This window comes from Gymnoscopelus microlampas (assembly GCF_963454915.1).
Source record: "Gymnoscopelus microlampas genome assembly, chromosome: 16".
Taxonomy (NCBI): Eukaryota; Metazoa; Chordata; class Actinopteri; order Myctophiformes; family Myctophidae; genus Gymnoscopelus; species Gymnoscopelus microlampas.
The window spans coordinates 24,807,371-24,878,468 of NC_139953.1; the positions used below are offsets into that span (position 1 = coordinate 24,807,371).

The 71,098-nt window shown below is 40.6% G+C and overlaps 5 protein-coding genes across 7 annotated transcripts; 3 read left to right on the forward strand and 2 right to left on the reverse strand.

Annotated features, from left to right (window-relative positions):
• Window positions 1-1,201: 1,201 nt before the first annotated feature.
• ttbk2b (tau tubulin kinase 2b) lies at window positions 1,202-11,265 on the forward strand. Its single transcript, XM_084082893.1, has 15 exons — window positions 1,202-1,410; window positions 2,194-2,325; window positions 2,935-3,082; window positions 3,475-3,548; window positions 3,645-3,785; window positions 4,289-4,393; window positions 4,957-5,022; window positions 5,144-5,236; window positions 5,331-5,456; window positions 5,548-5,702; window positions 7,116-7,299; window positions 8,116-8,330; window positions 8,420-8,897; window positions 9,964-10,661; window positions 10,757-11,265. The coding sequence occupies exons 2-15, from the start codon at window positions 2,257-2,259 to the stop codon at window positions 11,109-11,111; spliced, it is 2,907 nt and encodes a 968-aa protein (XP_083939019.1). The 5' UTR covers window positions 1,202-1,410; window positions 2,194-2,256; the 3' UTR covers window positions 11,112-11,265.
• A 1,403-nt stretch (window positions 11,266-12,668) lies between these two features.
• Window positions 12,669-16,539, reverse strand: churc1 (churchill domain containing 1). Of its 2 annotated transcripts, XR_014602542.1 has the most exons (5): window positions 16,324-16,539; window positions 15,549-15,684; window positions 15,329-15,399; window positions 14,646-15,137; window positions 12,669-14,607 (listed from the first exon to the last, which is right to left on the reverse strand). XR_014602542.1 is itself a non-coding variant. In XM_084082314.1 (4 exons), the coding sequence occupies exons 1-4, from the start codon at window positions 16,360-16,362 to the stop codon at window positions 15,045-15,047; spliced, it is 339 nt and encodes a 112-aa protein (XP_083938440.1). In that variant the 5' UTR covers window positions 16,363-16,539; the 3' UTR covers window positions 12,669-15,044. The 2 variants fall into 2 exon arrangements, 1 of the variants encoding a protein (XP_083938440.1); XM_084082314.1 differs by having other exon boundaries at window positions 12,669-15,137.
• A 443-nt stretch (window positions 16,540-16,982) lies between these two features.
• LOC311062619 (zinc finger protein 106-like) lies at window positions 16,983-32,540 on the forward strand. The gene is made up of 21 exons (XM_084081793.1): window positions 16,983-17,107; window positions 17,781-17,887; window positions 18,461-18,522; window positions 18,918-19,142; window positions 20,875-22,152; window positions 22,629-22,995; window positions 23,423-23,492; window positions 23,644-23,798; window positions 23,915-23,975; window positions 24,483-25,050; window positions 25,537-25,571; window positions 26,002-26,144; window positions 26,405-26,539; window positions 27,191-27,307; window positions 27,785-27,976; window positions 28,236-28,298; window positions 28,772-28,891; window positions 29,019-29,090; window positions 29,333-29,404; window positions 30,520-30,666; window positions 31,605-32,540. Exons 2-21 carry the CDS (start codon window positions 17,783-17,785, stop codon window positions 31,659-31,661), a joined length of 4,044 nt encoding a protein of 1,347 aa, XP_083937919.1. The 5' UTR covers window positions 16,983-17,107; window positions 17,781-17,782; the 3' UTR covers window positions 31,662-32,540.
• Window positions 32,541-32,652: 112 nt separating this feature from the next.
• Window positions 32,653-45,846, reverse strand: LOC311062620 (calpain-3-like). The gene is made up of 22 exons (XM_084081794.1): window positions 45,219-45,846; window positions 42,825-42,894; window positions 41,730-41,848; window positions 41,051-41,184; window positions 40,764-40,932; window positions 40,385-40,468; window positions 40,183-40,274; window positions 39,689-39,766; window positions 39,424-39,584; window positions 39,109-39,278; window positions 38,997-39,008; window positions 38,415-38,626; window positions 38,223-38,259; window positions 37,455-37,535; window positions 35,672-35,749; window positions 35,487-35,544; window positions 35,322-35,386; window positions 34,892-34,960; window positions 34,686-34,764; window positions 34,066-34,182; window positions 33,395-33,453; window positions 32,653-33,299 (listed from the first exon to the last, which is right to left on the reverse strand). Exons 1-22 carry the CDS (start codon window positions 45,588-45,590, stop codon window positions 33,273-33,275), a joined length of 2,343 nt encoding a protein of 780 aa, XP_083937920.1. The 5' UTR covers window positions 45,591-45,846; the 3' UTR covers window positions 32,653-33,272.
• A 2,137-nt stretch (window positions 45,847-47,983) lies between these two features.
• nrbp1 (nuclear receptor binding protein 1) lies at window positions 47,984-61,847 on the forward strand. Of its 2 annotated transcripts, none has more exons than XM_084083362.1 (19): window positions 47,984-48,123; window positions 48,528-48,657; window positions 48,774-49,023; window positions 49,114-49,236; window positions 51,056-51,157; window positions 51,347-51,436; window positions 51,697-51,737; window positions 51,867-51,964; window positions 52,594-52,677; window positions 52,779-52,837; window positions 53,593-53,691; window positions 53,789-53,921; window positions 54,246-54,336; window positions 54,607-54,657; window positions 56,305-56,440; window positions 56,993-57,046; window positions 58,116-58,179; window positions 59,341-59,396; window positions 59,986-61,847. In XM_084083362.1, exons 3-19 carry the CDS (start codon window positions 48,808-48,810, stop codon window positions 60,079-60,081), a joined length of 1,593 nt encoding a protein of 530 aa, XP_083939488.1. In that variant the 5' UTR covers window positions 47,984-48,123; window positions 48,528-48,657; window positions 48,774-48,807; the 3' UTR covers window positions 60,082-61,847. The 2 variants fall into 2 exon arrangements, with proteins under 2 accessions (XP_083939488.1, XP_083939487.1); XM_084083361.1 differs by having other exon boundaries at window positions 48,528-48,653; window positions 48,771-49,023.
• Window positions 61,848-71,098: the final 9,251 nt, after the last annotated feature.

A 71,098-nucleotide genomic window follows, 5' to 3' on the forward strand; every position in this document is an offset into this window, starting at 1 on the left:
GAGGGGCAGGGGGCTTGTTTGTGAGCGACACTGTCATGCCATGGGGAAACAGCTGTTAAAGTGGTGTGAGTGGTTGTGAAGATGATGTTTTTTGGAAAAGGTGTTTTTTGGAAAAGGTGGTGTCTGGATGGGGTTGTCATGTAGCGGTAGTACAGGTAGGCTACTGGAGACAGCAGATTGCAACCAACTTTTCAGCTGACCTGCCGTCTGCCTTTGCCCTTGATAGCAGAGGCAATGAACCAGATGGTGATGGATGTGGTGAGGATGGAAATGATAGTCTTGTGGAAGTAGGCTACTGACATCATTTTTCTACAGCTGGTTGAATTTCTTGAGCTGTTGCAGGAAGAACATTCTACTGGGCCCTTTTGGTGATGGAGGTGTGATGTTCTCCTCCCATTTGAGTTCCTGTGATGTTATTGTCCAAACTAAATTCAAGTCCTTTCATGGGGACCACATCAACTCAAGTCTTGAATCACTCCCTGGTGTTAAATGGGAGCCCCAAAGGGGCCAGACACAACCACCATTCTTGACAGTCTATGCATTGGCTACAGGTGGTCAACCTCACATCTGTAGGCAGACTGGATTTGACAGATAAGTGGATGCTTTTCAATTGTAGGTCATTTTATTCAAGTTTTTATTTTATTTCGGCTATGAGCAATACCAGAGCAGACCAGGATGATGTGCACAGCGTTGTAGCCTATACCTCACGACTCTCACCTGCTCTCTGCCGCATGGATGCTCATAGCGCAATGGATTTACATTTGACTTTGCTAAATTGCCACATTTTATTTGATTAGACCTTGCACGATGACATTTTTTTTCGTTTAAAAAAAACAGTTCTGGCATTGCACTGAGAGTCTTGTTCACAGAAAATTGCGATGTATGATTATTAGCAACACTTTATGAAGTGTCAGCTCAAATAGCCTTGGAGCAGTTGGTGGACGGATCGAACACAAGAGCTGAACTGTTAGGTCCTAATAGGCTAATTTCTTCATGCAGTACGACTGACAAATGCAAGTGCAAGCTTTTTATTCTAACCAATGCATGCATTTGCAGTGGTTCTGCGGATTTTTTTTTGCCAAGGCTGTTCAACTCAATAATACCGAAATTGAGCAAGAATGCAGAGGTATGCAGAAGAATGATCCACCAGGAGACGCATGCCCTGCACGCAAGTGACGTCATCAATGCTGTTGTGAGGAGCAGGGCATCACATTCAGCACCACTGGTAACCAGCTAGCTTAGCGCTAGCGAAGCTATGTATGCGTCCTCCACAGACATTTTCATCTGGGTGATACTAATGGACAATCGTAGCGAATGATACAACAGACAGTGGAAATGGACACTCTCGCACCAGCTGTGTGTTTTGGATTTGATACAGCCCACGTGATTGCAATGGCGCAACCAAGTAAGGTAAGTTGGGTCGGAGGTTAGCCTAGCATGCTAACAGCAGCAGCAGCAGCCGCATTGAGCATCATCACCAACCATCATCTCATGATCTAAGTTCTCCTACAAACGACTTGTCCATCACACAGTCTGCTACGGTCCACTTATGACACGTTTATTGACCTGCCAACCAATAGACTGGATATTTGAATGCTGGCATGGACTCTGGGAAAAAACACAATATACCCTTGATGATCATGTGCTAATGTTTGATCAAGCATCCCTGCTGCAGGACTGCTTGATTAACGTTAGCACACAGTGATCATTAACATACAATGCATTGTTCAATAGCACTCCAAGTGATATGCTTCACGTGAATTCATATTTGGTTTAAATGTCATCCTGATGGCTTCTTTGTACGTCTTTAAATGTCTTGATGAATTGAATACACAGGACCACAATGGAAAGTTTTCCACATTGTATAAGATTTCTTAATCAAATACATGTTGGTGCAATAATGCAAAGTAATACAGAGCCATATATTCTTTATCTGGAGACTGTAAAATATTAGGAATAAAATAATTGTGTCAATAGTTGTCCATATTATCATAATATATATGATATGATATATAAAAAACAATTACATGACCTATTCACATACATGTTCACGTATGTTAAGGGTTTTCTGTGCTTTGTGTTACATAATTAAGCCTAATCATGTAATAACCAGATTTCATATGACAAATATCAAATCAAATAAGTTTGGTACTTTATGCAGGGTTCTTAACCTATACTTTTGTCTTGTTGTAGTGAGAGGCCTGCATCACTGATGCCAGGTGCAGGCTCTTGTTGGGAGCACTTAAAGCACTCAGGATGAGTGGGGCTGCCGAGCAGACAGACATCCTGTCAGTGGCAGATGTGGTCAGGGAGAGATGGAAAGTGGTAAGTAAAGCTAGGATCAAAGAAACGCATACATTCACGTGAACTTTAAACATTGATTTGACATAGCCCATAGCTTCATTTATACTTAGCCACATGACTGTGTTGCTAAACAATAATGGCATTTATCCACTCGCTTTAACACTTTTTTCAGTCATTCTGTGTCTGTGGAGTAACTCGGTGGTGCAAGAAGATATTAATTAACCGCAAGAAAATAATAGAGAGGGCAACGGAAATCCCGCCCATCCACTTGTATTGAGTTGCTCACCCAGCGCATACTCCTAAATCACCCCTTTTTCCGGGTTGGGTAATGTGACGGGCGGGGCCTATTTGGGGCTTCTGTGACACGTTTTGCGTCACGGAGGTGACGCGTTTTGCGGCACCTCCATGCGCAACCCCGTGCGCAAGCTTGTGAGTCGAGCCCATTGGTCGAAACCGTTTTTCGCTCGTTCTTAATCTTGACAGTGGCCCAGGCCGTTTTAAGCTGCAGTACTTATGAATGGCCAGCATGGGAGGAGCGCCCCCCAAAAACACACTCGCCAAGGTTTTGCTTCTACATCAGGTGACCCCTTCCCATTTATTCCTCCTGCTCCTCCTCTTGTGTTTCTGCAGGTGAAGAAGATTGGCGGGGGTGGGTTTGGTGAGATCTACGAGGTTTTAGACCAGCTAAGCCAAGCCAATGTGGCCTTAAAGGTAGAGTCTGCCCAGCAACCCAAACAGGTCCTGAAGATGGAGGTAGCTGTAATAAAGAAACTCCAGGGTGAGTATAGTGTCTGTACTCTGTGAAGGGGGGCGGGGGGGCTTTTAAATGTACAGAGCACTGCAGATAAAACGTCATCTCCTTTTGGGATATCTTCATTTTGCCATTCTTGGAAGAATCTAAACTTGCCTAGTACAAATACAATAATATGGTTTAAAAACATACAGCCATAAGCATACGTGTTAACATGATTTACTTTACTGACTTATTTTATTCAGGTTTTGTGTAATCTGGATGTATAGATAGATAGATATGGTTGATTGCAAACAGGATATGAATTGTACATATATGAATATTGCACATGTTCACCTCTCCCACACTTTGGGAAGTACTGATTCAGAGTATTCAAGAAGCAGTCACCACAGCTTGTCTTACATCTCATCTCATCTTAGGTAAAGACCACGTGTGCCGTTTTGTGGGCTGTGGCCGAAATGATCGCTTCAATTATGTAGTCATGGAACTCCAGGTAGGCTCTCTGTCAAGGTATTCAGCTCATTTTATGACCACATACCGTTTTATGTTAATGATTGTAATATGTTAAAACTGTTTTCCACATGTGTAGGGGAGGAATCTGGCAGATTTACGCAGAACCATGACCCGTGGCACATTTTCTACCTCCACCACACTGAGGCTTGGTAGACAGATTCTAGAGGCCATTGAAAGTATCCATTCTGTTGGCTTTCTGCATCGTGACATCAAACCCGTAAGTTGGCCTGCTGTTTAGAATCAGAATAATAGATGGAAATGGGCACAGACAGAGAATGACTTTGCTGAATTGGTATTCCGTTATTATTTGTCATTGTCCCAAAGTGAATGTCTGTTTTTATATATATATGTATGTATATATATATATATATATATATATATATATATATATATATATATATATATATATATATATATATATATATATATATATGTATATATATATATATATATATATATATATATATATATATATATATATATTATATATATATAAAATATATATGTATATACACACACACACACACACACACACACACACACACACACACACACACACACACATTTATAGCGAAGACCGTCGAAATTATTTTCTATTTGATGAAAGTAAAAAAAAAGGCCTATTGTTGCCTAATTTTTACTTACTGTAGTTGGACGACGTGCCACTCATCGAAAAGAACACTTTCAATCTGTGTACATCTGTGTCTTTAAATCTTCCAGTCTAACTTTGCCATGGGCCGACTAGCCAGCACATGCAGATGCTGCTATATGCTTGATTTTGGCCTGGCCCGTCAGTTCACCAACTCCTGCCAGGAAGTCCGTCCAGTAAGTATTTGGGATTGTCCCTACTTAAAGGGTAGTTTTGATATTTTTCTAGGTTTCGTCTTGTTACGAACCAACACTGAGGGCCCGCGATATTTCGAGTGGCCGAATAGCATTGGCCACGCCTCCAGGTCTTAAGTTAAGATCTTGTAATTAAGACGTGCAAAATAGGACCCTGGGGCTTTGTCAAATGTAGTAATGCAAATTGAAACCCATTAATAAAAATCAAAGTGATGGGGGAGAAACCTTTACATCAAAATCGTATTTTTATATTAATTATATTTGGTTTTATGTCAAAATCCTTGATAGTGACTTAACAATGTCATGTGTAGAGGTTGGATGGTTGAATTGCACCTATGTTGTTGCTATGTTCACCCATGTTCTTCTGATCATCTGAATATCACAGAGTCACGATGCCATGGTGTAGGTCCTGGCATTTATTGTTTTGGGTACAGCTTAGTCCTGTGACACAAACCGTTCCTTTCTTATCTTTGTAAATAGATTATTTTTTGTTAAAGCAGCATGATTCTTTTTCTTCGTCTCAAAATATCCCTCTTCCCTCTTAGCCTCGTCCTGTGGCAGGATTCAGAGGCACTGTGAGATATGCTTCTGTCAATGCACATAAGAATAAGGTGAGATTCATTTGGACCCAATCAATATGCTGCTTTGCGGTCATTATAATTGTGCTATCTCATCCCTGTTCTCAATTGTAGCACTTTCGCGCTACTCATCCTGGTGTGTCTGAATCCGCAGGAAATGGGTCGACATGATGACCTCTGGTCTCTCTTTTACATGCTGGTTGAGTTCATGGTTGGACAGCTGCCCTGGAGGAAGGTTAAAGACAAAGTATGTAGTTCTATGTATGACTTCATCATCTTAAAATGTAGAGAGCCACAGTATGTGTCTGATAAAATTCTCTGTTTTTCCCTTCTCTTCTTAGGAGCAGGTAGGAAATCTCAAAGAGACATATGACCATCGACTTATGCTTAAACACCTTCCCTCTGAGTTCAGTCACTTCTTGGATCACATCTTGACTTTGGACTACTTCACTAAACCGGACTATCAGGTAGACCATCAATTTGATCCCACACTGCATGTACCTTCTTTGTGTTTTTTCCCCCCCACATTAATGCAGATGTGTTTTGGCTTCTCGGCAGCTCCTGATGACTGTGTTTGAAAATGCTATGAAGAGCCACAACGTGTTAGAGAACGACCCATATGACTGGGAGAAATGCGGCACAGAAGATATGCTGACCATCAGTGGCTCAGCAACCACTCAGCAGCTGACCCGCCTAACGCCAGCCTACATGGGGTAACTGTAGTTAGCTATAAGCAGCTCTGTGATGTTAGCTACATGTATGATGTTTTCCCTATTAAGTCTATTGTCTCTGATGTCAAAACAACCATAATTAGTTCTAGCAAGGAAGGAACTATTGCTCTTTTTTTTAAAGGATCGTTCCAGTGGTCTGCCATGTTTAGCTTATTGATTACAACTCACCATACAATATACACAGGGGTGCACATAACTTTTTAGGTCTGGTACGCAGAAGAGCACCTGGACATGTGACTTGGTGCGCATGGCGCCCGTCCCGTTTTGTCAACGGGGGGGGGGGGGGGGGGGGGGAGAAAAAAAGGACGCTCTGCTTCTAAATTCCGCCGATTTTCGCCGTTTTTTTTTCTCACGCTGTTAGATAAAGCCCCCAAGGTTTGTGCCCTGTGCTGCTGCGCTGATTTTATCCGCCAGATTGGGACGTTCACGGCATATTTTGCACCATTACGGTGCGTTCATCATCGGTGACGAGTGCCTCTAACAGCCGCTGCTGGCTGCCTGCACGGAGCGAGGCAATGCGAGGCGATGCGAGGCGACGCGAGTCATATCTCTACCCCTGTGCCTAATGGCTGTACATGGGGCCGACGGGTGCTTTAGAGTGATTGTGTGAGTGTGGCTTCAGGAAGTAAATTCCTAGCCTCGATCTCCAGGCTTTTATTTTTTAGTTTTGCTAAAAAATAAAAGCTTGGAAATTCCTGTCCCAGCTGTTGGTGCGCAAAAGCGCCTCGCGTCGCCTGATGTGGTGCGCATTTTTTATTTTGGGTGCGCATGCGCACCTGCGCACCAGTTATGTGCACCCCTGAATATACATGACTAAACATTACTTCATTACTCCATCTTCCAAAACATCCTGTGGTTCGTTTGGTCTTCAAGGAAGACAATGTTTTTATATTGTATTGCGCCTTTATTTTTTGACAGATTTAAGTTATTTTGTAATGCAATGGGTTGATTTCACAAGTCTAGATCAAAATATTCCCGGAAGAAAGTCTATGTGCTTATTAACCACACAGTTTTGCTAAGCTAACATTTACTTGTAATTATTCTGGTACAAGTTCGGTTGAATGTTAATGACTTGGTACAAAATGTAACTAAACCGACAACATCCATGACCTAAAAAAATGTAGCAGTTAAAGACAAGTGTCTGTTTATGTACAACCTATTGCCATTTGTTTTTGCCAAAGGTCACCTCAAAGGTCAAAATTCTGCTTTGGTCTTCCGGTCTGCTTTGCTAGATCCAAGTGTCAGTAGTATAGTACATGGCTTTTATTTTTAAATAATTGCACTGGCAGAGACCCTTGAGAAATGGGTGCTCTACTTTGCATTGGGAGAGTAGCAGACAAAGTGACCTTCCCAACTCCCCTTCTCCTGTTTCTCTTCCTCCTCCTCTTCCTCCAGCATGGCCAACGCCTCGGTGCTGCCTGGTGAGGGGCAGCGCGAGAACACAGAGGACGTCCTGCAAGGAGAGCGCCTTAGCGACGCCGACAACTGTCCCCCCATCCCCACACCCACAACGCCAGGGGCCGATGTGTGGGAGGAGATGGACCGCAACCGTAACCAGAAGCAGCCGGTCGTCAGGAAGGTTGGTAGGGGGGGATCTGTAGGCGTTTGAAAACATTCTTTCTTATTTATCACACTTTCTGTGCAAGAGGTCTTAATGGCCCCCTCCAGCCAATTTTACCTTTTTCCCTCATTCTCTTTCACCAAACAATCTTTCTCTGGCTTGAACTTATGTTGTGCCTTACTGTAGCAACACTGGCGGACTAGCGAAGTCAATCCACAAAGGTGTTGTAAAGTGTACTTGCAAATGTTTCCACAAACACAATGGCATTCATCCTTTCTTTTGTTTGTTAACATGTAGGAAGATATTATGCTGACCTGGCTTCTATGTAGAATTTACTTATTCTTTGTGCAAAATCAACTACAGTAGTGCCAAAGCTCAAGTTGACAACAAAATGTTTGTTGATAATCAGGCTTCTGATTAACCATATAAAGTATTTTTGTTGTCAGTTTTAACAGCATTACTCATTTCTTGCCATGCTTTTTAAAAAATCTGTTCCCGTCTCTCCATTATTTACACTTCTCTTCTGAAACTGTTTTTTTTCAGCCGCTCAACAATAAAACTTGAAAAGCAGTGAGAAGCTTATTTGCATGCTTTTTATGGTGGTTAATTGGTTGTCTACTTATGCAAATCATCATGAACATGCTCTAATCTCGAGAACGAAGTAAGACAATTGTTTTGTGAATGAAGCCCAATGTATAGCACTACAGGTTGGCATAGAAAAACATGAAATAGCTGAATGTCGCAAAAAATACTGGAGGGGGGGGGCTTTAATGGACGTTATCCTGTTCTGTGGTGCAGAGATGGTGTAGTGGTTAATCCATCCATTCTACTCAGGTGGTGAGTGAGGACGAGCACAGTCAGAATCAGGGAAACCAGAGTCCCAACACCGGCTCTGTGCAGAGTTCCCCCAGACGGGTACGTTCCGAGACAATGTTCTTGGACAGGGCTGCTCCGTTGCTGCGCAGGATGAGACACAGTCAGAGCTTGGCGTTTGAGAAGAAGATGGCACCGGAACCCAAGCCCACCATCGAGCGCTTCTTGGAGGCCTAGTGAGTTCTTCTGTTTAGCATTTGTAGGCATGTGTAAATAAACGATAAATGTGGGAGTAAAACTCACCCCAAACGCTCTCTCTTCTCAGCCTTAAGCAGCACCCAGTCCTCTCCCAGGTGGGGGAGAAATCCCTTCCTGAGAGGCGACCCGGCGAGCAGACGCCCATCCGCGATGAAGAGCACACAGCCGCAGCAACCCCTGACCAGGAGGAGGGCGCGGCAAGTAGCGGCTTTGTGGCCGTGAACCTCAGTCCGGTGCCACGGGAGGGAGACTCCCAAGAATGGGTGATGCTGGAGTTGGAGCCAGGCAGCAGCTCTGGAGCCACCAAGCCTCCAGCAGGAACCCATTGTCAGGACAAGGCAGACGCTGGGGTCCAGTCCTCTGGACCCCAGCGTCCTCTGACACTCCAGTCCTCTGAACCCGAGAACGTACAACCCACATCAGTTCCCAGCAGCCCTGTTCTGTCACACATGGCCATGCCCGGCACATGGCTACTGGGACACAGGAGGCTACCAGGGATACTGGGACAGATGCCCTCAGTCCTTCAAATGAGCAGAATGGAACAGGTAAGGAGGGCAGGCATGTTGTTGAATGTGAAACTGAAACGCACACATAAAGTAAAAGAGTTTTTTTCCAAAATGAGTTAACCACTTGAGCCCTGGCATCCCAATTTTGAGCATGTCATTATAGGCGAGAAAAAAAAACTAAAAACACTTGAACAATTCAATTGAAAGTTTCGAAAACTGTAAATCTTCAAGGTCACAACGTGTTGCAGTGCCACGTGATTGTTTTTTGGGAGTGGTTAACAAACTTTGGAAAATAATAACGTATCCGTGATAGCACAACAGATGTACATAAGATTTCTGTTGTTGACAAAATAACAGTTTTACATACTGCGTCTACAGTAGATTTTAGAGTTACTGTATTCTAAAATGTACTGTATTTTAAAATACACTTCTAATTGAAGTGCTGTAATGCTGTCAATTACTGATGATGAATATATCTAATGTAATACATCATACTGTATACATACAGATTATCACCTGGGCATTTTCATCGCCTACGTCTCGGCCTTGCTTGACGTTGGAGGGCAATAGCGAATGTCAGGCAATTAGACAATAAGAAAATAGCATTTGATCATCATTAAGTAAATTGGTAGTATAACATTACTGTCAACAATAAACACAATGATAGTCCTGCTAGGATGTCCAGACAGTGTGGGGAGAGAATTGGTTAAAAACATGGGTGGCCTCACCATTCTGTGAACCGTTGTAGGTCTGTTTTTTGCTCTGTGTTGCGTTTCCTTTGCGCCAGAATAAACTTGAGTGTCTCCTCAGCCGATAATTTTACCAAACAATCTGCAGTCTTGAATCTTACTGCAGATGTGTTTGGTGGTCAAGTTTCAACAGCAATGTCGCTCACAGTGCCAGTTCAGCGTGCATTGGCACAGCCTATGCTGATTAATCAGCTGCACCTACCTAGGGAAGATATTGCAGCTGACCTTCAGTACATGGTTATCGCCCAATCTTATCATTTTATCACCTGCTCATCCAAGGCAAATAAAGACTGGGTACTGTATGTGATAAGAATATAAAATATTATAGTTAGAATAACGCTGTCCTCTCTCCACAGTCCTCCAGCTGTGCACCACAGTCCCCGGTGAAAGAAAGGAGTGAGGCGATACCATTAGAGCCCCCAGCCACCAAAGCAGATGGATCTCCCAAAGAAATCTTGAAGGAAGCAGAGAAGCTGGGGTTAGCTCCCAGTCCAGTGCCAAGCCTGCTCAAAGGCCATTTAGCTCATCTGATCAACGACCCAGAGAGTGATTCTGGATTGCCTGACCGTTCCTCTGAGCCCAACCAGCAGCCTCAGGCAGACTCGGCCGGAGGTGCAGTGGAGAGCATCGCTACGGTTTCCTCCTCCCCACCTCCACCTCTGCTTAGACAGAGGGACTGTCCCTCCTCCCCAAGGATTAGCCGGATCCCTGTGCGTGACTCCGCCTCTCAATTGGACTCTCCCACCAGGGACATCATCATGGAAAGACGTCACCGCTGGAGCAGTCCTGTCGCTGGCTCCCCCACCCACTCACCCTGTCCATCTCTCTCCTGTGACAATCTGCCCAATGCTTTGCCCAAGGACAGGCTCTTGTCAGAACGAGGCTCTAGGTCTGAGTGGCTCGGAGAAGACCCTCTCTCTCTGTCCTGCTCATCTGGTAGTAAAAGTAAGATCCCACGTCCCGTGAGCAGCCCTTTCGCACCCGAACTAACGAGCAGATTTCTGCCTCGACCACCCCCTGGGAAGCCACCGACACGGGCGGTTGTCGACAATAGGTATGAGTTGTGTGCATTTGTAGCGTTGCAAAGTGAATATCAAGAGTTTAGAGATGAATGTTTTAATTACAGCATCACATGTTTGTTTTCTCCAGACGCCGAAGGTTTAGAGTGCGTGCTAGTAGCACCAGTGACGCGGACTTCCTGGCCAGCCTGACCCAGCTGATGCAGGACCGTGGCGGTATGCTCTTCAGCCCCCCTCCTCGCCCCCGCAGCACTTCCTCCTCCCTGCAGCGCTCACAGAGCTCCTCCCCCTCTCGGCAGGAGCACCGCGAGGAGCGAGGAGCTTTCCTGGTACGTAGCCGCTCTCCGTCCAGCTTATCTGGGTCCCCCCCTCCTCGGCATGCCCACTCACAAGACAGGCCTCAGTGGGTGTCAGGATCAGGACATGGCACCGGCGGAAGGGGAGCCGGGGCTGAGGGGAAAGGATCCGGTAAAGTGAGTCGATGACTGTAATGATTCAAGCCTGTAGTGGTTTTAACTGTGTGTACAGAGGCCGTATCATCATGTCCAATCTTAAGCTGAAAGCATGTGTAAATATGGTATTTACTCAAGGGAATGTATTGTATGTAATGTAAAATGTATGATAAAATTTATTTATTTATTTATTTATTCATTTGTTGGATGTGTCTCTCAAAGTACTTGACGATGGGGCTTGATACCTGCAGTCAAAACAGGGAGGTTTTGAAGCCTTGAGATTGCCAACTCTTACCGTATCTTCCCTTTCCCTCTTCTCTTAAGACTCCATATAGGCCTATAATGAGACCAAAAACATGATGTACTATATAATACTTGAGGGATCGGATGTAAAGAAAGTGAATAAATGTAGATATGTACTATTAGGGGGAAAACATAGTATAAATAGTATGAACTATTAAATCACACTACAATTTAGTCTTAGTGTACCAACATCACTGTTAATATACAGGACCAGGGCATGCAGTCCCTCATTGACCTCATAACTATACATCAGAAAACTACTAGAAACTATGTTAAGATGAATCACTTGTTTTAGCATATCCACAATGTATTAGTCTGCTTTTTCTTTGCTAGAATAGATTCTGTCATGCAAAGTGTTGGAATGTAAATGCACAAACACGTAAGTATTGTAAAAGTGCACGAATATCATTGGTTATCATTGCAAATTACTTTTGTTGTAACCGTTTTGTTTTTTTTATTCATTTGTACAGTCTGCTAAAACAAATCTGTATTTTTATTGAACTGGTTCTGATAAAATACACTATCATGTAGACAAGCAAAATTGTGGTCCATTCTTGTTTTATGTATTGAATATTCTCAATGGACAATGTAAATGCACCACTTACATTGTTTGTAAATGGTGTATTTATATAAATCGTTAATTGTGCATTTATATAGCGGCTTTCTCCAAAGCCCTTCAGAATATGCATTACATACACCCATTCACACACCGAGGAAACCATGCAAGGCGCCAAGTTGTTCATCGGGAGCTGTTAGGGGGTTGAGTGTCGTGCTCAAGGACACTTGCAGCCAGGAGGAGCTGGGGATAGAACTGGGGCTTTATTTTGGATCCCACCGCTGTTCTAGGCCAAAACCCGCAGTGATTGGCCAGTAGTTACTGTGATCGACAGTTCTCGTTTTTTCCAACTATGCCTAAACCTAACCTTAGTAAGACTATGCCTAAACCTAACCTTAACCCCAGTAAAACTATGCCTGCCGGGGACCCAATCAGACACAGTTAGGGGGGGTCTATCCTATAACGTTGGTGGGATTCAAAATCACCCCGAACGCAGAACCTTCCAATTCTAAGAAGCCCACTTTTCTTCGTTTAAGTTAAGCCCTGATCCAACCGACTTCCCACTTGGGGGGAGGGGGGGCAGACGCGCACACACACAGATTTTGTGCATTTATAGATAAAGATATATTACATTGACTAAGTAAACAAGGTATGAAAAAGGTACCTCATTCATATTCCATTTTTGTTAAAAACTAAAAACTATTTCCTTTAATAAACAAAAATACAGGGTGTAACTTGTTTCATTCAGTTTTACTGTGAAAGTCAAACACAAATGTAACTCCATAATTATACAGGCTTATGTAGTTCCATAAGTATTGATCAGAATGATGTCTTTATTTCCTGAACCCCCACAAGCTTTAGAACAGTCACAATGCAAGACGTCAAGACGCATCAATTTCCCATGTTGTCTTGTGGGTTGTGAGCAGTGCCAGCATTAGTGCCGGTTTTCTGGTGTTGTAGTTGGTTTGACGTGATTGGCTCACTGAAATAAAACTGCAAGCTAAATGGTGACGGTCAATGTTCACCAGTGTTGGATGTCCAAGCTTCAGACATGCCTATGGACTACATGCATCAACGTCAACTGGCAGCTCCATCCCTTTGCTCCCATAGAACAGAAGTGAACAGGAACTCTGATGCATATGAAGTGCATGTGTGACTGCCCTTAATCAAGTCAAATGACATCCATTAGTGAACCACCACTGCTAGGTTTACTGTGCACAATACAATCCCACTTGGTTAATGGAAGATACTCAACATCATTCCCTAAAAACCTATTTGAGCATTATTTTGACTAAGTTCCTCAGATTTCTTTAAACATCAAAAAGAAAAAAGAGGGTGAGGGTTTACAGTTTACACAAAATTGCAAGCTGTTAAAGCTTACAGTACACGTAAATAAATATCTGGGATTTCCTACTACTACTGCACAGATCCATGTTTTTGACACACCATGTGCAACAAATCAGTGGGAAGTAATGCTGTCGGGCATAAACCAGCTATGCCGAAAATATTAACTTGTTCTAAAAATATGTTTTTAGAACGAATATCAAAGTTGGTATAGTGACTTTATACATTGCCTGATACTTGAATGTGTTCTTATAGTATAACTTTTTGACCATTAATGTGGAGATTCTTTCATCATTCTAATCAATGATGGAAAGACAAGTATCTACAAAGTTGGAGTTAGGTGGTTTGACTGACAGTTTGAGGGTCCAATGGAGTTAGGAGGTTTAGTCAGAAGTGCTTTTTAATACTTGTCATTTGTTAAATATTTGTAAAACCCACACAAGATGTAAAGGGTGTTCAATAGCACTTGATTTATTAAAAGTAAAAAACTTGAAAGATGCTGATAGTTGGTTTCTGCCCGACAGCAACGATATCCATAAACCACTCAAAGAGCATTTATTTAACCAGAAAATACTGTCATAATCTTAAAAACAAATATAAAGTGTAACAATATTATATGGTAGCAACATAGTTCTCTACCTTCACGGTAGCATTATTACCTAACTGTTTAACTGTCTCTACATGCCTACAGATCTAGTCAATCTGTGTTAGGTTTGTGTCTGCTATAATGTCTTATTTTTCATTTCAGTTTGTTATGATTGCATATAACAACCATTGGCATAGGGGTGATTATGCTTGGTCTGATCACCTTGCCAGCTCTGTGAAGAACGGTAATGTGTAATGTATTAGCTATGGGATTCTGACACAGGTCTGGAAACTCTGAAAAACGTGTTGAAATGATATTCTCCATGTTTGCACAAAAACATTGAGGATAGAAAAATATGTATTTTGTTTGTCAAAATATTAGATGAATCAATTATCCACTGAATCTGTGATTAATGTAGATAAAATGATGGTAAAATAAGGAAATATACAAAATGAACTTGAGGTTGCTTAATGTTTACCCAAATGTAACCAATTATTTTATTACTATGGCTGAATTTGATTTGACTTTTTGGTTGACCGATTCATTATTTCATTAATCGTTACACTCCTCCAAAATATTCACATGATGCATTTGATGTATTTTTTCCCTGATGTAATTAATGTCACATATTGTGATATTTGTTGTTGAGAATATTTTTTACCTGTAGGGTAATGTGTCCTATTTGACTGGCACACTTCAGAGTAGTGTCGTGCAGGCACATGAACGGATATCTCTGCCTACTGGTGCGTCTGGGTAAATCTAAATTCAATGTATGGACTTGAACAGCAGCAAGAATGGCCACTAACAAATCCACGTCCACTACTTTGAAAACCAATTCTGATACCATCCCATATGAAGGGCCTAAAATCTTTGCATTGGTCCTGCCATGCTATTATCATTATTATCATTTTTAATTTCACTGTTTCCATCTAGTTTTATTCCATTCATTGAATTTAGATGTATCAGTAGACGAAGATCTCTGATCATCTGGCTACGCAAGAGTAACTGCTCAGAAATGCATGTACTGTATACATCATGCTGAACATAATTTTGTCCAAATCCAAGCATGGAATGGGATTTTTGAATGGAAATGTGTTGAAACTATTACGAGCAGTAAGCAGCACTGCCATGCTGTCTGTTTCAATTATCAGTGGCTTGATGCATTTTGAGTTAAGTTCTAAAAGAGAGGGGCGGACTGCCTGGGGTCATCTGGCAACACACTGATGGAGTCCTCTGCCTTTCCACACAGCATGCACAGCATTGTGTACTCCTGGACAATGTAAACATTGGCTAATTAATATAAATACATATATGAGATAGTGAAACATATGTGCATTGATATAATACATCAAATGAGACCAACATTATCATAATATGAGTAGTTCTAGGTATCCATTAGCTATATTCCATTAAATTATGACACATCAAAAGAAGCATCCGCTGCCCTAGATCATTCCTCACCTGGTATTCATCGACAACAGAAAATGTGTACTCGTGCCTGGCTACGACATGGTCACAGTTTTTACACACATCTGCAAGGTAAAAAAGACAGAATTAGCTTGATATGTGTAATGTGAAGAATTTTAGGACCATTTTACCATTTTGGTCCTATATGGCAGTGGCTCTCAAACTTTAATATGTTTAACAAATTGAAAGTAAAGACAAAATAATTCAGATTTACGGTCATATGTCACAATCTCCTCTCCATCCTCATCCTCTGTAGACTTGTTACTGATCAACATGAAGTCCCTCTGATGACAGTTGGCACAGCCCAGGTAATTCATCAGGTAGGATCCATTTTCCAAACAGATGTTCCCCTAAAGGAGTCAATCATTTGAGAAGGACATTTAAAAGTCGCGATGTTTGTTTGACTGATTGATTTCTTTATTAACATTTTTGCAAAAAAGCACAGAAGTACAGTTCCATTCAAAAGGATCCATTTCCATTGGGGTCCTGCGTATTCAATTAATCAATTCATCATTCATGTGGCACTTAGGGTCCTCCTCCATTGTCAGACCTTTGTTAACGACTTGATTGATTGATTGATTGAATACTTTATTAGAAGTTTGCAGAAAAAGCACATTAAAGTACAGTTCAATACAAAGTCTAATAGGATTTAAAACCCAAGAAAGCCATATGGCTTGTTTCCATTGGAGTTCTTTGTACTAAATTCATAGAGTACATTTACATTGTTGTCATATGTTAATTTGATAGTCCCTTTACTAGCTTGGATCAAGACAGACTATCGTGCATTTAATCGATAGTGACATTTCACATTTGCATATCTACTACATAATGAAAGTAAGAGTCAGACTCGATAAAATACGTCTATGAAAGTCTTGATCCAAGGCTACTTTGTTACGATAATGACATTATTTGTGGCTAGTAGGACGACTTTTGGGTAAAGTTGTTGAATACATGTTACTAATGCTTAGTAGCTATGGTTATAAACTTACCCTGTTGGGATATTCCTTTTGAACACAGCCGTTGCACATGTTGCTTCCGTTCAGCAGCTCAACCCCGGACTGTCTGCTGGACAACAATAATAATAATAGAGAGATTAGATCACTTGAACCTCTTTAAACAAATGGTACGTTAGCTGTGTTCTATTCTAGTTCCACTTCCGCATCAGACCGTGGTGCACGTTGTAGAGCTCTACAACACGTTATTGGCGGATATCGGGCAAAAGCCACAGATCTGTGAAAACTGCACCTACCAGCTTCCGGTTGTTTGTCGAACCGACGTTGCCATGTCTGCTATTTATAAGCTACGTTGGGTTTATTTTTCCTGTACATTTGCTTGGCTTGTTTTTAAAGTGTAGTTATTATATGTATATATATATATATATATATATATATATATATATATATATATATATATATATATATATATATATATATATATATATATAGAGAGAGAGAGAGAGAGAGAGAGAGAGAGAGAGAGAGAGAGAGAGAGAGAGAGAGAGAGAGATTATTTTTTAACTTTGAACAGTCCTCAAACCTTTGCATGTCAAGGGGGCCTCAAATGAATGTATTTCTCCGTAGACCCCCATCTGAATTCGTTTTTTGGGCTTGTTTTCATAGACCTGGCGGCTTATTTCTCGCACAAAATCTGGCAATGGTGTCGCGAACCAACGAACGATTGGCTGCTACGGAGAGAAGGCGGGGCCAAACCGCAGCGAAAACAAATATGGCGACGTCCTGGTAGTTTTTCCTGGTGCCATGTGAAAATCGCAAGGTAACTTTTACAGTTATATACATACACCCCATACAATTCCACTGTATTTCTGTACATATTTAGCCAATAGCATCTGTGTTGCCAATTGATTCTAGTCGATCTAACATTTAAAGACTGTTGCACATTCAATGTTATTTTGCAAGTAACTCTCAGATTAACTCGTGTCCCATATGTCAATACATGGCATCTGCCGAGCCTAGTTAACTTTGTGTAAAAACGTTACGTAGCATATTTGGAGCAGTGTTGTAAAGTAGCTAAGTAAGTACATTTACTCACGTTTGAGGTATTTTTTACTTTACTGGAGTATTTCCAATTTTCAGTACTTTTACTTCTACTCCACTACATCAGAAGCAAATATTGTACTTTTACTCCACTACAATTATTAGAACACTTTAGTTACTATTTCGGCCATTTGAAAATAGCCGATTTGCAATCCCACAATGTGACGCATTGTGAGCTTGTAGATCTGCTATTTTCTAAAGCCATCATTTGCAATTGAACCTTTTTTACATCCGGACTTTAACTTGTAACAGAGTATTTCTACATTGCAGTATTGATACTTTTACTTAAGTAAAGAATGTGAGTACTTTTTCCACCACTGATTTGGTGTGAAAAAAATGAGGGGTCATTTAAGTTAGTTAATAATTGTTGCTGTATATTGCTCTTGTTTCAGAAATGGCTGCAACTAAAGTGAAAGTGGTGGATACCACCACCAACGCTGGAAAAGCAAAAATAACAAAGACATACTGTATTGTATGCCGAAGGACTTACTCAAAACATGTAAGTGATTATCAAGCTACGACTTATTTTAAAGGATGTATGGGTTGATCTAGCTCCAATCAGAACCTCTCCTTCCCCTGTATAGCTCCGAGAATATTGGCCAATATTGTTGATTCTTACTTTTGTCCACACATTGTATCCAAAAAGTAAAGGTATTCCCCCCCGGCTCTCAGATGTTTGACATTTTAGCGGTCAAGAAAATTTAACAGATGGGTTGAAACAAGTGTTTAAATAGCCTTTTTTTGTCAGCCAGTGGCCAGTCAACCTCCGTACTGCTCCCGTTAAGTTGCGTTGGGAAAACATACCACAGGCTGACTAAATAAGACGCTGTGGGACCTCATCTCGGAGCTATACAGCAGAGGGAGAGGTTCCAAATGGGGCTAGGGTTGATCTAGCTCTGGTCCATAGCGTTAGAAGAAGGAGAACTCCTTCTACCGCTCTGGACCAGAGCTAGGGTTGATTCAAATCCATCCATACATGAGAAAGTATATGTGAGTAAATAAATCTGTACTAAACATGCAGTTACTGAATGATTGATTGGTTGGTAACCTCGACAAAACATGTTTTCTGCAGGATACATATAGGCATATGCACGACATTCATCATCACAAACAACTGGAGATTGTGATGCCCAGGTGAGCTACAATGTTGTGATAAGCCTTGTGCCCACAATTTCGTCAGCTACCATAACCAGTTGAAGCACATCATCCCTATTCTTTCTGTGTCGAAAATAGCATATCTACAATCTCAAGATGCATTGTAGTCCAGACGAGACCTATTATTGCATTATGTACATATATTTCTCCCCAAATAAGTTCAATATTATAAGGTTGATTTTTATTTTATATCGTGCAAAGTTTCTGAGCTTAAGTTCCACAAATGTCTTATAAAGTTTCAACTCTGCAACCCTGAGAAACCTAAGAGGTTTCTACAAGTGATTTAGTGATGTCTACGCTATGAGAGCATAAGATGTCGACAGGTTGTCCACTCACCACTAACAAACGTGCTTATTTTTATTGTTTATATCCAGGGAACCATGCCATCATTGCCAGGCATGTAAAACACCCTTCATGCATCTTCAAACGTACGCTAAGCACATCTCCACCGCTCAACACAGGAAGAACATGACACTGCTGATAAAGAAACCACAACTAAAGACTCTAGACTCTACTCTAACTGAGACTCTGGGTGATGCAGTTGTTTGCAGAATCATGGCTAGAAACAAGGAATTAAAGAAGGAATCACAGAAGGAACAGTAAGATTTTCACATACACTACATTTTGTTTTATTCAAGCATAAATGTGCATTCACACTGGCTGTGTGAAGAAAAATGCGTCACAGTACAGCTCTATTAACACATTGATTGCCTAGATCGAGTTAATTCGTTTTTCAAATCCATCGCTTGCGTGCCGCAATTCTGAAGAACGAGTTAACTCGTTCTCTGGAATTTTCATTGTTTAATCTGTGATAGCGCTATTCTGTTTGTTTTTCATCATAGGTTTCGTTTTCCACTTACTTCACACACACCGGGATCCGGTTTCATGATGCAGATTCCGTTTCCGGTTCTCATCTTTTTTCCCCAGTCATTTTCGTCCAGAATAGGGAAAAACACGTTTTTTTCACACGGTGTAAAAAACGAACGGAGGGCTCCACTTCTATTTTCTTTAGTCCGGGTGACTAACAGTCATCGTCGTCGTGTATCACATCGTTTTAAGGCCGATCAGGGATTGTCGAAAACGTCACATCCGGTTATGACGTATTGACTGTTTGAGCCTGTTTGGGAGGGGGCGAGCGAGTCAGCGAGGTGATCAGTGTGTCTATTTGCTGCTCTCTGCTGGTGGATCTGTCGCATGTGTTTAAAACCGCAGTCAGACAATTTATTTGAATGAAAAATTACAAAATTAAAAAACACGCAAATCGCTGGCACAGGGGTGAGTACATTATGAATATACTCTGGCAGTGCTAGAATTTGTGAATTTGGTCACAGCAGCATCAGCGACATGTATGTCACCAGTGTGTCTGTTAGACATGGCAAAACAAGTCTAGCACAATGTGTGCTTAACAGAGACAGACAATACTCTTGTCCATTCACAATTGTATTACTCTATGTACAACAGCTCAGGAAATCCACACAGGTCAACAAACTACTTCTCCACCTGGCTCCTGCATTTGATGTCGCTCTGTTCTCTTGGGACAGAATTTTTAATATTTGCATTTCTTCGGGCATAGACTGGATATATCACATGATGTTGCGTCTTTAATTGACTTAATATTGAATTATGTTGCTCAAACAAATTGCATCACGCCCAGTATGAATGCACCATAAGAATGATGGCTAGTAACTTGACTATATACCCCCCCCCCCCCCCACACACACACACACACACACACACACACACACACACACACAGGCATGTGTGTGCAATGTACACATAACATTGCAGGATGCAATGTATTTGAGGCAAAGGTGGCCAGTTAATCACGTTATACTAATACAAAATTACTTCTTGATAGAGCACGAAGACGAGGAAGGTAAGCATTTTGCATGATTAATCTGGAAGAAAAACAGTGCAGTCCATCTGATGAATAAGATTGTGATTTAATGATTTCTTGGTAACTGGTCTTGCATGCACAATGCACATTCTGCTTTCACAGAGGTGTCATATTGAGCCAACCAGAGTGCTCTGAGGTCGATTGGATTAGGTTGGGGTTTAGGTTAAGATTTAAGTTAAATTTAGAGTTAGGGTTAGAGTTGCAGATTCACTAGGGAATTTCCATATTCACAAACCGGCTGGTTTCCTAAGTGTGTGTGTGTGTGTGTGTGTGTGTGTGTGTGTGTGTGTGTGTGTGTGTGTGTGTGTGTGTGTGTGTGTGTGTGTGTGTGTGTGTGTGTGTGTGTGTGTGTGTGTGTGTGTGTGTGTGTGTGTGTGTGTGTGTGTGTGCAACTATTTCAACTATATTTATGTAATCTTTTCAATTTATCACAGGAAGAAGAAACAGAAAAAGAAAAAGAAGGAAAAGGCAATGGTTAAAGAAGCGAATGCAGGAGTTGCACAAAAATCGAATAAAGGGCAAAAACGAAAAAAGGGGGAATTAAAGATCGAGCATCCACCAGAGCCTACTCAACTGAAAGGAGGCAAAAATGTTCATAACAGACAGTTTGCATCACAGAGGAATCAAAGTAGAGAACCACCAAATAGAGCTCAACATCCTTCTCTTCAGAATCAGTCCAGTCGATCAACACACTACCAGCAACAATCCCACAGCGTTTCAGTCATGTCAGAAATCGACATCATCAACAGAAATTATGACAAAAACAACAGTTGGAGCACTCGAGGAAACAGAATTGATACAAGACCCAAGAACTGTCAAGGATCTAAAATGTATGTCCCAGAACATGAAGATCGTTACTATGATGACTTAAGTACTGAGCTGTCGAATACTGGAGTTAAAATCTTTAGTCAGAAGGTTAAAATCTTTGGGCAGAAGGAAGAGATCAGTAACGGATCTTCTCAACCAGGGCAAGAACAAGCTCAGAATTCATCTGCCTCTGCATCCACATGTCTAGACGGACCAACTGACAGTGGTCAATTACGGGATGTTGATGTCAGTTCAATACTTAGGCAAATCAGAAGGGAACTAGGTGTGAGGGAACCATGCAGGGCAGAGCGTGCAGCCCGTAATCAGAAGCAGAGCCAAGATGTTGGTTTCAAGGAGGAAGTGCAAAGCACTGCACAACAGGCTGGCTTTGAGAAACCTGACACCGAGCAGACCACTCTATCTTCCATCACATTATCCAAAACGGCTCATAACAAATTAACAAAAACCCAATCTCTACAATGCCCTCAGGTTGACACTACTATTGTTCCTGCATCCCGTATTGGAATGCGCAGCTCCAAGGTTAGCACTGCTAAGTTTGAGAAGACACAGCAGTCAGAGATGACCTCAGAAAGTAGGTGTGACTCAGACGAACAGTCAAGCAACTGGGAAAGAGGATCACCTAGGGGGCCTTCGGTGCCCAGACTTGACACCCTGGCAGCTTCTCTCACTCGACAGTCGACATCTGCTGAGCCCAACCTAGATGCCGCTCGCAGAATCCGACATGTCAGCGAATCGCATAAGACAGAGCCTGAGAAAGAGGGGGGACTCAGACCAACTGTTCAGAAGTTGCTCAGCTCATCGGGGTCACAGAGGAAGGTGAACTGGAATGAGATGTACCAGGAGGTCAACAGGAAGAAACAAGAGAAGATCAAAGGCATGCCAAGGTGGGGGAGTCAGCAAGACAAAGTTAGCAATTGTTATCTCCGCTATTAGCGGCACTCCATCATGTCTGTTCGTCCATCTGTCAAACACTTTGGTTACAAACAAAAATATATCTCAAAATATGCTCAGATTACCATGAATCTTGGAGCATCCTTACCTCTAGGGGACACTAGCAGGGCTTTTAGATTCTTAGGGCCCTTTTTTTGTGTGTCTTAAGTACGAGGTCTTATGGCTTAACTTAAGACCTGGAGGTGTGGCCAATGCTGTTTGGCCACTCAAAATAGCTAAACGGCATTGGCCACGCCACCAGGTCTTAAGTTAAATCATACGACCTGGTACTTAAGACATGCAAAATAGGGCCATTAGTCTTGTTTGCAGAAGCCTCCTCTTGTGTTGCTAAATTTACAATTTGTATTTACAGTTTGAAACACCCTTTCTATTAATCAACTGAACATTTTGTTATGCTTTTGTTGTACAGGTTTGGAATCGAGATGGTGAAACCCCACTCTGACCAAGGAGACTTAAGGCAGATGCAGGACCAGGACATTACCCTATCAGAGGGCTTCCACTGGGAGTCTGTTTTGCCTAGCGATTCTCCACCTGCGCCCTGTCCCCTACCCTACTCACCTCAAACTACAGCTGTTAATGACTCCATCATAGAGAGACCGTCAGACCCTTTAATACAAGAGCCTTTGGAGGAGCCGACTGTTGCTCTGGGAGATGGCAGGAGCATCCCAGCCATGATGACAAACAACCGTATAAAAGTGGAGCCAGTTCCACCAGAATGGAACGATGTGCCATCGGGAAGAAACCTCAACGCTGAGAATAAAATGAAACGGAAGACAGTAAGGAGATGTAGATGATGTACAGCAATTGTCCTCAACCTTTTTTACACTGAGTACCACCAATATTTGGCTTCCCAAGTACCACCATGATAACTGATGTTAAAATACAATAGCGTAGACCTACCCCATCCTATTCATCTATGCACAGTTGCACTGTGAGCGATAATGTTAGCTCTAAAATCCAATCGCAGTTTGATGTTTCACTGTGACATTTTAAGTTACTTAAAATGGTACTAAGCCAGAAAATTGATTATTGATTTAGCTAACTGTCTGAAAGCCTTTTCAGTTGCACAGGGACACCAAGAGCCATTAAACTCTGTGTCTTGTTTCATTGTGAGCAGATGCCCCTCAAGGGGTTTGTGCATGGCCCTGGATGTTAATTACTTCAACAGCTTTATTGTTATAACTTTGTGTTGTTTTCCATCAGGATGGTGATAATATGGGCATGGCTAGTATGGAACAAAGTGGAAAAAAGAGAAAAGCAACTTCAAACGAGGGTAAATGCGATATTTTATGTATTGGTTGATTCATAATCAAGGATTTTCCTCAAATAGCAAATAAAGTACAACCAAATGTGCGTATGCAAAGGAGTGGAAATAAAATGACATTAGATAATATCTTTATTACAACCTTTTTGTGTCACTGTAGACCATTCCAAAGTGGACCAGCTCTTGACGGTGTCTCTTAAGGAGGATCAGCTGTGTCAGTCACTGCAGGAAGTTGACAATTCTCTGATTCAGGCTCGCAACACCTTGCAGGCTGCCTACACAGAGGTCCAAAGACTACTGCTGCTCAAACAACAGGTAGCCCACACCACTAATAGAATACAAATGAATGTGTGCTATTACTGGGTGTGTTAAAGTTCACATTGCCTTTCAGAAACATTGGTTAACTCTCACCCCCCCACGACTGTTTTTAGTTTACCATTGAGGTCAACAGTCTGAGAACCCAGCGAATTGAGATCCTGCAAGGGATGCAAGGTAGGAGTTTACATTGAGAAAGCATTTTATGTATTTATTTAAGACTAATAGGCCCTCCGCTCCAATCACTATTAACTTTAAAGATATTGTTTTTAAAATCATTATAACTAAGTGGATGGCAGAGTCCACACTACTATAACAACTATAACGATGACAGTGCTGGACAATATAGATATAGTTGTAGTGCTTGGTGTGGAGACCTTAAAGACCTTTGCACACCATGGCCGGTTTATTTGTACGATTTATTCACACATTAATATTTTTCAAACTTCTATCATGGGCAATACATATGTATACATATCAGTGTTGGAATTTCACAGACCAATTATCGCAGTGATATTGGCACATCTGACAAATCACTTATAGTATGATGTGATTTGAAAGTGTCTTTCGTAGGTCTATTGTTAATTATTGTGTTTATTTGCATCGCTCTCGGTTTGCACTTGCGTTTAATGGGCATTGGGCAAGAAAAGGTTAACCCCATTTATCTCTCCATGTCTTGTTCAGATGGGTACACTGGGACATCTGATGTGGGAGAGAACAATGGGTCAACTCTGGCGAGAGCTGCAGCTGTGTCCCCAAGACCCCCTTCCCGCCCGCTATCCAACCCTACCATGACCTCCACCTTACACACAACGCCTACCAGAGCCTCACCATCTTCCATCACCCATACTCAACCAACCTCTGTTGCTCTTCCAAGGGGGGTGAAGATGGAAAGATGTGAACCCTGCGCAGATGAAACAGCCCGTCAACCTTATAACAGCACTCCTCACATGGCTAGCAGTCCATTTCTCAACTCCTCAGTTCCTGTTCTCCTCCCCAGCTTGCTACTCCCGTCGTCACACAGGCCTGCGGTCCCACCAGCTGAACCACAAGAAGACACAAGAGGAGGGAACGATAGCGACGGCTCTTTAGAATTGCTAGATCCCTCTAGCTTGGAGGTCATCGACATCGAGGACTCGGATAATGAAGTCTCTAAACCCTCAGTGGCTTCTCAGAGAACCGTTTCAGTGCAGCTCAGTTGTGCTGCTGGTCAGACGCAGACTCGGAAGTTTAAGGAAGAGAATTTGGACAGGTCAGTTCCATCCAGAGGTGCATGTGTTATAGAGCTGGGCGATATGACTTCAAATCAATATCACGGTTATTTCTAACTTTTGCCTCGACTACGATTAAGGAACGATTTCTTAAAAAAAAGAAGAAGAAAGTTGCAGATTTGCAAGCTCACAATGCATCATGATGCAGCGTGTTGTGAACTTGTACAAAGTAGATCGGCTATTTTCACCACCATTAGTGTTAATCAGAATTGATTTAGTCGATTATATCAAATCGATTAGTTGATAGACAGTATAAGAAAAAGAAAATATATTTTATTCGATTAACATACATGAGGAAGACGGTTATTGGTTCTAAACACCAGTTTCGATATATATTTTTTTTAATTGCCGAGCCCTAATGTGTTGTATATAAATTCCTCAATAGTAACAGGATGCTTTGTGTGCCCAAGTTGAGATAAGATAATCTTATATGAATTGTTAACGAGACATTTCTATTGTTCTCTCAGAAAAACTGAAGTTCCATCAGTATCCAGTTTTCCTGGTGAGTTATAAAACGTCCTGTCTGCATTGTTTGTAAATAGATTGGACTTTATTGTTAATTTGTCCCAGAGGGATATTTGTTTTCATAGCCTGTTCAACATCAAAGTACATAAAAAAACAGTGGCATAATGTTACAACACAATAACATTCAGGTAAAGAAGACGATACATACCTGTAGACTCTGAAAATAAATAAATACAATTCATACTTCATAGCACACAGCAACATGTCATGGAGGCAGTTTGTTTAATGCTGCAGTGGCCGAATGGACCAAACTCCCACTAAAGCAAGTTTAAAGTCCTTTATCTCCGTCCAAATGGCAGTATTGTGAAGTGCTGATTGAGAGGGTGATGGATGTTGCTTGCTATTATGTGTACACTGTAATGCTCGTTATAACCTTGAATTGAATAAGTCATCATCCATCTTTTCAGAGTCTGCTGATGGGGCTATGGAAGAGGAGCCTGCCTTGGGTATATTCAAGAACCACACAGGACCAGTGTATGGCATGCAGGTCCATGATGGGTTACTCTATAGTTGCTCAGGAGACAACACAGTGCACGCCTACTCTCTGGTGGTATGCTCTGCCTAACTACAACTAATAATTGACTTAAATAGTGGTTTACATTTTATACAACATTTTCAAGCTGTCAAAGCACTTTACACAATGGCGTTTTATTTCATTGCTGATATCCCAAATGACATTGTTTGATTTTTGGTATATACATCTATAAGTCAACGCTTTCATGAGGATCGACATCCTCGGTAACATACAGTACAAAGTTACATTAAAGACAGGATGTTTGTGTAATGATGGGTCACTGTATATCATTCCAGACCAAAGACTGTGTGATGGTGTTTGAGGGCCACACAAACAAAATCAATTGTTTGCTGGTGTCGGCCCTGCCCAACATGCCTCCACGCCTCTACACAGGATCTAGTGACCAGACTATCCGCTGCTACAGTATCAAGGTACCACGCTAACACAGGCCACGCATTTTTCTAAAGGGGAACATTTGACACATAATTAGCCATTTTTAAATTGGCACGCTGACTTCGTTACAGCAATCCCCCGTAGGTATAGTTACCTTAGGGTGATGGTGGCATACTGTATGCAGTATCCATACAGTCATGCGTAGGAGTTATGTGCTCAACTATTGAATGTGATTGGCATTCATTCCCCCAGTGGCCCCAAAGGTAACAGTAGTTGAAGGAGAGGAGATAATTATCCATTAATGCAACATTCTGTTAAGATTATTATTACTATTCGCTGTCCTGTATTTGGGCGTCTTGACTAGACTTGCCTTGTTGTACTTTACACTTCCTCCACACTGTTTATATTGTGATGCACGTGTATGAAAAATAGTATACAAATAGTATATTATTTTTTATGATTGAACTGCAATGCAATTGCAAAACTGTTGTGTGTATGTGTGTGTGTGTACTGTATGTGACTTTCTACAATATTTCCTTAATATTGTATCATCGTCAAATCACAACACAAGGCCATCAATCTTAATATATCTAACCCAATGTCTGAAATATGATGCAATCTGTTGGTCAACTACTACTACACCTCTAGGTTGCCCTTACAGTATTTTATATTTCTCTCTCATGCACTAGCCAAAGAAATGCCTGGAGCAGATATCACTTCCAGACCGAGTATTGTGTTTACACATTGCCTGGAAAATTCTGTATGTGGGGGTCGCCGATGGATCAGTATTTAGCTTTCATTTAAAGGTGAGTGTACTTCCTCCATGGTGCCTCCTGCTTGGACGGGTATCAGGTGGGGAGGATGATCTCTGTCACAGCACTAGCAACTCCCACAGGTTGGTCAGAGCGCCTGTGCAGTGGGGTGTTCAACTAGAGTAATACCTCCAGATGCGTTTTGTACCCCCTGTGAAGCTCCTCACTGACAGGTGACAAGAAGCAGCCTTGACAACGCACATGTCAAAAGAGATACAGCATTGTCTGTTTGCACTTGCTAGGACCAACTGTGGAAGTTGGCAGTGATATGGGGCTATTGTACATGGGGAATAGGGATTTGGCATAACAACTAAATTGATAGAAATAAAAAATAATAATTGTCAACTAAATTTGAATGTGCTTAACCTCTGACTCCTCCATCATGCTGAACTTTAGAACCTATGCCTTATAATACATTAATGTCCCCGGTTTGTTTTTTCTCTCTCATAATTATCCCTAATGCTTCTGAAGACCCTGAAGCAGCTGGATGTGTTTGAGTGCCACGGTGCCCGAGGCGTGAGCTGTATGTCTACAGCCCAGGAGGGGGCTCGCAGGATACTGCTAGCTGGATCGTATGACAGCACCATTAGTGTGCGCGACGCCAAGAGTGGCCTGATACTGCGCACACTGATGGGTCACACCAAGACCGTACTCTGTTTGAAGGTTCAGAATCTCAGTCTGTTTTCACACAACTTTCATACTTTGAATTTGCTACAATGTCTTTGAATTTCAACATTTATAGGCATGCAATTGTAATGTTTGTAAACTACAGAGTGAATTGCACCTATATTTTCAGTTACTATGGGTTTAACAGCAGGGGAGAAAAAGTCCAAAGACATGCATGAATTTACCCAACATTCTTCTGGTCAAATAAATTGAAACTGATGCAATGTACATAATTCAATATTCTTGTTGTTCTCAGGTGGTGAATGACCTTGTCTTCAGCGGTTCGAGTGACACATCTGTTCATGCCCATAATATCCATGTAAGTAACACAATAGATTTCACCTTCAAAGAAATAATGCAAGATGATATGTTTTGTTGTCGAGGTTAAGGATCATCTTAACTAATTTACTTTGCTAATGTACCAGGATATGCTGGCGTAATTAAAATGGCATTGAACAAGTGCCCGTGCCAATATTTACAAGAGCGTTTTTTTGGAAATTCTGGCTAGAAATTCCTTGGTCATAACTTAAGTCATATACCACCACTAGTCTAAACCCAGGGGAACTAGCCTATGATACACCTTTTAGCTTCTGAGAATCACTTTCCCTTTGGCACTGGGAGAGCCTGTATAGCCATCAAACCTTTCACCTCTGAATGCGTCCCCAAATCCCTATCCTAATGTACCTAAACCATCATAATATGATGCATGCACATTGCAGCGTGAGCTGTGTTTGGTCATCTTGTGGACATGTTTCACCTGTCAGTATTTTTCATTTCTGTCTTCATGTGTAGACAGGGGAGTTGGTTCGCATCTATAAGGGCCATAGTCACGCTGTCACAGCAATAGCCATCTTGGGGAAGGTCATGGTGACGGCTAGTCTGGACAGATTTGTCCGTGTATATGAGCTACAGGTACGTACTCCAATATGAGATATCCCTCACTTAGTAATTTTCATTTTTTTCCTTAATGGTCAAGTTAACATAACTCAAAACCAATATGTGTAGCCCTTTCCAAACGTTGTCTTTTTCCCTGTGTTAGTCACATGACCGCCTGCAGGTGTACGGGGGTCACAATGACATGGTGATGTGTATGACCATACACAAGAGCGCGGTACGTAGTGTTCATTTAAATCAGAGCGTGCACACATTTAAATGTTCTCTCTGTAAACAAATAGGCAAATGGTTACATTTATACACTAGAGTAAAAAAAGAAAATTCAACGCTGAGAATTTTACTGTATGCCCAAACTGATCTTACCTCAGTGTGATTCTTAAAGTATTAGACCTTCCTGAATTATCAACATAATATTATTCCGTCATTGAGCTGTGGCTTGATACTTTATCTCCCACTCAGATCTACACCGGTTGCTATGACGGAAGTGTTCAAGCCGTAAAACTCAACCTTATGAAGAACTTCCGCTGCTGGGTATGGATATGGCTGCATTATATCATATACTAATACTGATGATTATACCATGTTTAGTTCTGACTTTGCATTGAAACTGGCTGTGAGGCATTCCAATATGTGCCGATATCCCGATAACAGCACTGTGAACACATCCATGTTCCTCGTTACCATACCTGTAACATAGCAATGGTCACTGCCAGCTTACCCTCTAACATTAGCTGCCACAGCGCTTTGCCACCACCACTTAAAAACAATTTTACACAGGTCTAATTTTATGTAGTTGTAAGCATAATCTTTTTTGTTAGTTTTTTGTTTTAAGAAAAGTGTACTCTCTTAAGGGTACTCTTATTTGAACTAGTACTAGTAGGTGACAAGTTCTAGCTCTATTAATGCACAGTATTATGATTTATGAAGGCTACATTTTGTTTATAAAAATCAGCCAAGCAACAGTTCCCCTTTGAGCCCTTTGGGGTGTTCGGTTTGTAAGGTGTATATCCACCAAGCCTCTCTGTAAAATAAATCTCTCTCGATCTCGCCTCTTTTTAAAGGCTGTACTACCTCTATACCCTGGAACCTTAAAGAGCAGATGTCGTGTCCCACCGCATTAAAATGTCTAGCCACTAGCGATTTCTCATCCTTAATAATAATACATTTTAATTGTTATGTACTTTTCATTCACAAGGAATCTCAGAGTGCCACATGGTAAAACAAATCATCAATCATACAAAGTTAAAAAAGCAGTGTTTAAAAACAGATGTGACTAAATAACAATTCAGCACGAAAATGCCCTCTGAAACAAAAACGTTTTCAGGCCTATTTTAAAAGAGTCCAGGGTCTGTGGCGGTGAAAGGCTGTTCCATAGGCGCGGCGCTGCCGAGCAGAAGGCCCGGTCCCCCATAGTACGTAGATTTGTACCAGGGACATCGAGGAAGAATCTGCTCGTAGGTCTGAGGGTGCGGGTGGAATTTGTTTCTAATATTAGTGCTGGTGATCCTTTCTAAGATACTATTTCTGCCAGAACCGTGAAATTTAAAAAAGAGAAAAGCGAGCACTCATCAGAAGAACAGTTCACAGTTCACGCGTATCGGGTAACCCACTTTTCTTTTTTCCCCCCAACTATACTCTCTGTCCAGTGGCATGGCTGCACTCTCATCTTTGGCATCGCTGAACACCTGCTGCAGCACCTGCTCCGAGACCACAGCAACCTTCAGCTACAGTCAGTCAAGTGTCGCTGGAGAGACTGCAACGCCCACTTCACCACGCAAGACAGCGTAAGACAGGTAATGAACGATACCTTCTGTTCCCCTCGATGGCTCCGTTATGTAATGCAGTGGTTCTCCAACTTTTTCACGTCAAGGACCCCCAAATTGATAAATATTTGGCCGCGGACCCCCATCTGAAAATATGTTGTGCCAGGGAGCCCCAGAAGCAAAGATTTGAGTTAAAAATGTTTGCTATAAAAAATACATGTACTCTAAGATATGCAAACATTTTCAAGGTTTGTCAAAAATAGCAGATCTACAAGCTCATAGCGCGGCACTCGGTGCCGTGCTATGAGTTTGTATATCTGCTATTTTTGAAATGCCAATGTATAAAAGGTAAGAATTATTGTGATGCTTGCTATATTAACACATTTTGCTGAGGACCCCCTGGAACCCCCCGCCCAAGACCCCTGGGGGACCCCACTTTGAGAACTAATGATGTAATGTGTGGATTTTTTAGCATGGGAGTGCCTCCTAAACGTATAAGACTGTGCCAAATATGTGAATGGTATTGGATAAAACACAAGAAATAGATCATTTAATAAATAGGCTGTATGTAACATGAAAGTAGACGGTGCTAAGACATGGGTGGGTTGTATAGGTGTGTCTGTGTGCTTCATGAAATGAATGCCCCAACGCCTCCAGAAGTCTTGGGGTTAAGGCCTTTGCAGACAGGGTACGATTTAACCAGCAGTTTTAACCGCATACGAAAAGACGCTCGAATCGAACTGGGTTCGATTGAAGAAAAAAAACGCACCGCCGCAGCCACTTGCCGCACGGCAAATTTGGAGCCGGTGTGCATGAGGTCATAGAAAACCATCTATTCTTTAAAAAAAATGATATTGTCTGTCTTTTCCGTGCGAAAAATCCCACCCTGTCTGCAAAGGCCTTTAGATAGGATAATGAATACAGAATTATTCCACATTTCCTTTTCCCTGTTTTTTTTTTTCCTTCAGTGTCTACCAGATCACATGCTGTACCATGTGGAGCACAACAGCAAGCTGGAGATGTAGAACACAAGATCTTAACTGCAACAGATAAGTCTGGTGCTCCCAACAGTACATGACACCAGCTAAGCCTCTTTGCATTTTGCCCCCATTTGTTTTTAAAGGGCTAGACCCATTTTCCTCAATAATTCCTGTTTTTGTATATTTATGATTACATCCCCGTGGACTGTGGTCTTTATGTTCTCTCAGTTTTCGCAGGGACACGGCGAGAGACACTTAATTTAAGTGCTAATCTTATTTGATTCCTATACCTGTTAACTACATCCAGTATCCGACAACCTGCAATAATCAGTTGTTAAACTGAAATGCATTTGATGTCCTCCAATGAGAATTAAAGGAGTTTAGTAACAAAATGTTACATTGTCAATGAATAGTTTGTACAATCAGTTGCTCATTAAAGTTTCATTAACGCCCTTCTTCATACTACAGTGTCATAGAAAAATATCTGTCTGTGGGTTTTTTAAATATTGAACCAATGAAAAGTATTAACAAGAGCTTGTGACTAAATAATAACTACATTGGATCCATTGGAACACAGATTCCATTTCCTGAAAAGTAACCGTTTCGAACATACAAGGTTTCCACTTGATGGCGACGATATGTTAAGAGATTCATTTGTTATTGTGGGCTCTGTTGGTCCACAAGAAGAGGATATTAGAGAGAATTCCACCTTAGTGGGAATGTAATTTGGATGATGTGACTTGTAGCCCTCTGCAAAGGCTTATTTCAGCATTAAATACCACCTCATCTTAGAATGCTTTGTATAGTCTGTATTGTTTTTTTACATGGACAATAGCTGCTACCCCCTACCTGAACAAAATGGCTTGAACTGATTACCATCCTTAGAGCCCTGCGATATCACTAGTGGTGCTAAAAAAAAGAAGAAAACATTTAAACTAATTATTATTCATGTCAAAATTGTGTGGTGTGTATATTTCCATGTTCACTTACAACACACTGTAAACAACAGAAAAAGCTGTCAAGAAATGTTGTAAAAAACAATACAACACATTCTTTTAATTTTTTTGTAGGAAAGATTAAGAAAACAGGATACATACTCACATGACCCATTTAAAAACGTGGGTCGCAACCCTATGTTTGGGAAACACTGCTGTAGGGTATAGGAAGTGGATGCATGATTTAGCCTTATTATTGATGACCTCCTGGTCTTTCAGTATTCCACTGAGATAAACAATCAGGGTCATTTATACACTACAACCCTTAGTATCAATTTAACCACATTTACACTTAGGATTTTCTGTGTACAAAATTTCTGTCTTTCCCACATTCCAGAAAATTTCAAGGACAACAGTAATATGAGGAATTTATTTAAAGAGTCAAAAATAGTAGATGTATAAGCTCAGAAGAGCTTGTAGATCTGCTATCTTTGGTTTTTACTCTTCACCCCAAAATAGACACCCCAAAAAGCAGTCTCAGTACAGTTGTAACGCCAAGTCCGTTTCACTACGACTAGAGGGTTAAAGAGAATCACCCAGCCACTCAAATTAATATGATGCACATTTTTGATCGATCAAAATCTTGCCTTTGATTTGTTTGTAAGCAAATGCCATATATACTGTATATAGCTGGTCAGGGAGCCTTAGAAGACAAGTTGAACTATGAATACAGGGTCAACTGGAGCCACTGCAAAAGACAGAACAAGGTGGGCATAAGTATTTTATGATTAAACTTGTATATATACATGCATACAGAGAGGGAAACTGGAAGAACTGGTGTACCTCAAGGACATTGAGCTTGATGATGCCGTCTCCATCCTTGTCAAAGGCATTGAATGCCCCTGTAATAAACCCAACACAAGCATTATCATCATCTCGTTTATATACATCTCATGACTGTAAGTGATCCGTCTGGATTTTATTTAAAACATAACTGACGGGCTATTTGGGAAGAGTGACTCAACTCAAGGTATATTAATCGGCACTATTCTGTGTCCCTTATTTCATTTCTAAATAATCGTGTCAAACGGGATTATCTTTTTACCTATCACATGTTAAAGCTATAGTCTGTAATTTTTATGTACTCTCCTGTAAGGGAGAGGTAACTGCAAATTATAACACCCGGTTCACAAGTTATAACAACCGGGATTCGAACCCGGATGGGAAATGAAACATCAACTGCTCGTCAAGAGGGAACTCCTGTTTGTCCACAGGAGGTATTGGGCTTATGAGCTTTAAGGGCTACTTGTCAACCAGTACTAGTAAACATTAGGGTTGATTTTTTTTTTAAATAAGTTGTGGATTGCAGATTTAAATTCTGGCCATGTGCCCCACTGCCTTCCATGCGAAAGTGTTTGGTAGCCTACCTTTTCTGTATGACCCAACCAATACAACCATATTTTCTGTTTTTTTTTTTGGGAGCATTCACAGATTGCAGTGTAGTCTGTACTTACTGAACATGCCTTCCAATCTCACAAAGCAGCAGATGAAACTGTCAAAGTCGATATTGAGGTGTTCATCAGCATAGCGCATGGCAATGATGTCATATAGCTGTTTGTTGAGCTGAAAACCTTGATGTGGACATAATGAAGCAGTTATTACATTACATTACATTACAGTCATTTAGCAGACGCTTTTATCCAAAGCGACTTACAATAAGTGCATTCAACATAGGTAGGGAACAAAACTACTAATCACCAGAAGTCTTAAGTGCATTTCCTGCAAAAACAAGCAACCAAGAGTATACCTAGTGCTAAGGTAAAAGTGCTATATATCAGCTACCTACTTTCTTAAAAAGATGAGACAAAATAGCAAAATCAAATGAGCATGAGCTAATACAAAAAGTGTATCGACTAAACAAGATCCAATAAAACAGTACAACAATAGAACAAGAGTTCGTACAACTAGTTAACAAGTAAGCCAGCTACCTTCATGTTAATGGGACCCTGCATTGATCTTCCAAGTATTAATTAGAAATACATTTTGACAATATATCCGTTATGAGTTGATAAATAGTCAGCAAATACTTTGATTTTGGTAAACTCCCACTTTGTTTGATCACCATAGTGCTCACCTGCATCATTAACTGCATTCCTCATCTCAAAGCTGCTGATGCAGCGATTCTTTTTGGGGTCATAACGTTTGAAGATCAGCTGTGAGAGATTAACACAATGATCATCACATGAGAACCGGTTAGTCTGCATCAACCAGGGAGGATTGCATTTGTCAAGTTTAACATATCCTTAACAGAGATTCTTAAAAGTGTATATGCTGTCCTACCTGCCACTCTTTGATCTTTTTCCACAGGTGTTTAAACTCTTGAAGATTGAGCTTTCCTGTACCGTCCGTCTGAGGTGTGTTCAGTTATGGCAATAACTTATCAGAAGGCAACAGTATAAAGCTATACAATTTAACTCTGTTGCTCAAACATCTTTCAATTCATTCAAATGTGGTCCAAATTTCACCATAATATTCGTTAGAGGGCGGTCATTTTGCTGTATGTCACCTCATGGCTGTTCAGGAAAGGGTCAAGCATTAATCGGTCAGTTTCACCATAAACAATTTTCCCAGTCAGTTTGGGGTTTGAACAGAGGACCATAAGTCACATTTCTGTGTCTTTATTTTAGTACTGCCGCCATGGGGTTCAGAAGTGGCTGCTCTTTGGTCTGTACCACAGTCCTGCCTGCTGTCAATCAAAATGAAAGGATACATCCATGAGTGCAATCATACTTCGACACGTCTCCAGGCTGAAGCCCTCTGTCTGAATTTCATTGTCTGTAGAAAAGGACCAGCTGACATGAGCACTCATCTCACAAAATAAATACGAAGAAAGTGAAGGAATCTTTTTTTGGCAATTCTATTCCAGTGTACTCACGTTTTGCCAATACTCTCTGCATGACCACTTTAAACTCATTGGAGCAGATCTGCATATCCTGAACGAGGGGGAAGAAACGGTTCACATTAGCTAATTTATAACTCTAGTCTTAAATCTAGTGTCTGTCATGTGTTGTTCTGTTTCCCCATCCTGAAATGGCTCCTCTTAAACCAATCACTACTCACCTCACCAGCAATATGCTCATAAATGGCTCTAAACTGCTTCTCCTCCTCAGTTTCTTCCACAGGCTGGAGAATCTTTAGCTAAAAAAGGAAAAGCCAACCAACAATACCAGAGGATTTAGCAATAAATAAAAGTGTCCATTTCATGCTAACATTTACAATACTCTACACCTAAACCCTAAAGCATTGGGAACTTCAACTTGTACAAAACATATATATAACCCACTCTTTTACGCCTGTAAACAAAGAAGTGTATAGGGCTTAAGTAGTTAAGTTCAGTATTGGATACCTTAACCCAGTGGTTCTCAAAGTGGGGTCCGGGGACCCCCAGGGGTCATTGGGGTGGTTCCAGGGGGTCCCCAGCATAATTAGTTAATAGCATCCGAATTATTTAACTACTTTAACCATAAATAGCAGATATACAAGCTCACAGCGAGTCACTTAGTACCACGCTGCAAGCTTGTACATCTGCAATTTTGGAAAATATCAAACATGTTTGGAATATTTTGTATAATTTCATTTAACACAAATCTTATCTTCTGACTGTCCCTGGCACAAAACATTTTCAGATGGGGGTCCACGGCCAAATACATATACATTTGGGGGTCCTTGACATGGAAAAAGTTTGAGAACCACTGCCCTAGCGTCCCTTTTCTGTGCATGTTATATAACAGACAAACATTTGGCGGAAATAGCGTTGCATCATGTTACAGTACATCTCGATGTGAGCTTGTACTGTAGATCAGCAATTTCCACAAAGAGAGTTGGTGTAGAGGGAAAAGGGAGTAAAGTATAGGCCCATGGGGGACACCGGTCAATGTATACTGTATATAGGGTTCAAATATAGTATTCAGTGTAGGAAAACAAGGCATGAGTTATTTAAGATTTTGTATGAGTATTTTCTGGTGCTGTTGCTGTTGTTGTATCAGATACATATGCCTTCTTATGGAGAAACAAAGTGTTTCTGGGATCAGACACAACATGTTTTTAAAGGAGGAGTTCACCCAAAAAATGACTTATTTTCTATCAATTGCACACCCTATGAAGCCTTGAATCGATGGATTATTTTTTGTTTTTGTCGCATTCCTAAACTAATAATTTGATTCCCATCTCCTACCGGCTAATGTATCCGGTAGGAGACACAAAGTAGATTATTTGTGTCTCCTACTGGAAATACACACGGTCATCAAATTATTGTTTTAGGAATGCCACAAAAACAAAAATAAATCCATGAAATCAAGGCTTCACGGGGTGTGTAATTGATAGAAAATAAATATTTTTTTGGGTGAACTCCTCCTTTAAGCAGGACATAGGAGTGTTCACTGATGACGGGCTTTATTCAAGAAGAAGAACTGGGAGGGATGGCATGTTCTTCCACATGCATTATGCTCTCCCGCTGAAACTCCTTGATGTCAGGTGAAAAGAAGTGTGAGGAAGAAAATATGCATTACAAACAGAAGAGGGCAGCACTACGGGGTGTAGAGTAACTATGAACATGTAAACAGAGTCATAAGAAGGGAGCAGGTGGAAGTAGGCCACCATGGAGCAATTGCCCTTTAAAACTTGGAGAGTAGTTCACTTGGGGGGGGGGGGGGGGTCAGGCAATTCCCAGTGACGTGTGACATGTTTAAGATTGAGTTTCAGGCCTGTCAGGCTCAGAGACTTGTGAATTACTGTACTGTATGTGAGTGAAAAGTGACCTTTGCACTCAGCTGTGACAGTGAATGCAGTACTGGTGCAGACTCTAGACAAACATACTCTTTTTGTTTGCTCAGAGTATTATTACCTTCTTCTTCTTTTCCCCCCGAATGCCATCATGCTCGATTTCTTTGTTGGCTTGAGCTCTGTCTGACACGAACACAATGGGCTAGAATAGGGAGACACATGAGAAGTTGAGGTGGTTGATATGGGAAGAGGAAATGAGAGGGTTGTGGGAGTATTGGGATTAGGGTGGAAGGCAGCAACAGGGTGGATGTTAAACTGACTGCAAGCAATGATGGCCAACAACTGCTGTTGCTGACATTGGCACAAGACAACATGACATGTAGGACAGAGGCAGGAAAAGCAAAGCTCAAAAGAAAGCAGAGTATTTTCCGCTTTAATTCTGCATTACCTTTGCTTTGTCTTTCTCGCCATTCTGATGGCCCGTGAAATAAGACAGGATAGGGGGAAAATGAAATGAGATGAAAAGGTATGGAAGAGACGTGAAGGAAAAAGCCTTAAATGTTCTGATTATTAGTCTTTTATGGAAAGATGACACATGCATATACATGATAGAACAGACAAGATGGATGATTTCGAGAGAGTTGATGAGAACGATGATGAGATGCTGTATGTAGGCTGCACAATAGGGTTTTACAATATACTAAATGTACATTGGTATTGCAGTGTGACACTGTATATAGAACAGAACATTGCATGATAGTTTTGATGACCCTTTTAAATAATTTGTTTCTAACAGATCGAATCAATAGTAATTGTAATAGACTTAAAAATGTACTTGTACTGTAACCCGTATTGCAAATGCCTTACAGTATCACCGTAATTACATTACCTGCGTTTTGTCAGTCCCAACTGCGCTATCACTTTCCCTGGGAGAAAGCAGACAAATGTCACAGAATTTCTGGCATGAATCAATTTTTCATTACCCTACTATATTCTACATCCATTTGATCATCAACAGCATCCAACATTACTCACCTCCCCCACATATGACCAACCCCCCTCCACCCTTATCGATTCTTACTCTGAGATGCTGCTCCTTTTCTCAGAGAAGACTCTGAGAATGAATTCTCCCTCCTGGTGCTGTTTAAAGGTCGTGGGAATGATGACATACTCCCCAGGAGGCAGGCGGAAACGTTCCGTTATCTCACGGAGGTTGATGTAGCTCTTACATTTGGCCTTGGAGGCCGTGTAGAGGAAGAAGTCCTTCTGCAGGTGCTGATTGCATCCGCGCATCTAGGAATAAGGGCAGTGGCAACGGGACATAGAGGAGAATGAATGGTGGTGGAGCAATATTCTGTACTTTAGAAATCCTTAATTATCTTGAAGAATGTAATTAAATATTGCGTAAGACATATGTTAATGATGTTTTGTACTAGATTCATACCCATTTAAGACACTGTTAATAATATGAGTTAGACAATACACAAGACAATATAAAATACAACAGGTACTTTACTGTGTACACACGCACGCACGCACGCACACACACACACACACACACACACACACACACACACACACAAATAAGAAGCACTTGAAGATACAGGTCATAATTGGGACAGCGCTGACATCGTCACATTAATGTCCTCCCAGATGATCCTACCTCCTGTGGCACCTACAGTATGAAGACAAAGTAAAGATGAGCAGTGCTATTTCTTCCAGTGCTTGCATAAAAGTATGGATTCCATAGTGAGCCTCAATCAGGATTTTAGTACCTCATAGATGGAAAACCCAATGGTGAAGTTCTTGGCTCCCTTACTGCGATCCTTCCTACGGCCTTTCTGCATCAGAGACACCACCACAGTGCATGCCACCCGTTCGTCTTCTGGATCATCGTCTTCCTCATATAACCGCATGCGATACTGTGGGTTGGTCCAGAAGGTTTCTGTAAAACAGCAAGGTGGGAGCGGACTCACTGCTTCGTCGGACTGAAACGACGAAGTTGAGCATGGATAGTTCCAAGGAATACACAGTTGTCCTACAAATGTATAAATTAGGCTAAAGAGAGTGAGAGATAAGACCTACAGTACCTGGGAAGTTCCTGCAGCCCCCAGCTGAACTTCCTCTTACCCAGCGTCCTTCATGAACAGCCACAGTCCAGCTGACTCTTTCATCACGGTGCATTGCGTCTGGAGTCAGGTTACAGATCTCCATCTTGGTGAAGTACTTCATGAAATCATCAAAGGACATCCTGGAGGCAATCAGAGAGGGAAAAAATATCAAGCGATAAGTGGAAAAATATCTGAAATGGGCCTTGGGACGATGAAGGGAGAAATACCAGAGGTTTTCACTCACCAGAACTCACTTTGTTCAACAGTCTGTTTTTTTAAGTTGTCCTTTTCTGCAATGGCGAGGGTGTCCCATTCTTTTGAACTGTAGAAAGATTACCATCCACAAAATAATGCACGCTAAACACTGCATAAAAAGTCATCTCAGCATTAGATATGGCCCATTAGGGTGGTGCAGCCTTCAATCAATCTGAGTAAAGTAGAATTTGTATACAAAATACTGCAATTCGTAGCCTTTGATTTAATATGCTTGGAGTATCAGAAGAGAGGGATTTATTGGACAGGATACCAGGTAAACTGTCAATCATACTACCCTTACCATGTCTGCAGCAATGTGTGGTCCGTGTTTTTGTTTTCCTTGTGATTAAATAAACCTGTTCATCTATCTGGCACTCCAAGCAACTTAGAACCAATAGTTATTTACAGATACTATTTGACCAAAACCTGATTTCAAAGTATGAAATGGCCAAAAACTATAACAGGTCACTGATCAAGTCTTACTTTGCATTCCATGGTCCTTTCCATAGCACCCAACCCCAGGGATTGCGCAAGCGAATCAGGCGAATTCTGGTGTCCAGTGCAACCTGATCACACTGAAAACATCAACACCCTTTTACTATTAAACATCAAAGGGCTTAAATCATTAAGCATCCTGTAAAAAAAGGAATCTTGAAACCACACTTTTGTGTACCCTTTACTGTACCTCCTCCAGACCTATGATGGAGTAGGCATGACCTTGGACAAGTCCCTGTTCAGTCCGACTTTCCATGTCCTGTTGATTAAGGACCTGGCCGAGACACAATACATTTACATTGTGAGTAAATATTTCTCAAAGCAATGTGATGACAACACAATAGCTACAGCAACGCCGGGCAAGCTTTCTTTGTTCCAAATGAACTTAAGGAGCGGCACAGCCTCTAGTATGTGTTGCGTTGTGTTGGTTTCTCTCTGTTTAGCTGAAATGTTGGGTCACTGCTCGTAATTCGCAATCGCATGCTATCATTTATAATTGACTTTTCTATTATGTATTTATTTATATATGTGCGCAAAAGGCTTAACACAACTCTTAACTCTAAACTCACATCAATGGAGCATCCCATCAGTGAGCCTCTCTGCAGCGCTTTCTTCATGATCTTGAAGAGCTCTTTGGGGGCGTCTATTAAATCAAAGAACTCCGTCACACCCCCTGTGAAGTCCTCCATGGCTTCGAGGGTGTTTCCCCCTTTCAGTGCTTCATAGGTACCATGCAACCTGCGAAAGAAACAATCAGTCACATTCAGAGTGCAAACGTGTCTGTTCACTTGAGGCCATAGCAGACGAGCTTGAAATATGAACCATGCAAATTGAAATTGAAATGAGTCACACTTACTTGGCATAAGCTTTTTCCAAGAGGGCACTCCAGAACTCATTCCTTCTGAAAGATTTGGTAAACACTAGCTGGTTTTTGACGGTGGGGATGCGGTCGTCCACAACCACATCAATCCATTCACCGTACCGCCAGAACTGCAAGTGACATGACAGCAGGGAATATGGGTAAATTGATTGATTGATTGATTGATTGATTGATTGAAAACTTTATTAGTCAGAAATGTAAACAGCACAGAGGTACAGTAAGACATTTGGGCTAAAAGGATAACACAAAAAAGTCCTGGGGACTTGTTTCCAATATTGGTCCTATGTATTTAATTAATCAACATAGCATATTAACACATTAATACATGTCCTCAACAAATACAAATAAATATATGTACAAATGAGAAAAGGGAAAAACAGCGGCAGTGAATGACACCTCCTTTCGATGGGAATTTAAATCTAACTCCCCTTATGCATAAGACATGACCTGGTATAGGATGGTCTACTGTGATTTCCTGCACCAGTTTCCTGCATCAGTGAAATTAACAAACCATCATTAATGGGAACCTGGTTTGGTGGGGTACTTTGGTCCATAATATCTTAGCCAACAACAATTAATTTTCAAATGGAATAGGCCTATAAATACAGCTGAAAAAGAGAGGGGCAGAGTGTAAAGTTTGTAATGACAAGTATACCTGGAAGTGGAAGATGCCAGCATAGTTTTCGGTGAAGCTCTGATCTGGAGGGATAACTCTATACAATAGCGTCTCATTCAATGTCAGACAGGCAATGGCAGCTAGCAACCAGCAGTCACCTGTCAACAAGTTCAGGGAGTTATAAAGGGGTATGATCTAAACATATCATTTTATAAGCTAATGCATTTGGAATATGGTACATGACAATCCTGCAGCAGGTGCAAATCCCCTACCCTGATGCCTGATTTATACTTGGTTGCATGCTATGTTGCGCACTGAAAATAGCAGATCTACAAGCTCACAACGTGTCAACTTGTAGATCAGCTATTTTCGATGTGTGACACCGGCACGCAACCAAGTATAAATCACCCTTGAGATAATCAAGGGCACTCATTCTTATTTCAACACATTTTGAGCATTGCGGGTCTCTTCTCTCTAGCACTGACTGACACATTGTCTGACTTCTCTCGATCATCTGACTGACATGTTTTCAGTGTAGGCCTACACATGCCTTGGCAGTATATTGTGAACAATCTTTTCTGTCATGTCATTCAAAAGGATGGTTTCTGTTTTCGGTTCAGCTGCTCAGTGCTTTCAAAACAAACACAGTAAACTCCTCAGTGTTAATATATCCATGTCTAACTCTGGGAGTGTACAAAATACAAATGGACCCTTGTAGGTACATTTGGTTTAATTTGTACACTCTCAGAGTTAAATTAACACAGAGAATATTACAGTGTATGTGTGACACAAATGTTCTGACCATGCTGGTCTTAGTGTGGACAAGGCAAAGTCTACACAATTAAAGGTGATCATTTCCAATTCCACCAAATGTTTTTTCTTGTCACCTATATTTGGATTTTTGTTTGTGTTGGGAAGGATAGCCTGGCTAGTCTTTTCTCCTGCCCACTATTGTGATGGTGTCTGTTGTATTTGTATTGAAAACATCCCACAGGCTTCACATCAATTCAAGGTATCTTGATTCTTGCTTTTTCAAAAGTTAGAAGAAGCCTATCCTTCATAAAAGGAGTTTTGCATTGATGGTAACTGAGCTTTATTGAAATATATTTGCAATCAACACTGTTTAAACATTACCCAATTCTCCTTGACAGATGTCTGTTCTATTGGCTCCTTCTATGATGAATTCAGGATTTTCACAGATTTCCTGTGAGAAACAAATAGAGGTTTATGAATATAATTACTGGCTGAAAGTTTTTCAAGTCTTCAAGTTTTTTTAATTGTTGTAAAATGGTTAGCTGGTGCTAACATTTCCCACCTTAAGTTGGGGACCATAAATTGTGCATTTACATGTGACTTACTAAGTACTTACTATTTGGCATTAAAAACAAAACATGACAAAACAAAAGAAATCACAGATCATTGACCAAAACAAATGCTTGTATTCAGCTTTAAATCTGCATTCACAGATCTCTGCACATGAGATGACTTACATGGAGAGGACTTGACCTTTCACCCGGCAGCTGAGTGAGAGTGAGAGGCCTGGGCCTGGGCTGAAAGATAGTTAGGAGTTGGAACCAGGAACTCCCTTAGCTATATGTATAGGGGCAGCTGTTACAGGTCGGAACCCTCTGACCCCTCTGAACAAGCGATAATGTTGTGGTATAAATGCTGAGAACCCTTAACCTCATACCAACCTCTGTCAGGGCAGAATGATAAACTGCCATACTGGACTTACTGGAAACGAAGTGACGCAATGTTATACACAGATGATTTATTACAAGGACTTAAATACCGGTAGTGATCTCTCATTTACAGTAATACATTTCTCAATACATGGCCTGTGCACAAACTGCAGACTTTGGTATATGTCAACCTTATTTATGACCACATATGTTTAAGTAATGCTTTTAAGGGTTGGGTTTCATTCCATTTGATTCAGGACAGTGAGATTATAAAGCCTGATGCTTCGGTAACAAACTGTTTTGCACACTTTTTTCAGTTCAAAATATGTTACATTACACCAGTGACAGGTCACACAAAACTCACCGAGTTTTAAATCAGGCTTTGGCAATCTAAACATACTTGACTAGACTATATGGCTAAAGGGTTTTCTAATTCTTAAAAGAACACGTAAAGTTTTACCTATCAGCTTTTTGTTGTTTGTTGTTCCACCAGATTAGTGTGTTCTATTATCATTGTTAGCAATGAGCATATCAGAACATTATGAAGGCCTACGTACCAATACATACAGAATGCAGTGATACGTGAGACACAGCAGTGACACCTGCGTCCTCATCATGAGACCCCAGGGTTGTAAATGTAAAATTAAAATCTCATACGCGTGTCCAACCAATGATCTTTGATGAGGACACGGTTACATTAGGCCATAAAAAACAGCTCATACCTGCACATACTGGTTTGGCACACCTTACAGTCTGAACCAATTATTAAGAGCATCAGCTAAAATGATGGTTCTTAAAGTGGGGTCCTTGAGGGGGTCCCAGGGGGTCCCCAGCTAAATAAGTTAATGTAGCGTCAGTTCAACCACTTTAACCCTATATACGTACATCAGCTATTTGAAAATAGCAGATCTTCAAGCTCACAAACGCATCACGATGCAATGTGTAGTGAGCTTGTAGATTTGCTACTTTCAAAAAAATATTGACAAAATGTGACAAATCTTTTATATTTTTGAAATATTGTAACAACACAAATCTTGTATGGGGGTCCCTGGCACAAAATCTTTTCAGAAGAGGTCTGCGAGTCTGAGAACCAATGAGCTAAAGGACTGGTGCGTGTCTTTCTGCCATGTCTAATTGTGGATAAACTTGGCATTCCAAACTTGATATGGTTGAGGTTGGCAAAACCAACACATGTACTGTATGTCTACCTGTCCATCTGTCTTGCATGTAAATATCAGTTCATGACATGTGTCTTGGCCACGTCTGTGCCACGTATACACATTCCCCCAACAAACTGTAATCCAGGCTGTAATTCTGTACCATAGTGTATCTGTGTATGGTACTTTAGATGCAGCAGTGGGAATCAGATGGTTCCCAGTTGGACAAGTCATTGGACCCCTAGCCATTCCCTAGGCACCATTACTAATAGTTAGGATGGGCAGTGCAATTACAAGGCTTTCCCTTTCCTTTCCTGTCCTGTCCCTGAAAAAACATCCTGGTGAGCACGACATCATCAGAGATAAATGTTAGACCAAATCCCCTACTTATGCCCTGCTGAGTTTCATGGCAGTGTCCATGAGGGGTCAATTGTGTGGGAGAGTCAGCTGTCTGTGATTCTAGAAGGTGTTAAAATAGAACTATGTGCTGACAAACATGTAGCTATATCAACTTCACACCCTTCCCATCAGCGATGGTAAGTAATGCACATGGAATTTGGAGATGGGGAGTTTTTTCAACCGCCAAGAGTGTGTTTATCTAAGTATTAAGTACAGTTATGTCTTACATAGTGTTCCTTCTACCTCCTGACAGCAATTGAATACTCTCCCTGTACTCCAGAGGCACTCACCGATGGCCGTTTCCATTCAAATTTTCTGGGGCATTTCTGACTATAGAAGAGAGAGGAGTCATCTGCAGGGAACAATGGATCTTCAAACAGCACCTTCTTGCCTACATATTTGTCCCGTAGTTCCAAAAAGGTTTTAAGACGCTTGGCATCTTTCACAGTCTCATTTCTGCTTAGAATGGCTGAGTAGATAGAGTTGCTACCAAGAGGGGGGTAGTCACGTTCTTCGTCAGGTTCAAATGCTGCATCATTTTCCACTATTTCTCTCATTGGAATTTCTTCTACAATTTCTTCCATTTTGTATGTCACCTCCACAATTTCTTCCACTTTGTATGTCACCTCCATCGCCTTAGTATGCTCATTTGCCTCTGACATTCCTTCTTCAGTGCAAATAAACTGCTGAGTCCTTGCTTATTTGCAGAAGCAGGAGAGTACGAACTTGAGAAACCGCCCAAAGAAAGTTCCTGTATCCTCTCTTACACTGTCCTGACACTCTTAGTTCCTTTTTTTTGTAGGAGTGCTGTCACTGCTGCTGATACCCCCTCACCAAACAACCTCGCTTACCAGCTCGCTCACATGTGTGCGTGTATGTGAGCACATACACACACACACGCACACACACACACACACACACACACACACACACACACACACACACACACACACACACACACACACACACACACACACACACACACACACACACACACACACACACACACACACACACACACACACACACTTAGCCAGCTATTCGCTGGTGCTGGGGCTAAAAATAGGCCCCCTTAAGAGAGGGTGGGAGACTTCTCAAATAGGGCCTCAAAATCTATCCATTTCAATATTCACTCTTATTCATTAAGAATGCCCAAAAGCTGTATCAACGCGTTAAACAGAAAGCATTCATGGCTATAATGGCTATTGATGACAGGTCTTTTGTGGTCATAACACTCCTGGGATGTAGCTCATAGATAATTTAGAAGAAACACTTTGTAGTATCGTATGCTGTAATATTGTAATGTTGGGGCCTGCTGTAGGCTACTGTTTTACCCACATTCTATTTAATTACTGTAGGCTCTTTTATCTACATGGTTGTAAACCCTGTTACAACATATCGGAAAATTACACATATTATTTAAAATTACACAAGCAGTTGTGCCGTCTTTTTTCATGACTGGATTTCATAACTCTTATCAATAGTCATGTGCCACAAGTATTCTTATCTGCTCTGCACTATATTGACACCTAGTGGTCAAATGTGATAGATAGATAGATGGATGGAAGAATGGAAAGACAGACAGGCAGACAGACAGACAGACAGACAGGCAGGCAGGCAGGCAGGCAGGCAGGCAGGCAGACAGACAGACAGACAGACAGACAGACAGACAGACAGACAGACAGACAGACAGACAGACAGACAGACAGACAGACAGACAGACAGACAGACAGATAGATAGATAGATAAATAGTTATAAAGTGTCTTTATGTATAAGACACTTAACTTTCCTGTTCTACCCCAGATTTGAACCCGGGTCTCCTGCCAAGTGCTGACACTTTTTTTTATTTTATTTTTTTATTTTTTTTACCATTGAGCTAATAGAGCCTGACACCTGCCTGCTTGGATCAGGGGATAAATTGAATCTTGACCGTCAGGGCAAAATTGTCTGTCACCAAACCAGAAACAAAACAGGACATGTCAAAGGTCATGTCTCACCTAGACACAGGCTCTAAATGTCTCAATAGAAGAGCAGGGAGACCAAATACAACCACCCCAAATGTATAAGTTATATTGTATTAACATACTCTACCATACAGATTGGACAAATTACATTTTATTTATAAAAAAAAGTTACATAATGCCGCTTTAATAAACCTTGTTATAAATTGTTATGCATAATTATAAACATTTATAATGAGTGTTATGAAGCATTATAATGCATTATAAATGCGACTTAATACATTACAGACCCGACCTTAAAGTAAAGTGTGTAATGTGTTTTAAACACTAGTGTCTTTTGTTGAGATTCTCAATTCTTAAATCGCCGACTCCCCATCCTCATCTTCAACCATGCAAGTGACTCTGTCACTCTGATTAGTCCATATACTATGGAATCAGATCAGTCTAAAAATGAATCTGACTTCATTATATACGGCTATATGAAAAATCATCACAAAGAAAGGCCATCAAGAGTCGAACAGTAAATCAGATTTCTGTTTGTATAGCACTGGGGGAGGGATGTCGATATGAAACAATGCACATTGTAGTAGTGGGTGTAGTCTAGTTATTATATTATCCTTCGACCTCTGACCTTCAGCACTGAAGACATAGGACAGCACCACACAGCAGAATGTAAACATGTTCAATGTGTGTATGCAAGTCATTTCAGACACCATAGGTCCCCAGATGACAGTGAAGTGATTTAAGCCTTTTTAATACCTAATAATCACAGACATTCTAGGGTTAATCAACAAACTATGCTATAAAACTGGTCAAACATTGACCAAATGTCAAATAATATAAGAAAGAGGCAAACGTTTTGTAAATACCCGATCTACAAGCTCACAACTCGTGTTCACCTCGTGTTCTAAAGTGCTTGTCAGGGTGGGGGGTCCCAAGTTCAAATATGATTATTTTGAGGGGTCGCGGCCTGAAACATTTGAGAACCACTGATGTAGGGGCCACTAGGGGGGATAGGACCAACCGAACGTGGCAACTTTGCCTGTTGGTGACGTAACGTGACCCAGAAGGCTCAGTGTGTGTTGTGTGTGTGGCCATCATCCTCTAGCTAGCGTTAGGCTATTGTATTCTGTAATGTTGTTCGTGTGTTTGTCCTTATAAGCGAGGTTCGAATGAAATGCAGTTTTACTTGTACACGTGTTCATCAAGTGTGTTGAAGACTGGTGCAATAGTGTAAGTAACCAAATAATATAGACATTATGAGCTAATTTGCCAGATACTAACCGAATGCTAGAGGACGAGCTGTCTAACAGACATCCTTATCTGTCAACGACTTAGCTAAAGCTGGCTAGTAGCAGGTTATCTCATTTGAATAATAACTTGAATGTAAAGTCCTTGTTGTCATTGTTCATTGTTACATGACAGTTTCACGGGCAACCGATGAATTGAATACACAGGACCCCAATAGAAACAAGCCATAGTGCTTTCTTGGGTTTAATCCTTGTAGCATCCTTTTGTATAGAACTGTACTTTCTGTGCTTTTTTTTTTGCAAACTGTTAATAAAGTATTCAATCAATCAATCAATCAATCAATCAATCAAAACCGTTCCGTCTAATCTGTGGTAAATTCATCTAAGGAGCTACAAAAGCAGCAGGGCAGGTGTGGTGTCACCAGGTTGAAGGTCCAAAGAGGAGGAGTGTCTTGTTTGTCTGCTGACCTGGAGCTGGCATCGTCTCACTATATACTGTACCTGGTTGACCACGTATGTTTTTAAGCTTGATTTGTCTTTTTCTATTTCATTTGGGAAAAAATGCAAAACTTAAGTCTAGTTTCTAAAATCTGTGTTGTGACCATGCATTACTGTGTATGCATTGTACAGCAGGCTGCTGTGCCCGACAGGATAAAGAAACCCAAATATGTCTGAGGGCGATAATAAGCAGGCCCCGGACTCTGCCCAAGAGTCAACAGCACTCACTAGTCAAGGAGTGTCGTCCGTATCACCCCCTGTGTCCATGGTAACCCAGCCTGCACCCACCACAACAGCTACAGAGGATGAGGAAGAGGAGAGTGAAGATGAGTCCGAAATTCTGGAGGAGAGCCCGTGCGGACGCTGGCAGAAACGGAGAGAGGAGGTACATAACTTGATACTGCTGTGCTGTGTGGCGGAGTCAATTTCCGAGTTTCAGTGGTTGATGGATAATTTCGACCCCTTTTTTTTTTAGGTGAATCAGCGCAATGTTCCTGGGATTGATAATGCGTACTTGGCCATGGACACAGAGGAAGGAGTTGAGGTGGTTTGGAATGAGGTCATGTTCTCTGAAAGGAAGAACTTCAAACTGCAGGAGGTGAGTCCACTGCTGGGCCAATGGGGATGTGTGTGAGGTTTGACACGGTTTTGTTTGTGTATTGCAAGGTGATAATGATTCATTCTTAAACTGAAAACTCATGATTTAGACAGTGACTATGATGGTCACAAACAAGTGTGATTGAAGGAAGGACAAGCAGCATCTCTTCAGTACATGGCATTGTCAGAATTTGCCACCTATTTCTTAAAACTGCATGTCTGCCCAAGATATCACATCAGCTCATCCCTGCACAGGCCTGTCACAAGTTACCCAATTATTTAGAGAATCATAACAAAGAATTGTAAGAAAGGTACAGCTTCATTGTAACCTTCTTCAAAGTAACCACATGTACATAGAATCTCAATTTTAAGGGAGGCGCACCGCCAGAAGCGGGCTTGAGCTCTGTGAGGTGTGCCCAACCGAGGCTTAAGCCGAGCGAGTTCCAGCGCCGAGCGGTGCAATGGCCGCACTGATTAACCGAGCTGCATATCGATAGGGTGGGATATTATAATTTACTTCTAAATTGCACATAGTACTTGACTTGAAAATCTAGGATTGAGTTGACATAGTCCGCATCTGGAAATATAGATATGCAGCTTTCTTTGGTTCTGAAATGTCAACATTCAACGTACGAGAGCTGGTTTGCAGAAACTTACAATGTCAACATTTTATCTAGTGATAAAACAAGTGTTTGTTTCCCTCTTGTTCTAACTTCCTTATGCAAAGCAGTCAGGCCTATTGCTGGCAGCACATGAACACTTTAGATGGCATGCATTACCTCAATGTTTACTGAAACACATTTCAGGGATGTCAGCAGCTATACACTGATTGTTGCATAAACCGCTTGCAAGTTTTTTTTTTACTCTTCAACATTCAATTCAATGGGTACTGTAATAGACAGGCCCCCCTGGAAAGAATAAAAATATTCTGCACTGGATTTTTAATATTCTGATTGTGAACCAATATTCTTCAACAGACATAATTGACTTAGGTTGCCTTTTTTATGAAAAAATATCCTTAAGAGCATTCAACTGATGAACTGAAAACATTACATTTAACTTGAAATGTCTTCTTCCCTCCACCATTTATGTACAGTACTGTAAACTCTGTCTCACCATCTGTCTCACACACACATACGAACAAAATGATCTCATTAAGAATTCATATTGAACACAACTCAACAAGAGCCAGCTACCCAACCACAGACCTGTGCCGTCATGTGCAGAACAGATGCCAAGGACCAGGGCTAGTTTAAGCTTGTATTAAAGAACTAACATTTGCATTATGTTAGTTAACTCACAGTAGCTGACTCTAGCACCTTCTCTTCTTCTGTAGTGATGGTGTGATCAACAAAACTATTAATTGATACAAAATTATGGCACCATCTGCATGATTCTATGGCGTTTCTTTTTATTTTATCATTGTTGTAAATTGTTGTTTGGTCAACTAGAGTTTCGTTTGATATGCTTTTAGGCGTGAGGAAAATTAGACAGACACTATACAGGAGTGTAGGTCTGTAAAGGGAAAAATACACTTCCCTTGTACTTCTTTTGCTCGGATAGTGGCATCTTCTGAGCAGTGACTCACGCTTTAAGAGCTATGCCCACAGAAAGCATTTTTTGAGTGGAGGAGTCCTTTGGAAATCATGTCCAGAGAAGAAGGGGCACTCCAATGCGTCTTTACCATATAAATGCATGTCAGAAAGGTGCTGGCAGCTAAAACAAAAATGCTTTCTGTGGAGACTGCCACTTATCCCCATGTATACAGGAACATACATGTACCCTCCATCATGCTAACCTTTTTTTTATTCTCCTCACAGGAAAAGGTTAAAACAGTTTTTGACAACTTGATCCAGTTGGATCATTTGAACATTGTCAAGTTTCACAAGTACTGGGCTGATGTGAAGGAGAACAGAGCTAGGGTAGGCGATTCTCTTTTTATCAAGTAAATTACACACACACACACACACACACACACACACACACACACACACACACACACACACACACACACACACACACACACACACACTGAGAACAATATGCTGGCTGTTATAAGTAGTGTTTTATATATATATACTGTATGTTGTTGTTGTATGGTATATCTGCAGGTCATTTTCATCACAGAATACATGTCCTCAGGAAGTCTGAAACAGTTTCTAAAAAAGACCAAGAAAAACCACAAGACCATGAATGAAAAGGTATGTAACTGCTTCATGCAAACATGACCTCAAAGGCATGTTTTTTCACGCTCACCTGATTGTGCTGTCCTTGATTCCTAAGCTCTTTCTTTGAGCTGTGCCACATTACTTCAGGTGTTGTTGAAGCCCAAACTTCATCTTTGCAAGCCTTTACTCCACATACAACAGTTGGAATTGAGTTATTTGGAAATGGAACTGCTAATACCGATATCTTTTAACCAAATGGCACATTTAAAGCTGTTAACTTATCTTTCTTTCAGGCCTGGAAGCGCTGGTGCATACAAATACTTTCTGCTCTCAGGTCAGTAGCATACGGGTGTCGGAAGAGTAAATGTTTGAATACATCAGACACTGATGAGTGGACAAAACAGTTTCCTGCCTTGCACTCTGTGAGCATTTTTTCATTTTGGTCTCCTTTTCTTGTTCCTAGCTACTTGCACTCTTGCGAATCTGTTCCCATCATTCATGGAAACCTCACCTGTGACACCATCTTCATCCAACACAATGGCCTCATCAAAATCGGCTCAGGTGAGCCCCAGTAGAGACCATTTTGAATGCAAAGAGATGCCTGTAGCAAAAACTTTAATGTAATCATTTACTACCATTGAAATGGGTTTTTGTATCTCAGAGATGCCATAGATCCTATGTGCACAACAAACAAGCAGCACGTTCTCTCAAGGCACATATTGATGCACAAACGGCATACAAATTTGATTTCTTCTACTTGTTTAAACTTTCATTTATAATCAATTACAAAAAGTGATAAAAAAAGAAGAAACACAATGGAAATCATGAATATATTTTCAAACCAATGACCACTTGATACTTTTTGTTTTAAGTGATCTGACGAAGATGGAGTGAAAGATTTGTTGTTAAATAAAGAAGTCTAAACCATAGTTCAGTGTGTGGGTTCTATCCTTAAAGTTTAAGCATTAGTTTAAGTTAAACTATGTTCTACGTTTAACCAAGCACCCTCTGTCAACGTGTGCATAGTTAACTTCTCATCATAAGCTGATTAATTGTGAGACAATTACTTAATTACAGCCACATTACAGCTTGCACAGGATCACTTTTAACACAAACGTTGTTCGGCTTGATCCATACAGTATTTTTGTCATTGAAAAGTATATTAGCAATTTCTTTGCCTTCCATTTCAGTGGCACCAGACACCATTAACAACCACGTCAAAACCTGCCGCGAGGAACAGAAGAGCCTACATTTTTTTGCTCCAGAGTATGGAGGTGAGCCGAACTAGTGCATCACTCGTTTGGGAAAACTGCATGCGGTGGTGCTGGTGGGGGGGGTCATCTAAAATAATGCTGATCCGCATGTCTGCTTTCAGCTGTTGCAGATGTCACCACAGCTGTGGATATCTATTCGTTTGGAATGTGCGTTTTAGAGGTGAGGGAATACCAAGTTCACTAATGAGCTATTACTCACACACTGACAACAATTATAATCCTCTGTGGCTCAATTAATACTATTCATTGAACATAATGAGAAGAATAATTTATGCCAAAATGCTCTTGTTTGCCTGAGTTGTAGTATCATAGAATGCTTTAATGGTAATATACTGATGCATCCCTAACACATTGTTAATAAATTAGACACTTGGCGCAACTGGACATGCTTATTGTTCTATTGTCAGCATGGAACATGTGTTTTAATTCAGACAATATGTTACTTTTCTTTCTAATATGACATAATGGGTTTAACTCCAACACTTCCATACATCATATCCAAGGAATGAGTTTTGAAATATGAGTGAATGGTGCATCTACTCTGTGTATTCAGAATCAGTATTCAGAATCAGTTTTATTGTTACTTCCATAATACACACTAGACATACAAGGGAGCAAAATCCCGCTCTCTGCAACTCATGGTGCTTGTCACATTTAAAAACAACAGACACATTAAAAAGAGGCAAAGGCATTAAAAACATTAAAAAGTAGAGAGAGTGAGAGCAGACAACATTGGTAAGAAAGTGCTGATGCATTCAAAGTGCAATAAAGATACAGTACTAAATTCAAAAGTGGTATCTCAAGATTTTGGTTTTGGGGGAGCGTTCAGGGTTCTGTTGGTTTGGGGGAAGAAACTGTTGGACAGCCTGCTGGTGCTTGCCCCTTGATTCTAAACTAATTTCCCAATGTTTTTAGATGGCAGTGCTGGAAATCCAGAGCAACGGAGAATCGTCTTACGTGTCCCAAGAAGCCATAAACAGTGCCATTCAGTCCCTGGAGGACCCACTACAACGGGTGAGAGTTAAGCACTTAAAGTCTGTTGGTTTCTGTGTGAGACAAAGAGATCTCTTTGTAAGTTTCTTTTTCTTCTTTTTTTCCCTCCTGCTTCCAGGAATTCATCCAGAAGTGTCTGGAAGTAGACCCCAGTAAGCGACCAACAGCCAAGGAGCTGTTGTTTCATCAGGCCTTGTTTGAAGTGCCTTTACTAAAACTGTTGGCTGCGCACTGCATCGTCGGCCACCAGCGTGAGTGAATATTCACCCCTTCTCTCTCTCTTACACGCTTTGTATGCTCAATTAATATAATATATATAATGTAATGTAATGTATGCACTATTCGTTTAAGAATGACAGAGGTTCGGCGTGGTTTAGGGATATTTATTTTACTATACTAATAGGTAGTTTGACAGAATTGCAGTATGTTTTGAACAGCGAGTGTGTATCTGGGGAGAGAATGTAAACCTCTGATATGCCCCATTAGTCTTAGAGTGTGGACAACCTATGTGACACAAGTGACAGTATGGCTAGTGACAGCATTTAATCAACATCCTATCCTATCCTATCCTACAGATATGATTCCAGAAAATGCTTTAGAGGAGATGACCAAAAATATGGACCCTAACTTGGTGATTGTTGAGTGCAAGGAAGGTGTTCAGCTGAAGTAAGTCTTGAGTATCATGCATCTCTTGAATCAAAATGATAGTGACTGGTAAAAGAAACACTTGGTGATAGTAAACAACTACATTTGTGGCATTGTTTCTGATGGTCATATGCAATTCTCGAGTCCAGTTGTACATTAAGCTTATATTCTTAGATTGACAACATTTGCAAGCAACCTACAGCATGTAATGTGAATAAAATAAAAAAAACGTAAATTACGTTAATTATGTCCTTGGCAGTAAATGAGTTAACCACTATTTGTTATTTTCAGGCTTTCCCAGTTTCCTGCTCTTGAGCTGGACAAGTTCTTGGAAGATGTAAGGTAAGGAAGCAAATTTTGCAGGTAATTGTTTGTTTGAAACTGTGTTTGGTTTTGTTATGTTTGTTAAATTTGTAGCTGGGAACATTAGACTGGAACCCCTTCAACTGATACAGAATGCTGCGGTACGCCTGGCCTTCAACCCCCCCAAAATGTTTACATGTCTCTCTCCCTTCTTTTGGGTTCATTCACTGGCTTCCCGTCGTTGCTTGCACAAAGAACAAAACACTGGTGATGGCCTACAAAGGATGTGGCACCCCCTTACCTTCAGGACATGATCCACCACTATACCCCTACTGTAGATCACTTACATCAGCTAACATTGGAAGTCTGTTCATCCCTTACTTAAAATACCCTGACCAACACTCCAAGTGTCCTATGCTTTTCTCCCTCCTGGCTCCCAAGATGTGGAATTACCTCCCCCTCGCAATCAGGACTGCAGACTCACTCCCCATTTTCCACCATAGTCAAAACTCAACTCTTCAGACTCCACCTCACACCCTAACACTCCTCTTTCTTTGTGACCCTTCTTAGTTCTTGTTGCTTATTTTCTGATGGATGCTAGTTATATTGTGCCGATAGTATGTTTGTTACTTGCTCACATATTTAGATAGACACAAATAGACTGTTTGCTTGACCATAAAATGCTTAGATAGTATGCTAGATTTCATCTTTTAGTTGGTATCCTAGTTACTGAAGAGCAAATTTAATTTTTCTTTGCATTATACTTGCATACATGACCGTTTACCCTGTTGTTTATTGACTAGGGTTCATGCCATTTACTCAGCTCTTGCACTTGTCAGTCACTCTGGATAACCATTTCATCTGCTGGGGGGGCAGGATAGGGCAACAAAACGATCACAAATTGACCACCATTTGTCTTTACATTCTGTCTTCTTTGCTGTGTTCAATTCGCTGTGTCCGCCTTGCAGGGGATTACTGCTGCCCTCACGGTTTCCTGCGGTATTATACCGCAGGAATGTACGCATACCTTACGGATGTGTACATTTTGCATCTGTAAGCTTTCACACAATGTGCTGAAAGACAGTCGGAATGAACACAGTACGGACGGACGGGGCCTCTCTGTCCGTATACATATTCAACATAGATTATAAGTGGGCCTTTAGAATGAACAAAAAATGGGGTTCTCCAAGTTATAAAGTAAATATGCCTAATGTAGCTACTAAATGATTTTGAACCACGGAAAAATCTTTTCCCAGATAAAGGTTAACAGCACTGTCTAATAAAGGTGTTACCTCCCTATCCAATCTGTAAGTTACTATGTGCAGTTTGAACGAAGCCGCACAGATCACAATGGCGTCTCTTGGTTGTGCAGACAGTTAATTTATAGCAGCAGGTGTTTCGTCATGCATGTGAGTGGTGGGAGCTATGATTGGTTTATTGTTTGAGAGGACAGACATAGATATATACACAATCACAAACGCTCTTCTAGATGGCTTCGCCTTCGGCCACGTTGGACATAGTTCTCTTCTAACATCTATGGTCAGGCTCTGCATATTCTTACTCAGGGTGGGAATCCCCACCCCAAGTATCACGTAAAACCAAAATGACCCCAGTGTGAATGTATACATTGAGGTAAGAGTCCTTTAGTTTTTCCTAAGCTTTCGTTACATGGCTTTCTCCCATCAGGAATGGGATCTACCCTCTGACGGCGTTTGGCATGCCCTGTCCACAGCAACCTCAACAGGAGACAGTGAAATCACCCATAATCCCCCCTTCAGTCAAAACCCCTACCCCAGAACCTGCAGAACTTGAGACCAGGAAGGTAAGCCGGACACAAAATATTTGCTATTTAAAGGACGACTTCACCCATATTCAACCTCACTAATGCTCATGATAAAAAGGTGCAATTCTTTTCTACTCAGAGGAGGGCTGTGGAGGGATAGTTCACCCAAAAAGATACTTTCTTTCTATCGATTAGTCACCCCATGGAAACTTGAATTCATGGATTGTTGTTGATGATGTTTTATCGCATTCCTAAGCCAATAATTTGATGACCAGCGGACCAGAATGTGACAAAAACAAAAAAATATCCATGAATTCAAGTCTCCATGGGGTGACTAATCGATAGAAAAAATGCCATTTTGGGGGTAAACTATCCCTTTAAGAAACCCAGCCTGGCACACATGCGCAGCTAAACTTTCCCCCCCTTTTTTGCTGCAGTAATCATCCTAGCACCCAGTCATGGTTTGAATTGTTCATTCACTGCCTCTAATTAATAAAGTATTAATGAATAATGGTGAACAGAAAATAGGGTAATGATCAGAATCTGCTTGGTAAAGCAGTAACCCAGAGCCATTTTCTCTTCACTCCTCAGGTCCTTCAGATGCAGTGCAATATTGAGCCAGTTGACGAGGGAGCCAAGCATCATGTAAGTCTCAAGTCAGACTGGCAGTCGCCAATGACTCCTGAGTCGTGAATGTGACTCCCTTCAAAACAACTCGGAACTCCTTAGTTTCTCAACTAGGACATTTTCGGCCTCCAGAAATTGCTCTCACGAGGTCAATTTAGGATAAAACAAGACTGGGTGTAATGAAAACTAAGAAATGATGTGGATCTCGAGATCAACATAGAAACGGTGTGGCTACATTTTGAACCTCAGATTTGTCTCCGATGTGGATTTCTGACTTTATGTAACCAGCCTGTGACATCAGTCAGTCATCTGTGTCGTCACTTGTCCATAACGTATCTATGACATATGACTCCAAGATTGTTTCAGGTCAATCACAGACTTCCATTATAAAATTAATTAACGTAAACTATTTCAAAAGTATAAAATATATGTTAAGAACTTCATCCAGCGGTTTGTGAGATTAGCTCCGGACACACACACACACACACACACACACAGATGGGTAGTTTGTGAATTACATCATGATGTCATCAATATGACTTCAGTTTTTCCCCTGTTAGGGGTCATACATGCTATACATACGTAACAACGTATGCATACATAAAGACAAATGACGTTCTAAATGGCTGACCTCTTCAGTGCCACGCCATAAAAACAAGCTACATATTGCAAATCTAGTAATAATAATGACGTACAATTCTTATTGCAGAATTTAACAAAAAAGTGCGTTCTCAATCAGCAGCAGATCGGGAATGACCTTCCATTTTGAATTCTGCACAGGCTGTCAGAAAACCTTGTTTCACAGTGAAATGTCAAAAATACTATTTATTAGCCCGCCAGTCTGGATGGCAGTGCTACAGTATGTGACTGTGTAGGGGGAGGTCACAGGTGCGGCTATGGAACACGGAGCTCTGAAATGATACCCAAAGAAATTTCCAACCTGACCTATTCGTTTAATTCGTTTTTCAGAATTTGTAGGTTGTTTTATTTTTGGAGTTGTCTTCATCACAGTGTAAATATTTTCCTTTTTCAATGGGTCTTTTCTTCCTTTCCCTCCGTCTGAACAAGGCAAATTTTCTCTTTTCAGCTTACGTTGCTCTTGAAACTTGAGGATAAGTTGAACAGGCACTTGAGTTGTGATTTGCTACCAAGTGAGTATTTTCAACTTTTAGTTTTTTCGTTAATAAGCTATTTTGTCACACACTAAAGTGTGACATAAATTAGCGAAAATAGCCGTTCAGCTATTCATGAAAGTGGTTAAGGGTATCTGTGGGTCTTTATAAATATTTACCAATGAGTATTAACAAGCTTGTGACTAAATAACCATATTGGATCCATTAGAACACTTTTTTTGCATTTCCTGAAAAGTAACAGTTTTGGACATAAATACACAAGGTTTCCTCCCGTCAGTGACGATATGTTATACTGTACTGTAAATCAGTATGGCTGACTGTGACTCGGTTCTACGATAATCACAGTAATATTGCCTTTATACAACAGTACAAACAGTTAGGTAATGGGTAGTCTCGCGTAGCCAGACTACTATTACACAATCTCCGAATGCTACATAGAGTCTGGAACTACACCTCCCAAAAGCAGAGAAAGGAAGCTGTCATCTGTTCCTCATTTCTGCTCACGAAAACATATTTTATGTTTAAAACATATTTTATAATTCTCATTTCCGATAACCAGCAAGCTATATATGCTTTCACTACAAATTTACGTGACTTCAAAGACAAAAGGGAAGCGGGGAGGAGGCGGTACATCCGCTTTACCCCCTGATCGTTTTCATTGCTTCCTTTGCCTGTATGACAGAAGCTTTTGAAAATTGTGGGAGGCAACTGGCTGGCTCGGGAGACTACGTAATGGGAGTATGTTTACTTTTGTGTATGTTTATTATTATCTAATTTTTTTTGCACCACCAACAAATACATTTCAGAACCTCATCAACAATAATGTTGCTAAGCAACATATTAACAGTCAGCCCAGACTAATTCCAGTGCTGTTATACTGTACTACTGTATATCGGCACTCATGGAATACCACTTTTCCAATCAAATCACCTGACCAGAACTAAATGTTAACAGATCACAGGCAGTTACTGGTTGTTCAGAGCCAGGGAAATTGCATGAATCGTGTTGCCCAGTGCAGTATAGATGAATGTATTATCCAGGTATACCTCAGTGAGTGGTTTGAGGTTTTGCTTTAGTGTCAAGGTAATTTCAGTGTTGTACACATGCTGGTACTATTTCAGCAATAGGCTACTTTGCCATCTCTGTAGTTACCTCATTAGCTCTCCATATCTTGCCCAGATGAGAACGTGCAGGAGCTTGCTGTGGAGTTGGTCCAACTGGGATTCATCAGTGAGGTAAGCAGAGTTCATCATGACCACAGTGACCTATTGACATGACTCTAGGTTCAAGCAGTGGTGGAAAAACTACTCACATGTCTTACTTAAGTAAAAGTATCAATACTGCTTTGTAGAAAAATACTCTGTTACAAGAAAAAGTCCGGAATTCAAAATTTACTTGATTAAAAGCACAAAGGTATTGGCATCAAAATGTATTTAAAGTACCAAAAGTTAAAGTACTAAAATGTTTGAAAATAGCAGATCTACAAGCTCACAAGACGTCACATCGCGGCGCGTTGTGAGCTTGTAAATCGGCTATTTTCGAATAGCTTATGTAGAAAATAGGGCTGAAGTGGTTAATGTATGTTTTATAATAATTGATATCTGCAAAGTAAAGTTTTCAATTAATTGTAGTGGAGTAAAAGTACAATATTTGCCTCTGAGATGTAGTGGAGTAGAAGTAAAAGTATTGAAAATAGGAAATACTCCAGTAAAGTAAAAGTACCTCAAAATTACTTGAGTAAATGTACTTAGCTACTTTACACCACTGGGTTCAAGTAAGACTGAGTCAAAGTAAATCCTCTCAATCTGCATCTCTCTACCACAGGGCGATCAGCCTCGACTTGCATCAGTTCTAGAAGAGGCCTTCTCAAAGTTCTACAGCCGTAACGGTTCTCTGAATCCAGTCACCGTCTCCTCATAGCAGAGGAGCAACCAGCCCTTTGTATCCCACCGTCTCCGTTCACATACAGTAGGACTCGCTTTCGTTCCACCTTTAGAGTTGTGGAAAAGCTTTGCAGGAATGGAGGGCAAAGCCTTGGTCTCTTCCCAAATTCGGACTCCTGCCTTCACATCTCGTGGGAAAAGCTGCCACTAAGTGGTTGGTCTATTTGTATCTTTTTTTCCCCCTTCCCAGTGCAGCCATCTGCTTCTCTGTTTTAAAAGAGGAACATTGTAACCTAGTTACAACTTTAAGGAAAATGCTTATGTTTTCTTGTTTTCACTTCTGTCATTGCTATTTTATTGTTGTTTTTTGTCTGTAAGACAATTACCCAATGTGGCTTTTCTGTAATGTGGAACAAAGTCTAATGACTTAATTATAATACACTCTACTAAGTGCATTGGTAGAGAGGGAGAGAGAGTGTGTGTGTATGTGTGTGTATGTATGTGAGCGGTGTGTAAGTGGTAGATTTGTAGCTTTGAATTTACATGGTTGTCTGACGAGGATCTTAAGAGCAGGGAAAGTAACTCAGCTCATGACACAACATGCAATGAGCGTTGCTCTGAGAAAGCGAAGATGTGAGCTAAACGGAATAGCATCAGTATTTTCCTTACTGTATTTTTAAGATTTTTACTTAAAAACTGTTAAATAGCTGTCTGTATCAAAACAAATCTCTTATGTATGGTGTTGTAAGGTATGTCTGGTTTTCAATGGTCCATGTCAATTTCTCTCTTATTGTGGTGAATGATGCATCTTCCTCGATAAAATCAATTACCCAAGACTGTTGAATGCATTCCACTGCTGATGCAAGTGTTATCTTAATTTCCAACCTACTATGTCTGTCTGTGGCATAATTTTATTATGCAGTCATGTAATCACAATATTCAGTAACAACGCATTATCAGCTAAAGTCCCCGTGGTGAAAATGATTTGTACACTGTATAATGATTGTGTACTTTATTTCATAGTCTGCACTTAAAATCATCGGTTTTCTGGTGAATGTATGCTTGTACTTACTTGCTCCATTTCCTTTAATCGTTATTTTCGGTGATAAGGGGGTCGTTATTTGACCATGCTCCAACTATTACTGTAACTTGTGTATTTACAAGTAGCCATTTTTCCCATCTGTAATCAAGAACAGCGGATCAGTTATTTTTTAGTGCTATTTCATAGTGGAGAGGTAAGTATTACCCAGACAGAACACTGACATGTTATGAAATCTATTTGTTGTATGTCAGCAAATATGGTCTTTATATACATGGCCATTATGTAATGAATAATTTGGCATTCATCAGCTTTCATGAAATGTGTTAGGTAAAGTCTGTATAATGCAAAGTAAACTGCATAAGGTAAAATGATTTGCTCATCATGCCTTATAGGTGTCAGTTTTTAGTTATTAGCTATTATTAGCTGTATTCTGCTTGACATCAGTGGCAGAACATACAACTAACATTTAGCTCTTTAATATTTTGAGACCATTAGACCACCATTACTCATCACCTCTCAACATACTTTACATCTATTATAGTTGGCACTATACTCATCCTTCTGGCATCAATCCGTTCTGTTGTCTCTAACAAGCAAATATTCATAAATACTACCCATATGACATGCTGTATTTCTTCAGTAGGCTATTGGATAATTAAGATGTAGGAGTGGTTCTGTATAGCATGCTTGTAACCATCTTGTACACGGTATGCTGAACACTATACTTAAAACCTCTCCCTTATTCACGTCCTGAAATAAAACTTCACACCACTGGAAAGCTCATCTTTCATTATTGTTCTACTTAGTTGACGTGTTATTGCCTAATAGTGTTTTGGAATGTTTCTACACTTCTTTTCTTCCATTTGTACAGTAGCATTTTTGAATAGTGTGTAGTTTGGCTTTAATCTATTCAATTCAAACAAAAATACATTACAAAAACATAAAATCATATATAGAGGCTGACTCTCCAGTGTTAGTTAGGGAATTTTAGCAATATGTGTGGACCATCTGTGAAAAAATTTACTACCAATAGCTTTCTTCACCAATGTGTTCTTATAGGTGTCTAGAATCACCTCTCAATTAATGCAAACCCAAATCCTCGTGGAAAATCCTGGAGAGCCAATCAAAGTTAAGGAGCCCAGAGGGCTTTGGTGAAAAATATTTAAAAAAAATAAAAGTCTAAAATGAACTTGTGAGGTGTCTAACTAGGGGTTTTCAGGGGTGCTGAATCCATTCCAACCATTATTTTTGAGTAAAAATGTCTCCCTGGACATCTAATATTGGTATATTGGTTATTGTTAGTGTATAATCAGTGTATAATCAATGGTAGGGGATTGGGGTGTTGTTGAATTGATTCTATTCTGAAAAATAAAATAAGAAAATATTGCTAAACACTTGATAAGAGTGTGCACCTACTGTGCACATGCTCAGTGGGATACACTGTCTGAATGTGGGGAAGGAGCGGGAGTGTTGCATCCTGGCAAATATGTCTGGACGATATTAAGGTACGGTAGTTTATCTACTTTTTGGCTTTTATTTTCCTCTGCTGGCAAAACTTTTGATTACTGTGAATTTAGATGTCAATTTTCTCTAGCCTATTGCTTACATTGAACAACCATTAGTTAAACAATCATGACACTTGTCTTTTAGTAGACAACATGGAAGAGGATTCTGTAGCTTGTGGCTTAAGGTGCTTCATCTGTGGTGGTCCTGAGACCTGAGAATGCAGCATTAATCAGAAGACTTCATGAGGACTGGAAAAACGGAGATGACCCCAAACGAAGATACCATTTGGAATGCAAAACCGAGCTATACGGTCGTGCAAGAAGTACAGTATATCCACTGGATATCGTAAGTATTTTTTCATTCTGATGAAAGTTGCCACTTGCAGATTTCAATGTTGTGAGTGACATCATAATTTAATAAGAACTTTAAACATAATCTATTCTTTAGAGCAAGATGAGCAAGTCCAACGGCCAGACAGGAAGAAAAGACGCAGGGCATTGTCTGGGTCAAGTAGTTCAAGTGCTAGCTGGCACACTTGATCTACCATAATACTTGCATCCTTTGCAATGAAGGTATCGATGTTGGCACATTGAAAAGAAACCCTGGTAAGTCTTTTGTATGTAAGATTCAAATTAATGTTGATAATTGTTTTTCTTGCTCCTCATTGTAGGCCTTTTACCTTTTATCCAGACAGAGCTTGGCAGTTGTATCGTGCACCTGATAATGTCTACCAGGACCGACTGAAAAGGAGTTTGATGCAGAGAGCAAAGCGACGAGGTGATGACTGGGTACTTGAAGTCGCTGGTCGCCTGGTGGCAGAAGAGGCAGTATATCATATTCGATGCAGAAGAGACTTTGAGAACCCTGTTACAAAGTCTGAGGTAACATTATATGGATACACAATACAGCTGTACAATACAACTCACATTTCTTATCCTGAGGGAAGAAATATAATTTTTAATAGTGAAACTTTTGACTTCAAAATAATGTATTCTGCAAGATTGATATGGGTCCAGGAATGAGGGGGACTAATAAAGGATAAGAAATGTGAGTTGTATTGTACAGCTGTATTGTGTATCCATATAATGTTACCTCAGACTTTGTAACAGGGTTCTCAAAGTCTCTTCTGCATCGAATATGATATACTGCCTCTTCTGCCACCAGGCGACCAGCGACTTCAAGTCCCCAGTCATCACCTCGTCGCTTTGCTCTCTGCATCAAACTCCTTTTCAGTCGGTCCTGGTAGACATTATCAGGTGCACGATACAACTGCCAAGCTCTGTCTGGATAAAAGGTAGCCACATACAATATGTGCATGATTCAATTATTTGACTTTGAGTGGAAGCCTACAATGAGGAGCAAGAAAAACAATTATCAAAATTAATTTGAATCTTACATACAAAAGACTTACCAGGGTTTCTTTTCAATGTGCCAACATCGATACCTTCATTGCAAAGGATGCAAGTATTATGGTAGATCAAGTGTGCCAGCTAGCACTTGAACAACTTGACCCAGACAATGCCCTGCGTCTTTTCTTCCTGTCTGGCCGTTGGACTTGCTCATCTTGCTCTAAAGAATAGATTATGTTTAAAGTTTTTTATTAAATTATGATGTCACTCACAACATAGAATAGGATTGAAATCTACAAGTGTCAACTTTCATCACAATGAAAAAAAACGTACGATATCCAGTGGATATACTGTACTTCTTGCACGACTGTATAGCTCGGCTTTGCATTCCAAATGGTATCTTCGTTTGGGGTCATCTCAGTTTTTCCAGTCCTCATGAAGTCTTCTGATTAATGCTGCATCATCCACACTCTCAGAATAAGACAAAAAATGTGCATAGCCTTTTTGGGTGACTTTTGAATCTCAGTCTCAGGACCACCACAGATGAAGCACCTTAAGCCACAAGCTACAGAATCCTCTTCCATGTTGTCTACTAAAAGACAAGTGTCATGATTGTTTAACTAATGGTTGTTCAATGTAAGCAATAGGCTAGAGAAAATTGACATCTAAATTCACAGTAATCAAAAGTTTTGCCAGCAGAGGAAAATAAATGCCAAAAAGTAGATAAACTACTGTACCTTAAAATCGTCCAGACATATTTGCCAGGATGCAACACTCCCGCTCCTTCCCCTCATGCAGACAGTGTATCCCACTGAGCATGTGCACAGTAGGTGTACACTCTTATCAAGTGTTTAGCAATATTTTCTTATTGTATTTTTCAGAATAGAATCAATTCAACAACACCCCAATCCCCTACCATTGATTATACACTGATTATACACTAACAATAACCAATATACCAATATTAGATGTCCAGGGAGACATTTTTACTCAAAAATAATGGTTGGAATGGATTCAGCACCCCTGAAAACCCCTAGTTAGACACCTCACAAGTTCATTTTAGACTTTTATTTTTTTAAATATTTTTCACCAAAGCCCTCTGGGCTCCTTAACTTTGATTGGCTCTCCAGGATTTTCCACGAGGATTTGGGTTTGCATTAATTGAGAGGTGATTCTAGACACCTATAAGAACACATTGGTGAAGAAAGCTATTGGTAGTAAATTTTTTCACAGATGGTCCACACATATTGCTAAAATTCCCTAACTATGTTAACGCAGCCTGGACGAGTACCGGAGACAGCCTAATACTTATTGCCAATCCATGGCAATCTGTACAGGTAAACAGTGGTTTTGCTCTGGTCTGGACTGGTAGGGGTGTTGGGGGCTGACTGAATGGTCTGAGAGGGTACATACACACATGAGCGACAACTTGACGCCCGGAAGTCCCGTCGACTCCCATGTTATAGGAAAAACCGGACCGGAACTTCCGGTTTTTAACTTAACATGAGAGTGGACGGGGCTAACGTAGCGTTTGGGTCAATCCACACATGAGCGTCAACTTGACGCCCGGAAGTCGGAAGTCCCGTCCACTCCCATGTTATAGGAAAAACCGGACCGGAACTTCCGGTTTCTAACTTAACATGGGTGTGTACGGGGCTAGCGTAGCGTTTGCCGTCAGCATACGCTTATGTGTGGATTGACCCTTTGCCGTCAGTGTACGCTCATGTGTGTATGTACCCAGAGACGGTGAGGTCAGTGATGAAGTAATCTACTCACAAAGGCCCTTATACCAATTATGTTTTTGGGCCCTGCCAGAAAGTCTGCAAACACCCTGCCGTGATTGTAAGGCATGTGTGGGCCAAGAAAGCACCTGTAGAATTTCTGCTTTTCATCTTAGTTAACGTTATAGGGTAGGGCTACTTAAGAAACAATTGAATTCACTGTGTCGCGCAAATACCTTGCCGGGCCGGCGGAAGTGGATGTTGACAGTTTTCAGTATGATAGTATGGCATCACTGGCATGAGTGCGGGTAAGAGCGTTATTTGTGTGTCTCGCGCTCATTACGTGAGAGTTGGCAGCTCTGTTCATGCTGGCTTTCTCAATCATCAACAAAGGTCAGGGGCAATGAACAAGTTCAAGTGCCTCAGCCTGTGTTCATGACCAGCTCTACACTGCCTTCTTCAGGGGTAGGGAGGAAGTGAAGCCTATACTAAGGCTGGGCAATTATTCCTCAATGTAGTGTGACTGGGCGTGCAAAGTTTCACCGCAATCGGATGTTGTGTTCATGATTTGAGGCATTTTGTTCAAAACGGGCCACTCCTGCAAACTTTAGATGTCAATCTTAGCCAATCCGGATGGAATATAAAACATCAGACAGATCGGTCTTGATCACATGACTATAGAGATCATGTGTACCGATTTGCGTGAAATTTGGACAAAATCTGATGGAGTAATATCAAATTTGTTTAACACATGTCGGCCTCCTGGTGGCGCTATAAAAGGCAGATGTGAAAAATGCAGGGCAAATGTTTTTCCTTGGTCTCTAGGGAGTGCACATACAACGTTTTACACAGATGGTGTAGTTATAGGTAAAAACACGAATCGGCCTGTTATAGTGCCACCATGAGGCTGATTTGAAAATTCAAAGTGCCATTTCTTCCTCAGCCTAGTGGGAATGTGCGTGCAAAATGTCACAGAAATCGCACACTGTGCTCATTATTTGAGGCAGTTTTTCAAAACGGAGCACTACTGCAAACTTTGGAAGCCAATCTTAGCCAATCAGGATGGAATATGAAAAATCTGAAAGACCCATTTCGTTTAATGACTATAGAGATACTATGTAGCCTACCGATTTGCGTGATGTTTGGACAAAATTGAATGTGTTTTGCACAAATCGTCCCCCTGATGGCGCTATAATAGGCCGATCTGAAAAATGAAAAATTGGGGAGAGGTTCTGCTCTGGCATCCATGGAGTGTACATGCACAGTTTCACTGCGATTGGCCCAACTGTGCCGGAGATTAGCTGCTCACAGACAGGACTGACACACGCACGCGCACACGGACGGACGGACAGGGTGCAAAACATAGTCTCCATGATCTACTCAATTAGATTTATCTGATTAACCACTTAACCCTGAGTGTATTGTACTTCATTGTACTATGGCGGCATACAAAAATAGTGAATATAGGCAAGCCGATATACAATTTTGGTGTAGCATTTTATTCTGCAGATTTTTCACTTGAAGCCATTCAGCCACCATGTTTCACCTTCTGGCTCTGTACACAGAAATGTTCTTTGCATTTGAAAAAGGAAAATAAGCCATCATATTGGAGTGACATAATCCTTCCTAATAAAGGTTAATCCACAGATGAGCCCTAAAACATACAATGAACAGTACATGTGTTTTTTTTCTTTCTTTTTTTTTGTGGTTACAATGTAGCCCAGTGTTTCTCAAACCTTTTAATTTCAAGAACCCCCATAACTCTTGAGAGTATACAAAGTGTACAATTGTAACAATTTGGAACCCCCTCAAGAAACCCTGAGGCTCCCTGGACCCTACTTTGAGAAACATTAGTGTAGCCTAATCTTAGCAAATGAAATCGAGATTACAACAATATATTTCTATATCTCAACAAACAAGAAAGTAACTGATGATAATTAACATTACAGATAACAAAATGGATTAAGTTGCTAAGAAAAGAATATGTGAAATGTTATACGGTATATGTTATATCATATATGTTTGTGCTCTCATAAAATCATCCACACAAGTGCACATCTTGGCAAGGTCTCACTTGCAAAATAAGGTCTTGAACCTCAATGTGACTCCCCTGGATAAATAAAGTTTACATACATGCCTTCCCCTCTTTTTTTATGGAAATAACATTACGATGGGAACTATGCACGAAAACTAATTTCACCCACTTTTTTACTTTTGTAAACCTGTGATGTGACAATAAAGCTGATTCTGTGAACTATAAAGCTATAAAACTATAAAACTACAGAGCCAAAGCATCAGATGTAAAATACTCAGGTGAGGTATGCTCAGGTGAGGTATGCTGGCAGAGTCAGTCACTCGCTCCCCCAGTTGGTCCTGCAAGTTCAGGACAGAAATATTGCCATTGCAGAAATCTGTAGTACAGCACCGTGGTCCATCAATGAAGGTAGACAATGTAATCAGGGGACTAAAGAATGTCAGGTGGAGATTTCTACCCTCACACCAGGATGGAGAAGCACAGCCATGAGCCCTTTGTAGTCTTCCGTCCGGGACTATCACTACAGATTACACACAAAAAAGATTGTGTGACATTAGCACAGTCTTTAAACTGTTTTCAAACTTCTACATATTTGATGATGCACAACAACTCGCATTCTCTTTTTCAATAATAAATGATTTGTCACCAGTGGTGGAAGAAGTACTCAGATTTTTAACATAAGTAAAAGTAGCAATAGAACAAAGTAGAAATACTCTGTTACAAGTAAAAGGCCTGTATTAAAGATTTTGAGTACAAGTGCAAAAGTGTTGGCACCACATTATACTAAGAGTGCAAAGTAGAATGACTTACATTTGTAAAATACTTAAAAAAAAAAAAGCTCACAAGTAGATCAAAAAATAGCAGATCTACTTGTGAGCTTGTAGATCGGCTATTTTCGAATAGCTGAAGTATAGGGCTTAATGGTTAATGTATTCAGAGATGTAGTGGAGTAGAAGTATTGAGAAATGGATATGCTCAAGTAAAGTAAAAGTACCTCAAAATTGTACAGTTACTCGAGTAAATAGTTACTTTCCACCACTGCTTACTTCCTCAAAGTCTTGTACATTGTTTTTGATATCGCCATCATTATTATATTTAATGATTCCATTATGCAGATGTTATTAGAGTCCTGTGTGTTCTTTAATCGGATTTTATTGTGCACCATGGCTAGCTGTTTCTATACATCATAAACGGAAGTATATTTCTAGGACAGGGGTCTTCAACAGGGGGTCCGGGACCCCTAGGGGGTCCTCAGAGTTACTACAGGGGGTCCGCCAAATCTTTGTGTGATAGGATTTTTTTCTTTTATATTAACGACTTCAACCCTAGCATCCCTTTTCTGAGGAGAACTTTAGCCAAAAATAGCAGATCTACAAGCTCACAGTAGATCGGCTATTTTTGGCAAAGAGTTATAGGTGAATAGGGAAAAAAGAGCAGCAAAAGTTTATCTGAAACACAATTTTATACAATACAGAGGGGGTCCCTGCTTCATCTCTCTCTCAGCTAGGGGGTCCTTGACCTGAAAAGGTTGAAGACCCCTGTTCTAGGATATCATATTCCAATATAGATTTGAATGCATTTTGCTTGGCTGCACTTAGTAACGTATGCATATACAAATTCTCATGCACATATATCTGGTATAAAAAGTCTCAATATTAGGACTCACAAGTTGCATTTGCACATCGGATCCTCCTTCCACGGCACACGTTTATTTTGTGACATACTAGGTCAAAAGGACTTTCACAGGTGAAGCACCTCAACCCATTTGGTGTAATCGACTGGACAATCTCAGGAACTGAAATGAAGCAGTAAATGAAACCATATAGTTAAGCATTTAAGCATTTAATAGTGTTGCAAATTTAAAATGTGTACCAGCTTCACTTTAAAATGATACATTTTCATCAATACTATTCATTCCAAGTTTAGATCAGGGATTACCTGACAGTTGGTGTGGTTTAACTTACAAAATAACTGTATTTTTGAGGTGTAGAATAATTAGTAAACCGTTTTTTCAAGAGCATAAAACCTATTTTAAGATCAAAATAATGTATCCTACTAAATTAACATTAGATTTGTGTAGAAAATTATGTGTAGTCAGAAATGTACTAAATCCTAGGTTTAAAATGAACCTAAACTGTGTCACATGATTTAAATTAAATCCAAATTTGGTCAAACAAAATGGAATGATTAAAAGCTAGATGAATATGAATAACTTTAAAGTGGAATCTAGTACCCATAGACCTAGTTTTAGTACAATTTACAACTAACTCTGATCACAAATGAAAACATTGATATGAAGATATGAGAATTATACAAAACAGAAAACACTATTGCTTTTAGACTAAACCAATTAGAATGATGTAATACACATTGTGTTGTAAATATTTTACATACCGAGAAAGGCCTTGTCGTTACAGCCTGATGTATTGCAACAGATTCCTGCTAAATTGCCATTTCCTGGCCCAAAGTTTGTGTGTAGAGTTGGAAAATCTTCGTTCATCTTATTGCTTCCACACCTGTCAATGGACATACACTGTCTGCGGATAATCCTGGGACCGACCGTTGCTACAAAAAAATAAAGCCACAATATAATGATCATGAAGAAAAACGTCATACTTTTAGTATACAGAAATCTTATTGTGAAGCAAATAAGTAGCAGAACGAAAGAAAGTTGAATATTACACTCTAGAGTAGATGATAGGCAGACTTGATCCTCGCCAGTGCAGTTTCTCAGCTCTACCTTGGTGCACTGAATATCTACCTCTTCGACGCAAGTGAAACACTGAAGGTCTGTTGTAACAGCTTCAGCTAAATTAAGGAAAATATTCATTATATGTACATGACATAAAAAATATGAACTCCTTAGTGTAATTGTTAACCACATGAACCTAATTTACATTCTGAGAAAATAGATACACATTTGGCAAAATTACGTGAACATTTTGCAAAAATAGATCTACAAGCTCACAAGCATTTAGATCAGATAGTTTTGCTATTAACTTACAACAAAGTATATATTGTTTAAGTGGTAAAAATGTCATACTTACTCATAGCATAAGTTGTTATTAATTTTGACCAACAAATAAATAAAACTGTCAAGTCAAATGTTAGGCTGATGCCTCTGAGTGTGAGTGGACATACCTGCATAGATGAGGCTCCATGTGACACACAAGGTCCAAATCAGATGCATTGTGGTGAATACATGCCTGCGTGTGGGCATGTACATATATAATGGGCTTGTTTTGTTATGTTACTTGTTTGAAAAAACTGGATGTTTTCCAAAGTCAACTGAGATCACAACATAACACAGTTGTCATTGGCAGAGAGGAACAACTATACAGGGGTTGAGTTCCTTGGCTAAGTCTGACGCTGATCGGTGTTGTAGTTTTCCAAAATCAACT

Coding starts and splice junctions, on each gene's coding strand:
- ttbk2b (XM_084082893.1), top strand. CDS start 2,257: ATGAGTGGGGCTGCCGAGCAGACAGACATCCTGTCAGTGGCAGATGTG. Junction 5,237..5,330: donor GGAGGAAGGTTAAAGACAAA/GTATGTAGTTCT, acceptor TTCTCTTCTTAG/GAGCAGGTAGGAAATCTCAA. Junction 10,662..10,756: donor CGGGCGGTTGTCGACAATAG/GTATGAGTTGTG, acceptor TGTTTTCTCCAG/ACGCCGAAGGTTTAGAGTGC.
- churc1 (XM_084082314.1), bottom strand. CDS start 16,362: ATGTGCAACGGCTGTGTTCAAAAGGAATATCCCAACAGG. Junction 15,400..15,548: donor GGAGATTGTGACATATGACC/GTAAATCTGAAT, acceptor TTTACCTTGCAG/ATGTGTGTAAAAACTGTGAC. Junction 15,138..15,328: donor CTGTTGTCGATGAATACCAG/GTGAGGAATGAT, acceptor TACATTGTCCAG/GAGTACACAATGCTGTGCAT.
- LOC311062619 (XM_084081793.1), top strand. CDS start 17,783: ATGGCTGCAACTAAAGTGAAAGTGGTGGATACCACCACCAACGCTGGA. Junction 29,091..29,332: donor TGACCATACACAAGAGCGCG/GTACGTAGTGTT, acceptor TCTCCCACTCAG/ATCTACACCGGTTGCTATGA. Junction 29,405..30,519: donor TGAAGAACTTCCGCTGCTGG/GTATGGATATGG, acceptor CTCTCTGTCCAG/TGGCATGGCTGCACTCTCAT.
- LOC311062620 (XM_084081794.1), bottom strand. CDS start 45,590: ATGTCAGAGGCAAATGAGCATACTAAGGCGATGGAGGTGACATACAAA. Junction 42,895..45,218: donor TTGAATGGAAACGGCCATCG/GTGAGTGCCTCT, acceptor TGTTTCTCACAG/GAAATCTGTGAAAATCCTGA. Junction 34,961..35,321: donor GTATGATTGCACTCATGGAT/GTATCCTTTCAT, acceptor AACACACCTCAG/ACGGACGGTACAGGAAAGCT.
- nrbp1 (XM_084083362.1), top strand. CDS start 48,808: ATGTCTGAGGGCGATAATAAGCAGGCCCCGGACTCTGCCCAAGAGTCA. Junction 51,437..51,696: donor ACAAGACCATGAATGAAAAG/GTATGTAACTGC, acceptor TCTTTCTTTCAG/GCCTGGAAGCGCTGGTGCAT. Junction 54,658..56,304: donor AAGTTCTTGGAAGATGTAAG/GTAAGGAAGCAA, acceptor TTCTCCCATCAG/GAATGGGATCTACCCTCTGA.